At 42.0% G+C, this 55,227-nt stretch overlaps 2 protein-coding genes across 2 annotated transcripts; one reads left to right on the top strand and one right to left on the bottom strand.

Annotated features, from left to right (window-relative positions):
- Positions 1 to 5,410: 5,410 nt before the first annotated feature.
- On the top strand, positions 5,411 to 22,654 carry UGT3A2 (UDP glycosyltransferase family 3 member A2). The gene is made up of 7 exons (XM_063128168.1): positions 5,411 to 5,544; positions 8,257 to 8,358; positions 11,189 to 11,306; positions 15,063 to 15,597; positions 17,553 to 17,784; positions 20,360 to 20,579; positions 22,190 to 22,654. Exons 1-7 carry the CDS (start codon positions 5,454 to 5,456, stop codon positions 22,452 to 22,454), a joined length of 1,563 nt encoding a protein of 520 aa, XP_062984238.1. The 5' UTR covers positions 5,411 to 5,453; the 3' UTR covers positions 22,455 to 22,654.
- Positions 22,655 to 26,177: 3,523 nt separating this feature from the next.
- On the bottom strand, positions 26,178 to 52,747 carry LMBRD2 (LMBR1 domain containing 2). Its single transcript, XM_063128154.1, has 19 exons — positions 52,462 to 52,747; positions 49,660 to 49,887; positions 48,731 to 48,822; positions 47,034 to 47,129; positions 46,135 to 46,302; positions 45,031 to 45,241; positions 43,006 to 43,080; positions 41,640 to 41,753; positions 40,679 to 40,862; positions 39,955 to 40,136; positions 39,369 to 39,502; positions 38,563 to 38,671; positions 36,414 to 36,511; positions 35,098 to 35,201; positions 34,176 to 34,222; positions 33,444 to 33,549; positions 31,274 to 31,406; positions 28,990 to 30,041; positions 26,178 to 28,929 (listed from the first exon to the last, which is right to left on the bottom strand). The coding sequence occupies exons 2-18, from the start codon at positions 49,831 to 49,833 to the stop codon at positions 29,981 to 29,983; spliced, it is 2,088 nt and encodes a 695-aa protein (XP_062984224.1). The 5' UTR covers positions 49,834 to 49,887; positions 52,462 to 52,747; the 3' UTR covers positions 26,178 to 28,929; positions 28,990 to 29,980.
- Positions 52,748 to 55,227: the final 2,480 nt, after the last annotated feature.

The following is a 55,227-nucleotide window of genomic DNA, read 5'->3' as shown; positions in this document are numbered from 1 at the left end:
GTGTTTTCTTGTGGGGGAACATCCCACCTGAAACAAGTTTACCACTTGATTTGTTGTTTATAAAAATGCTGCCTTAGAAAGGAACAAAAATTCTAGGCAATCTAGTACCTCTTGTTTCAAAGATGGGTTTGTTGCAAATGAGGGATGCAGTATTATATAAAAATAAAATCTTTATTGCCTCATACATATCCTCTCCTATCTAGCTTCTCTCCAGCCCTGACTGACTCCTGAGAGTGCTGAGTCACTGACTGCTGTATCACCTCCTGATTGGGCGAGTATTCCTTCAATCAAAGTCTAAGCATCCCTGATTTCCTCTTCCATCTGATTTCCTGTCTTTCTCACTTAGTTCTACCTGTTGATACATCTTTCCTTTTTTTATTTTAACCAACAAAACATTACAACTCCCATTTACACACACACACAAGTTAAACATAGTCTTGTAGGTGGTGTGGCTTCTGTACCAGGCGACCTGCCTGACTTGTTTTGCTATAGGAGTTGTAGTTTCTCAGGGGTGATAAGTGGTATCATGGGTATCCCTAGAATGTGAGGACATTTCAACTATCTCCCCAGTCTCTCTGGCAGGGGATTCCGAATGATCTCTTACCTGGAGCCCAAACTGTGAATTCTCCTCCTGGAATTGCTGTTCTTGGTCCTGGTTCTGCACACCTGCCTGTGATACTAGTTGGCTGCTCCTCCGCAGATGTCTACGGTTTCTTCTGAAGACTTGACCCTCTGGTGTCACCACCTCAAATGACCATGTGTTCACTTGCCTTTGTACTTCTGCCTTTCACCATTCCTTGTTCTCTTGCCCTGCTGGCTGTATCCAGACTTGCTCACCACTGTGTAGATAAGGTAGATCTTTTGCTGACTTGTTATAATAATGGGCCTGTCTAGGTTATTGTTGTGCTACAGAGTCCACTCATCTGTTATTTATTATTTATTTAAAACATTTATATCCCGCCCTATATCAATAAGATCTCAGGGCGGCATACAGATAAAAGCACACAGTATAAAACAGTAAATATACACAGCTAAAATCCACAGTTATGGATTTCTGGCTGCAGCAAATTTCCTCGCATTGGGAGTAAGGTCTTAGTTCTTCAACCCATGAGACTCTGAGCTGGACTCCCATCCAAGCCCTGTGATGGCGTGTTCCTGTGGTCTAAGACAGCTAGATATGGATCTGTCCCAACTTTCTTGGCTTTGACCAAAATACGCTTTGCTGTCTTGACAGCTGACTCAGCTTTCCCATTGCTCTGGGGATAGGCCAGTGATAATGTCTGAGGATCAAATTCCCACTGTGCTCTGAAGGCCCTAAATTCTTCAGACACAAACTGAGGGCCATTGTCTGAAAATAAAACTTCAGGTTTTTCATAATAGGCAAAGTGTCCTTTTAGCTTTCTGATAATTGTTCGAGATCGGGTATCTAGCAAGGAGTCTATCTCCCAGAAATTGGAATAGTAGTCCTCCTTTATGAGGTAGACTTTATCTTGCAACTTGAATAAGTCTACTCCTACTTTTTCCCAAGGCCTCCTTGGAATCTCATGTGGGTGAGTGTTTCTTTTTGCTGTCTGTCACCTAGAGAATTGCAGATCTCACATTGTGCCATGTAAGTTTTCAGCTGATCATTCATGCCGGGTCAATATACGCATTCTCTCGCTCTCCACAGACAGCTCTCGATTCCCATATGTGAGGAGTGTATCCTTTTTTCATTATGTCCAAGCGCATTGCCTCTGGGATGATAGCTCTGTTTGCCTTAAAGAGAATTCCATCTTGCACACTGAGCTCCTCTCTCATTGAGAAATAGGGTGTAGCTTCCACTGGTAGCTGATGTTTGGTCTCTGGCCAACCATCCAGGATAACGTGTTTAACTATCTGTAAGTTGGTAACCTGCTTTGTGCCTTCCTGTATTGCTTGTGGGTGTGGCTGTGAAATGGGTAGATATTGCAGCATATTTTGGGGGGGGACTCGATGTCCTTTTCTACTGAACCATCTTCACTGGACTCTGAGAGATATGCTCTGCTTAATGTGTCTGCCATTACCAGGTGCTTGCCTGGATGATATTGGATGTGCACATCATACTTTTGCAATCTCATCAACATCCTTTGAAGCCTCTTTGGGGCGCTTAATAATGGTTTCCGCACAATGGTTTCCAGTGGCTTATGGTCAGATTGGACATGTACTGTCTGTCCAAAAGTGAGCTGGTGGAAGAGTTCCATCCCAAAAAGGACAGTTAACAGTTCTTTTTCAATTTGTGCATAACCTCTCTCTGTTTCTGACAGTGCCCTACTGGCAAAAGCAATTGGTTGTTGTTTTTGTAAAAGGGCTGCTCCTAGCCCCTTTTGTGAGGCATCACATTGTAGGACTAGCTGTTCCCTGGGCTGTAGTACTTCAGTACAGGGGTCGTAGATATAGTATCCTTAATTCTATGAAATGCTTGCTGATGACTCTCTGACCATTCCCATTCCACTTCTTTGTGTGTCAACTGTCTGAGTGGCTCACAATCAGCTGCTAACCCTTTACAAAACTTCGCCAGGTAGTTTACCATCCCTAAGAATCATTGCACACCTTTCACATCCTCAGGTCGTGGCATCTCCCAGATTGCCTTAACTTTTCCAGGGTCCACCTTCAACCCGTCAGCAGGTGGCCAATGTAAGGTACTTCTTTTACTCTTAATCTGGCCTTATCCTGATTCAATTTGATGTTTCTCTCTCTGCACCTCTCCAGAAAATGGCACAACTTTTTGTCATGATCCCTTGTTGCTTCTATTACCGTATCTCCTTCTCCCACAATTAGGATATCATCTGCAATTATCTTCAGGCCTGGGATCTTCTCTAGCTCTTGATCCAACCTGCATTGAAACATTTCTGGGGCAGGGCTGATGCCCATTGGCATTCGTAACCAGCAGTATCTGCCAAAAGATATCTGCAAACGTGGTCAGGTAGCTAGATTCCTTATCCAGTTCTATGTGCCAAAATCCATTTTTCACATCCAACACCGAAAAAACCTTGGCTCATGATAGGTCACATAGGATATCATCAATGGTTGGCAGGGGATAATGACTGCATTTTGATGCCTTATTTAAAGGTTTAGTGTCAATACAAATAGGGAGTTTTCCAGAGGATTTCCGTACAATGACCAAGGTGCTGATCCATTCTGTGCTAGTCTCTACTGGAGCAATTATGCCTTTGCTTTGAAGGCTTGCTAGTTCCTTCTTCAGTGGTTCTGCCAGTGCCATAGGATCTCTCCTTTTAGGGATCTTTACTGGTTCTACGGAAGGATCTACCTCAAGTTTCGATTTCCCTGCCTAATGACCTTCCCCATGTTTCAAAGATGGGTTTGTTGCAAATGAGGGATGCAGTATTATATAAAAATAAAACCTTTATTGCCTCAAACAAACATATCCTCTCCTACCTAGCTTCTCTCCAGCCCTGACTGACTCCTGAGAGTGCTGAGTCACTGACCGCTGTGTCATCTCCTGATTGGGCGAGTATTCCTTCAATCAAAGTCTAAGTGTCCCTGCTTTCCTCTTCCATCTGAATTCCTGTCTTTCTCACTTAGTTCTACCTATTGATGCACCTCTTTAGAAGACAAAAGAAACTATCCAAGCTTAAATAAATATACTTGCCTCAGGCGAATGAGTTTAGATGCTCATTCCCCTACTCAGGTTGCTAAGAAGGTACCTAGCTCAAAAATACTTCATTTAGTTGTAACAAGCGCCAAAATATTTCTTATGTTAACCTGATTCCATAAAGGGGCATCATTAAGAGCTGTTTTGATGAAACAGATACTTTCTCTTGTTTTTTTTCTTTTCTTTTTTGAAATAACAAAATGAAAGACTAAATAAAAAGAAGGTATTAAAAACTCCAATTTTGTGTTTGAACTTCCCCCAGCAGTTTTACAACTGCCGCTTCCTTTGGCAGGGAGAGTACAAGAGACTTAAATGATCTCCAGCAATAACAGTTGATACACAACGAGCAAGTGTCAAGCAGGCAGCAACATAGACATAGGACACAGGAAAGCAGCCTTAGACCAGGACCAGATCTACAGCTCCTGTCAGATTCACATGATCCCATCATGGTGACACTATATCTGCCTTTAGCCTAAGTGGGTTGTGCTTCCTGGGAGGAACCAGGAAGTGGTTGAAGGCAACACCCACCGCTTCTGGCCTGAGGAGAGTGAGGCCATTACCGGAGAGAGCTTGGTGGTAAGGCTTTGTTTAAATAAAACTTAGGTTTGTTTGGAAGACAGAAGCTGTGTGAGTCTGTGGCTAGGGCTAATCGCTCCAGTCTTCCACCAGTCTTTGATGTGTAGGCAGATTGTGGCTGGGGAAAATCACTCTGCACCTGGTCAAAGGCATTGCCATTTTATTATTATGAATTTTCTTTTCCTTTCTCATACCCTTCAGTACTTGTCCACTGTGGGGAGATGGTAAATTTGTTTCATATGACATTGAAGGAGCAACCGCTGAAATCAAGTCACTCATGGGATCATAGGAAGATGCCTTATATTGAGTCAGTACTAGCCCAGTACTACATGCAAAGCGTGTGCTTTATCACACTGAGCTATGGGCCCTCCCCAAAGGGATGTGGCAGTTGACAAGCTATACTAAAATGTTTTGGATTCTAGAAAAGTTGCTATTGCACTTATGTCCTATTTGTGAGCTGGTTTGCAACTGTGCAATCAGAACGCTGGACTAGATAGGCCTTTAATCCGATTCAGCACAGCTCTTCTTATGTTCATTTATGTAGTTAGTACCCAAACGACCTGGAGCACTTTGAAAAGAAGGCTAAAGATGTCCTGTATGATTCATGCCAAGCCTCTACTAGGAGGCTTCTGCTGTCTCTCTGTTTATCAGTGCAGAACCAGGTAAAGGCGCAATACATCTGCCTAATAAAGAAGTTACTGCAATGCTGTGTCCAGGAGTTATTAATGGGACACACAGACATAACATAAGACCCTGACTGCTTCACCACCACCACCCTAGCTCACTGTAGATAGTGGGTAAAATCCTCCATAAGACCTACTTAGAGTTAACCCAGTTTAGTCATGACTAACCTGTCCCACTCATTTCAGTGCTTCACATCTAAGTAGGTCTTGCATTGGATTTTACCCAGTACATTCAACAAACATTGAACCATTAAGCTCAGCTCCACACCCTCTTCAGCTCAGCACCCAGGGCAAGTTCCCAGCTCACTCACCCCACCCCGAAGGCCACCCCCCTTTTTGCAGCTTTGGGTTTCTCAATTGCTCTGTGTTCAAGGAGCTCTGAATTCCGTGAAGAAGAGAACACAAAATAGTTAGAGCTGCTGGGAGTGAGTTTCTCCCAGTTGTTAGCACACAGAAGTTACACTAGGCAAACCCGTATATCTTGGTAGGCTTGACACTCGAAGCAAAGCCGCCTGGAAAGGTTGCCTTATTGCGTTCCCCTGCCTTGGCGAAGTTGCGGGAAGATGATTGGAAAGAAGCTGCTTCTCGTGTTGCTGTTTTCGCAGCAATTCCTGCACCTTCAGGGATTCAAGATATTAACCCTTTCCTTCTTGGGTGAGTTGACAGCACCAAATGCCACTTGCTGGACCTGACTGGCAGGCTTCTTGCTTGGGTTGTTTTATGAGAAGAGAAGATTGAGGGGAGACATGGTAGCACTCTTCAAATACTTGAAAGGTTGTCAAACAGAGGAGGGCCAGGATCTCTCCTCAACCATCCCAGAGTGCAGGACACGGAATAATAGGCTCAAGTTACAGGAAACCAGATTCCGTCTGAATGTCAGGTAAAACTTCCTGACTGTTAGAGCAGTACGACAATGGAACCAATTGCCTAGGGAGGTTGTGGGCTCTCCCACACTAGAGGCATTCAAGAGGCAGTTGGACAGCAATCTGTCAGGGATGCTTTAAGGTGGATTGAGCAGGGGTTGGACTAAATGGTCTTATAGGCCCCTTCCAACTCTACGATTCTATGATTCTATGAGACTATTCTCTCCCAATAAGGCAAGGAACTATGTCTTCTTGAATAAGATTAGATAGAGTCGTGCACTGCAGACAGCATTAATTGGCAATCCACAATTAGGCAATACTTTAATTAGGATCAACCAAAATTCTGCAAAAGGTGGTGCAAGGTTTCAGGTTCTCCAGAACTCTTCATCAGGGGAGGTGGTATGAGAAGCAGGAGATGGAAGAAACACCAAAGTCCAATAATTAGGCCAGAGCTTTTGGCCATGATGTCTGCAGTATAGGCTCAGTTTCAAAATGGTGATTGAAAATGGTAATTGCATCCTGAATGAGTCCCTGGTAGATGCTTCAGGTATTTGCTTAAACCGGGCATTCTCGGATAAAGAAGCAAATGCTGAGGGAAGGCTGGTGGTGGCTACAGTGTCAGTGGGTTGGTGAATCTGCTCCGGGTTTCATTCAGAACCAGTCGAACTCTGAAGGAGCTATCCAAGGTGAGGAAGCACCTTGGATTGCTCCTTTGGAGTTCTGACTGGTTCTTCTTTGCAACTGCATCTAGTTTTCTTTAGCAGAAGTCGCCAGGGATTGAACCTGGCAGATTATGTGCTATACCACTGAGGTATCTATATATTAATGTGGAGCACAATTTTTTGTTCACTCCATTTCGACACCTAAATATTATCTGATTGAGTTTGGAACAGTCTCAAATTAAAGCTGCTGATGCCTAGATTTTCAGAAAAACAATCCCCCCTAAAATTTGAGAGGTTTGCAATTAATTTTTAAAGTTTATAATAATTTGTATCGCGGAGCCAAATGGGTACACAAACCAGTTGTAATACAAATTAAATACATAAGAACATAAGAAGAGCCGTATTGGATCAGACCAAGGGTCCATCTAGTCCAGCACTCTGTTCCCACAGTGGCCAACCAGCTGTCGACCAGGGACTCACAAGCAGGTCATGGATGCAACAGCACCCTCCTGCCCATGTTCCCCAGCAACTGGTGTACATAGGCTTACTGCTTCTGATACTTGAGATAGCACATAGCCATCAGGACTAGTAGCCATTGATAGCCTTCTCCTCCAGAAGAAGTTGTGAAATCTCAGGGTCAGATAAATTAATGAAGTTACTAAATCATAAGTTACACACGCGATTGTGATTTTTTCATAACAGGTACAGCTAGTATTCCTTTAATTTGGATCTGTACAATCCATCCTGCACACTCAGGTCCTCCGGGAAGAATCTACTTCAGTCTGCCAAAATTAGGCTGACAAGTATTACCCAGAGGACCCTCTCTTCTGCTGCTCCCAGACTGTGGAATGGCCTGCCAGAGGAGACTCGTTAACTTGACAGTCTAGTAGCATTCAAGAAAGCTATCAAGACTGATCTCTTCCGGCAGGCCTATCCAGTGGAATTTTAGGATGTTTTTAGAATGTTTTTAGGATGTTTTAACAATGTATATTATGTTCTTAATTCAGTTTTATGTATTTTATATTTGCTGTTGTTCCCTGCGTCGATCAAAATGGAGAGGCGGAAATAAGAAATAATAATAGTAGTAGTAGCAGTAATAATAATAATAATAATAATAATAATAATAATAATAATATAATTAAATAAATGCTTACATTTATTGATTTAAGTTATGTTGTAATTAGGATTTTGTTTTTCGTCTGTAGTATTATGCTCTTGCACCCCAGTCCTGAGAAGGGTGAATTTGGAGGGGCGTCAACACTTTCTCAGACTTCAGTTTCCTAGAAGGAGGGCACTGGAGACTGGTGGTGTTTCTTTTATAAAAAAAACACTTACTTACGCTGTGCTCAGGATGGAGGCCTACAACAGCCCAACTCCAAGCAAGCCCTGCTTCCTCCCAGCTGCTCAGGAGAGGCAGGGATCTGCTTCTCCAAGAGAAAAGCCAGTTTCTCCTTTTGCTTAGATCATTTCCTCCCCTCAGGCCTTGTAGGAGACAGGTTACCAGTTCAAGAGTCAGGAAATCCTCAGTCCCTTTGTACTCAGCAACACTGGATTGTAAGAGTCCCCCTGGAGGTAAATTAGACTGACCCCAAACACATAACAGTATTTTATTATTGTTAGCTGCCTTGACTGCCATTTTTGGCGGAAAGGTGGGATATTAAATACATAAATAAAATAAAATAAACATTGTAATATTTATCGTTTTAAAATGCTTACATGATGTATGTGTGTGTTTTCCCCACCTTCTCAAGAACTGTAGCTGCTTTGGGATCACACCTGGTCTACTCACATCAGGATGTGAAAGCCGTTTTAAAATGCCAACTCCCTCCCTTTCTCATCAGGAGGAAGCCATTTTCTACTCATGAACGAAATTTCAAACATTCTCCACAAGAGAGGCCATGAAGTACGGATGTTTCTACAAGAAGGAGAAATGATGTCTTCAGGTAAAGTGCCGAAAGGTCCCTAGATTGATTCCTGCAGGAACAAAATGATCATAATCAAAATAGTATAAATGTATTTATTTATTTATTTCGAATATTTATATACCACTCCCCATTGAAAAATTTTGGAGCGATGTATAAGGTAAAATGAAAATAAAAACAGAATAAAACAGTTAAAACAAAATTTAAAAGAAGCAAAATCAGAAATCCAAGGCTGCATGTTAAAGAAAGGCTTCTTGGAATCAAGATGTTTTCTGGAGGCGCTGAAAGGAGTACAAGGTCGGCGCCTGCCTGACCTCCAGAGGCAGGGAGTTCCACAGGAGGGGCACCACCATGCTGAAGGCTCTTCCCCTGGTGGATTCTAATCAGAATATAGTATGGAGTAGCGTGATCCAAGAAAACCCTGTTGCTTAGCTAGTAGAGAGACATGCCCATCTTGCTGTGTGTGTGTGTGTGTGTGTGTGTGTGTTGTTGTTGTTGTTGTTTATTTGTACTCTTTTGCAAATTGGTTCAGGATTTGTTTCCAAAGTGAAACGGTATATGAATATTATTGATAAATTAAAAAATCTTATTGAGCCTCTATTCTTTAGCTAGTGGGAAATTGATTCCCCCCAACAACAACATATTGTTGTATGAGCTAACTCTGTTGTAATGCAAAGTATTTTGGGGTAGATTGATCTGGACTGTGCAATGAAGGCCCATTAACTTTTCAAAAGACCTGTTTCTGGTAGAAATGAAAACTGGGAGAAGTGGTTCATAGATATGGATCAACGCAACAGCCTGAATTTTGGGACTCTCCTTGAGCGGGCAGGTAGGGGGCTGTAGGAACTGGCATAAGAACATCAGAAGTGCCACGCTGGATCAGACCAAGGGTCCATCTAGTCCAGCACTCTGTTCACACAGTGGCCAACCAGCCATTGGCCAGGAATGAAAAAGCAGGACATGGTGCAACCGCACCCTCCCACCCATGTTCCCCAGCAACTGGTGCACACAGGCTTCCTGCCTCCGATACTGCAGATAGCACCCAATCATGTGAACCGCCCAGAGCGCTTCGGCCATTGGGCGGTATAAAAATATAATAAATAAATAAACAAACCATCAGGTCTAGTAGCCATTGATAGCCCTTGTCTCCAGGAATTTGTCCAATCCCTTTTAAAGCCATCCAGATTCGTGGCCATCACTACATCTTGTGATGAGCATCTGCACTTCAAAATTTCCCTCTCCACTACTGCAATTGACACACCACTCCTGACTACCACATGTGATTTACACTCTTCATATGCTGACAGTGCATCTCCGCTCACCCTCCAAAACAACTCGCTCAAGAGCCTGCTTTTCTTTGCATGGCTAGCCCAGGGAAAGGCTCCATCGCTTTGCTTCCCTTGCCACTTCAAAGGAGGCAGGCCTCATAACACTCACCTGTTTGCATGGAATCACCGGGTACAGCACCTGGGCAAGCGGAAGAGTTGCAGCAGCACCTGCAGTCTAGAGCTGCACAGCTAGAACAGTGGGCGACAACTCTGTTATTCTGCCTCTGTTCTCCTGCGTGCCTCTATTGGCCCTTTCACAGCTGGAGAATCTGCTTCCATTGGCCCTTGAATGCCGCGGTAATCCTGGAGTGCCCTCTCCAGATGGGGAAGAGAGCAGCACAACACCATTACGGATGGGTTAATTTTCTCTTGGCCTTAAATGGCAAGAGGTAAAAAAGGTGCCTTGTCGTGTTCCTCTGGGATTATAGAACTGGCGGGAGGCATCTGCCACCAGCCAGGCACCAACAAGGCACCTCCTGCCTCCCAGAAAGAACATTACAGCAAGGGGAAGGCTAGCCTGGCCCCATCCCTGAGCCACTGAAGGAGCAGCTACTCCAGTGTTTATTTTCCTCTTCCCTCCCCATTCCTTTTTCCTTTTGTATCATGTCTATTAGATTGTGACCGTGGGCAGGGACTGTCTTATATTTTAATATCTCTGCAGAGCCTGTAGAAGAATTTAGGTGCTGTGCTTTTTCCAAAGCAGGGCTGGCATGATTAGAGACGTTGTGAACGCCCAACTGGGTTCAGTGGTACAATGGACTCTCCTGCATCCACTGCCCAGACCCAGCTCTTTGGGCTGCAGTGTATTTGTGGGCCTCCACTTTGAGCACCCAGCAACTCTCCACCCTTTCTGGAGCCTCCATTGTGCTGCACATTGGAGGCTTCAGAAATTACATATTTTCCACTTCCAGGCTGCGTAAACGGCAGCCATAAAAGCCCCATTTAGGTGAGATTAAAGGCATGAACGGAGAGTAATGATCCAAATAATGGATTTGGATCATTACTGTCTGTTCATGCCTTTAATTTTGCATAAATAGCGCCTTTAGAGCTGCCATTTATGCACCATGGAAAATACGTAATTTCCAGAGCCTCAGTTGTGCGCAGCAATGGAGGTTGCGAATGAGGGTGGGCGGGTTTGCAACTTTGTCCAACGCTTGCCAAGCCTCAAAGAAGCTCACACAGTACTGTGAGTGGGTGGGGGCGGGCGTCTGCTTGGCAGGCATCTGAGGAGCTGGATGCAGGTGAGTCCGTCCATCCCCAGGCATGATTAGATGTTTTCCCAGCAGAAGAGTGTGTGGAGAGAGAGTGTGTGTATGTCCCAACGCCTGGCCATGGTATGATTTAGTCCGTCATCCTCAGGTTTCCCTATGAAAAAAACATCAACTGTCTGATGAATTTGGATCATTATGAGCAGTCAGGAGGTTTTAAATGGATTTTTCTTGTCAAGTAATGGGCTAAATGAGGCAATTTTAATGTAAAGAAAGAAAAAAACTTTTGAAAAAGAAAAGACTGTGTGTTTCCAGGAGTGCAGCAAAAACACCTCGGTTCCTACCAAATTACGACTTGGTCTGCTGGTAAGGACTATATCGATGAATTCCAGAAATGGTTTGACAGCTTCACAAAGGATTGCATGGAGGGCAGGTATTTTGTGTAGTTTTTATTATTCATTTTATACAGCAATAAACAGTGAGGAGCTTTCATCACCTGAAATTCTAGCGATTAGATTTGTAAACCAATGAAAGGTCCCTCCTCCCTCAAATATTTAGTCCTAGGGTGACCATATGGAAAAGAGGACAGGGCTCCTGTATCTTTAACAGTTGTATTGAAAAGGGAATTTCAGCAGGTGTCATTTGCATGCATGTTGCAGCTGGTGAAATTCCCTCTTCATCACAACAGCTAAAGCTGCAGGAGCTATACTAGAGTGACCAGATACCAAAGAGGACAGGGATCCTGCAGCTTTAACTGTTGTGATGAAGAGGGAATTTCACCAGGTGCAACATGCATACAAATGACTTCTGCTGAAATTCCATTTTCTATACAAGTGTGAAAGATACAGGAGCCCTGTCCTCCTTTTCATACGGTCACCCATCCTAACACCTTTAATTTAACAGTGAACTACGCAAATAAATATTACAGTATTTTAACAGGTGATACTTTCAAGGTACTTCTCTGGAAAGATTTACTTTCTTTGCCATCAATAGGTTTACTATACTTCCGTGCTGCTTTGTGCCACATAACTTGCCACCGCCTCTTAAAAGTGCACCTGGCATATCCAGTCACACCTGTTTAAAAGGCGTCTCATGCCATTTGAGTGGGTTGGAGGACAGGGATTAATGTGTCTAATCAGCAATAAGATCCATTGAGTTCAGTGGCACTTACTCCCATGTAAATATGCTAAACAATCTGTCATGGGCGTCCACTGGAATTTTGTGTGTGTGTGTGTGCAAAGCTCCACAATGGTTTGTGGTTGTAATTTGCGTATATAGTGTGCACTGCTACAACATAGCTGTGCACTTCCCTTGTGTGTGCCCTTTGTTGCTTAGCATCACATTCCATGACATTTAGAAGCAGAATAGTAGAAGATCCTAGGAACTGAACCGCGTTAATGCAGAAGAGTGTTACGTTGAAGAAGCATCAGGAACTCCAACAAAAGTTTATTTGGAGTGAGCGATATAAAAACAAACATAGAAACAAGAGGAGGAGAACACCCAGATGCATGAACTCACTACAGCTGTCTTAAGAATATCATTACGTATCTTTTATGGCATCACTGGACTTATCGTATCATTGACAGCTTCATATTGTTGTCCCTCAGAATCGGGTTAAATGCTCGCTACCCCGGCGCGTTAGTAGCCAATCAAACACACAAGGCTGGAGAATGCACTTCATCCATTTACTTCCGATACTGCAGTATGGGGGTGCTCTCCGGTTAAACAAAGTGGAAGCACCAAGAACAAAGGAATCGCACAATATATATATAGGCTCTGACTGCAAGAGGGTGTTAGTCTCTTTCTAAACCAGTTCTGGTCTAAACCTGATCTTTCTAAAATCAGTTCTGGATTAGCAAGTTAAGTTACATTCAATTCTCAAGTTAAGGTGCATAATTTCAATGAGTCATAGGTTACATTCGATGCTCTATTGGTCGAAAGTTTTCCCCTTTGTCTGCTAGGACATGTTGTCCACCATTAAGGAATGCAAATCTGGCATGTAGCCTCCTGTAGCCACCCTTTGGCAGAGAAGCCATCTTTTAACTCTTGGCACATTACATTCATCAGAGAGATGAAATCTCTCCCTGGGTCTATCACTACGACTCATCCTAGAATGATTTCCTTCATCTTGGAAACATTGGTGAACACTCTCTAGAGCAGGCTTCCCTATTGTCCTCTGGACAACAGTCCAGATGTTTTGGACTGAGACCCCAGAACTCCAGACTGTTGTGTCCTTATTATTTATTTGTAATATAAGGACCAGGAGTCAGGCTTGGAGCTTCGACTAGACTTCTTTATTAGGAAGCTTCTGGAACCCAGCTGACAAACGGTGAAAGAGGCTTGCATGGAACGTGCTTGCTGGCAGCCCCAAACAATCAAAACAGGAGCAACTGATAGTAGGCACAGCCAATCAATCAATCAATCATCATAACAAATACATTACACTCCTCCCCACTAGATATAACCCACAGTATATCTACACATTGAGGCGCTGTGGTGACCTTCTTATTCGAGTAGGGTAGCGTCTGTCACCACAGGCAAAAGCACTCGGTGTCTCTGGTGATGTGTGTAACTGTGGAGCAACCACTGCTGAAATGTCCATCGTTGGGGCAGGTGTTGATGGTGGTAACTCTGAAATTGCATCATAACAAATACATTACACAGAGCACTGGCCATGCTGGCAGGGCCTGACTGAAGTCTGAAACACCTGAAGGGCACCAGCTTAGGGAAGACAGCTTTAGAGAGTAGCAGTGGAGTCTGGGGGAAACGTCTTTAGCAGTGGAAGGAGATTATGCCTGATCACGTTCTACATTTCTAAAAGAGCCCAGACGACTCACTTTATTCACATTGTTACCAGCCACTTTTTAAATCCGCTAACAATACAACTTTTGCAGGGCTTGAATTCTGAACTACAGCAAAGTTCTTTTGGAATTGCATACTTTCCCTTGAAGTGTACATTTTGTGTATGGCTGCACATTTTTAAAAAGCCCTAATAGCATCAGAGAACAGGGCTGTCATTTCCGGTAGATGTGGTGACAGAGCAGAGATAAGTCCTGAGCACCAGGTTTACCAAGATAGATAGACTGAGCCTCTGAGAAATGTGTATGCCAGGTCTATCCCTCTGTTGTTTCTCATTGGGTAGAACCAGAGCTATTTCACAAAACCATTTCTCCCCAAATTACTGGGGGGCTGCCTATGCACAGCCAAAGCCCCGTGGTGGCTGCGAATATGCGCTGTGTCAGTTATATGACTCAGCCGCAGGTTCACAACCACCACAGGGCTTTCCTGTGAAGCTGTGCTTTGAAAATGGTGGGGATTTACCCCAACCTTTTCAGTGGGAGTGTTGGAAAAATGCCCTCTCTGAAGCAGAGTTGCTACGGTTGCTAACAAAAAATTGCTAACAAAAAATTGCAAAATGTCTATGAGAAGCCATTTCAAGGATAAGGAAAATCAAGTATTGTTTTCTTAAAGAACATTCAGTACCTATCCCTTTGTATTGATGCTTGCCAAAATAATATGCCATTTATTGAACTTTTCAGCTAGAAATTTCCTTTTAGATGGTGTCTACGTATTTGACACCAGTGAAGATAGTGTATAAAACGTAGCTACCTCCCTTGTGAGGTAGGCACATGCTTTCCAGCAATTAGCTCCTTGTGTCTCTTATTCTGCAGAATAAATGTTGTTGGACCCATACTTCATGTCCTCTCTTCCTTGTGTGCTGTATTGGACTTGGTACACCAGGGAATGAGCAATTTTTGCAACAGGAGCAAGGTCAGTACGGCTCTTCTGCCATCTGACCTAGCTCTGGGGCTGATCTGGGGGCTGGTCCTGGTGGAAGGTGACTAACGATTGGTCGTTGGAAACCAGGAAGAGGGTGGTGGGGGTGGGGGTGCTCCGGAACCTGCGCTTTCTCTGTGGCATCAGGATTATCCGACGCCACCCTGGGTAAGGAAAATTGCAAAGTTTGGGGTGGGTGGGAAGTAGTGCCAACTCAGAGCCATGAAGACAGCTCCCGGGTCAATTTCAGAGATTTTTAGTAAATCACAATTTCTTCTCACCCCTAGGAATAATGCCATGCATACTCAAGTAAGCAGTTTCTCAAGCCAGTTTATATTAACCGCTGCAAAGACCTGTACAGGAGGTGAGTGGCGGAGCAATTAATAACATGCTTTGTTCTTTTCTTCTCTAGGGAGACAGTGAATTCTTTCCTGGATTTGATGGGCCACATGGCATATCAATGCCAGGTTGTACTGAGCAAATCAAAGACTCTCAACTCTTTGAAGGAAGAGGAATTTGATATTGCGGTGATAGATGCATTCAATCCTTGCTCTTTCCTGGTTGCGGAAAAACTAGGTGTTCCATTTATTGCTTTCTTTCCAGGGACTTTATTTAACGGGCAGGAGGCTGGAATTCCGAGCCCTCCGTCCTACGTCCCTGTGTTCCGTTCCTTTTTAACTGACCGCATGGATTTTTGGGGACGTCTGAAAAATTCCCTAATGTATTTTGCTTGGCCTTTGATAAACCATCAGGTGCATTCCAAATTTGAAAGCGCTATTAATGAGCATTTCCCGGCCGGTTCCAGACCTTCTATCTCCCAGCTGTACTTGAAAGCAGAGCTGTGGATTTATAACATGGACTTCTCCATTGAATTTGCAAGACCTCTTCTTTCCAGCACAGTGTATGTTGGTGGTTTATTGACAAAACCAGCAAAATCATTACCACAAGTAAGTATCTGCTGCACTTTTATCCTTTAAAGAAGGTGGGTATGACTGGGAAGTTGCTCATGACAGTGAACAGATTTTTTTAAAAAAACGTTTTATTTTGTTACTCAGCCCAACAATTTGGGATTTCTCCTCTGCTCCCATTACGTAAAGAAAATCCAAAACCCTTTCAAACTTACTCATAACCATGATACAAATACTGTAAAAGCAAGATAAAATATTAAACATTATTAGTGCCTCACAAAAACGAAAAAGAGGGCTGATGGTGCTGGAATAAATTCAAGCTTTAGTGTGCTTCCTCAAAATCAGGAATTTATTATTGTTTAAGACTAATAAAGCACCTGAAATTTTCTAAGCAATGTATTAATATTAAAAGATAAGACATTCCATGATCACAGGTTTACAATCCAATGGTATAAAAGGAAAAACGATTGTGGAGGGAAGAGGAAAGCAAACTTTGCAGCACCTGCACTTTCACAGGCCAATGGACAGTGATGTAGTGGAGGGGGAATGTTGAGGAGCACAGGTGCGTGACTTTTTCCTGATCAGGAATGGTAACATTGTATGCCAGAGTGCCAGGGTAATCGATGGACCCTTCTTGCTCTGGCAAATGAATGAGGTGATAGCAAGGCTTTCAAGTTTTAATATTTTTTAATAATAGATTAGCATAGAGAAAGACAGAATGAGGAAAATAATCAAGGAGAGGCTGGACACCTTTTTCTTTGATGGAGTTCTTGCTTCATACAAGCTGGTTAAATGGCAACTTCTTGATAATTTGGATTTCTAATTAATAGTTTGAAGTTGCAAATCAGCTGGCTGAAAGTCTTTTGGTAAAGCTCACACACACAGGGCCAGCGCTGCCATGGAGGCAGTTCAGGCGGCGGCCTAGAGCTCCAAAGTAAGGGGGTGCCGAACAGCGCACCCGGAAACCGCTCTTCCACAGCGGCTCTGGGAGAGCGGCTTCCGGGCGCACCGTTCTGAAGCTGCCCGCCTGCCCCCCAACCCCAGTATCCTGGCTTCGAAGCCAGGAGTGGCTTCCGGCCAGGCGTTGGCTTCGAAGCCAGGATGCTGGGGCTGGGGGCGGCTTCAGAATGGCGTGCCTGGCTGGAAGCCGCTCACCTGCCTAGGGCGCAAAATAGTCTGACACTGGCCCTGCACACACATTCTATGTTTCTGCGCTTCAGAATTTACCACCGCTAAGTAGGGATTGTCAAGAATGTTATTGGCTTGTTTTTGTTAAGAACTTACCAACATTTGCAAAGTTCTTCATAAACAGATGAAAGAACTTGGGATTTTAAAAAATATAAATGTGAGAGAAAGCAAAATGGATAGATTCAGCAATCCAGGCCCTATGCTAGGAACAGCTGTGCTTGTGGAATTTGGCCAGTGAGAATTTTGTTTGGTTCATTGTTTTGTAAGAACACACCAAAACGTACAAACTAACAGATTTGTCCATCTCTGCGGCCGATGGATGGGACTGGGTTAATCTCCCCCTTGCAATGCATGCAGCATCTCGATGGTCTTTCATCTTTGGCAGGCAGAGGACAGCAGGATGAATACAACGAGAAGGCATCCTTGGTGAAGAAACTGCCAGCTCTCAGTAAGAGTGAGCTTCCATTGTTAAACACTGCCCTACAATCTGGTATGAAAGCCATGCCAAAGCCACATAGAATCATAGAATAGCAGAGTTGGAAGGGGCCTACAAGGCCATCGAGTCCAACCCCCTGCTCAATCCACCTTAAAGCATCCCTGACAGATGGCTGTCCAGCTGCCTCTTGAATGCCTCTAGTGTGGGAGAGCCCACGACCTCCCTAGGCAATTGGTTCCATTGTTGTACTGCTCTAACAGTCAGGAAATTTTTCCTGATGTCCAGCCTCACCTTCAAATAAATTGTTTGGATCCGAACATTAAATTGGAACAATGCGCTTTGTTCCCCCCCCCCCCCTCTCTCATTCCAGGAGCTTGAAGACTTTATTGAAAAAACAGGAGAAGCTGGGTTCATCGTAGTGACAATGGGAACCATGGTATCATCACTGCCGCTCCTACACCTGCTCAAGGAGATGAACGAAGGCTTCCGGCAGCTTCCTCAAGGTGTTATCTGGAGGTATCAAACATCTCGCTGGCCAAAGGAGATAAGCTTGGCCTCTAATGTGAAAATCATGGATTGGGTTCCTCAGAATGACTTGCTAGGTAAAGAGATCACCTCTTAAGCAAACTTTTACAAGTGTGTTGTAGACCCCTTCCAACTCTACTATTCTATGATTCTATGAAAGATCCCAGATTTCCCCAATGAGGCATGGTGGGAGTTGTGGGGAGAAGGATCTGTCAAATCAGTAGTTTGCAGTATTGGACATCACAACATTCTTGTATGACCTGGTCACTTATCAACTCTTGGATTCACTTCATTAATTACGAGTCCCAGGCACAAAGCAGTATAGCTTTTCTTGTTTTTTGTAGACAGTAGAGATCATCGTTAGATTGTTGTTAAGACAGAAGACCATATTTTACAATAAAAGCAAAACCAGCTTTTAAAAACCCCCAATCAAAAGCAGCATTGGTCTTGGCAACCATAAGACTCTACACATTGTTAGTTTTGGTTTTTCAGTGGTTTTATTTTGCTTTAATTGTAAACACTGATTGATAGAATCCTTTGGCTAAACAAAAAATCGAACTATTACTAACCACTAACAAACCTAAAGTAGGTAGCCACTGATTTCAGGGAAGGGACCATGACTCAGTGCTTGACTTCTCCATTTAAAATTATAAGATAGCAGATAAGACCCTCCACCTGAGCCCTTGAAGATCTGCTGCCTGTTTGAATAGACAATATTAGCCTATATGGACAACCAGTGTGATCACTCAGGGGTGGTCTATAGCAGTGGTCCTCAACTGGTCCAGACCAGAGACCCACCTCGGACTCCCAACCTGTGCAACACGGGACCCACTTTCACAATTGCCCAATATGGCAGCAACAGTTTTGCTGTGACCCATCTGGACTGATGCACAGCCCACATTTGGACCACCGGTCTATAGCATTATATTTAAGAGAAGAGGCCGTGGCCAAGTTGTACAGCGTATGCTTTGCGTGATTCAGTTCTATAGCTAAAAGAAACAGGTATCAGGGTCTGGGAAAGAACCTTCCCCGCCTTTGAACCATTGCCAATCTGAACAAGTCATCAACCTGGTGTAAAGCAACGACCTAGGTCACTGTGCCCTCACTTTCCAAATTTCAGCTCTGAATAATGCATATGATGCCCTTGGGCATAATAGATAACGTGGTAATTATGTATTCAATTTTCTCTATAGAACAAAGCATCACTTTAAAAAAGTTTTATCAAAGCTGTTGCCATCAGATATGTAAGGATCTGTAAAAGTTGCCATGCCAGTTCCAAGAAGGCAGATTTAAAGCTCCATCTGACGAGCGTTTTATTGCACGCTTGATACTGGGCACTCATGGAGTTTGCTCAGGTCCCTCACATGACGTCGTCTCCCTCCCACGCTCCGTCTGGCCTTCCTTGTACCACAAGTAAAACCCTCGTTATGTTTGATGTCTTTTTCAACTCGGAATTGCTGCTCTCTCCTGCTATGTGCAGGAGAAGCAGCGCCATTAGAACAGCGGACTCAATGGGCCTCATGCTTGTTCTGTACTTCCTCTTTTGAAAAGAGGAAGTAACAGGAATGAAAACACGAAGGTAGGGAGCATGTTAACCCCCAGTGAGATGGAGCTTTTAATGGTTCTCAAGAGGGCTTAATATGTACTGTATGTGAAGCAACTTTTCTCACAGGTGGAGCTATAAATCCTGCTGGAGAGTTCCACAATAGCCATGGCAAAGTTGGTAGGCATATCTTCTGTTATGGAAATTATGGGTAAAATGGGCCAGGAGGTGACTCACCCTTGCCACTTTCCCTTCCAGCCAGAGGAAAAGGGCAAGCTAGAGGGATGGCGGCTGAGAGAGAAAGGAAACAGAGCAGACAGGCTGCAGTTCCTGTGGCCTGGTTGTTGCAATCACCACCATGGGCTGTGGAGCTCATGGCCACCAAGTTGCCAATCTACACGCCAGCTACGCTGGCTTCTCATTACACTCAAACCTGGTGAGGGTGGATTGTTGGAGTGGTTGACAAGCTATCCAGAACTCCTGGATTGCTTTAGGGTTACACGCGGACTCTGAACCACCTAACAACCCACCTTTACTGGGTTCACGTGTAACGACAAGCGATGCTGCACCTCTGCCACATCCCAAATATTCAAAATGGTGGCGGCTGCCATGACGATAAGCCCATGGGGAAATTCACATCACATGCAAATCAGGTCTGAGGAAGAGAGAGACTGGTTTTCAGGGGTTTGTCAGCAAACAGCCTCAGGGGATGAAGCTTGACATTCCATGTTGGTCCAGGATTTGAGTTTCAATGGTACAAGAATCTGACCCTATAAATATGCTTAATTCAATATAAAGTCCAAAAAATCCAGTTGATTCCATCTAAAGTTGTTTAAGAGTAAGGCGCTGGGCATCTTAACAAAAACTAAACATTAATGTTAATAGAAAGTTATTTCTAAGAGCATTAGTATTTCTACTTTCTTGTTGTTTTAACTACCTGCCATTTCACTAGCCCAGTTCACAATTACTTTTGCAGGTTGATATATCAAATTAGCTTTCTCTGTATATATTGAACTGACCTTAAGAGCAATTCAACATGTAACCAAACTGCAAGAATCAGCTTAGTTTTGGAATATATGTATTTGTGTGTGTTTTTTCATCTGGGCCAGGGCACCCAAAGGCTCGCCTCTTTGTCACCCATGGAGGGCTCAATGGTTTAATGGAAGCTATTTACCATGGAGTGCCGGTCGTAGGGATACCTGTTTTGGGGGATCACCTTGACAACATGGTCCGAGTGGAAGCCAGAAAAATGGGCCTCTTTCTTCACATAACCCAGCTCAAGGCTGAGGACTTTACTCATGCAATGAAGGAAGTTATAGGAGACCCAAGGTATGTAAACAGACCCTATCATACCAACTTAGCCCCAAGGGTGGCTTCTAGTCAAGCAAAAACCTTAAAACGATCATAAAATAATTTATAAAAAACCCGAAGAAAATGTAAGAACGTAAGAGCCCTGCTGCATCAGACCAAGGATCCATCTAGTTCTGCACTCTGTTCACACAGTGGCCAACCAGCTGTCGACCAAGCAGGACATGTGCACAGCGGAACCCTCCCACCCATGGTCCCCAGCAACTGGTGTATATAGGCTGAAACAAGAGCAGCATAGTTAAATCAGAAAACATGCACAGCTAATACATTAAAACTGAATCATAGAATCTAAAGAGCCCTTGAAGAGCCTTCTAGTGCAACCTTCAGGTATTTTGGATTTCAGTTCCCATCAGGAATGCAGGGGGCAGTGGAGTCTAGTGGCTCCACTACCATTGAGGTGGAGAATCCACTCCAGGTTTCAGTCCAAACACCTCGGATTGCTCCTTTAGAGTTATGACTGAAAGCCAGAATGGATTCGCCACTCCACTGACATCAGAGCCACCAGCCTCCACTGGCTGGGCTTTGTGGTCCAAAACATCTGGAGGGCACCAGGTTGGGGAAGCCTGATTTAGTCCAACCCCCTGCTTAATGCAAGCTTGGCAGTGTAGGGTGCAGCCACAGCACCTTAAACAGAGATATTTAAGCCTCTGTTTAAATATCGAAATGCAGCAAACATCTAGAAGGCCTGGGAAGTTAAAGAAAGGTGTTTGCCTGGTGCTGAAAAGACAAAAAGCAGCCGGTGGGGGGCGGGGAGGGCTGGATTCACCAAATGAGCCTGCGGGGAGAACAGTCCACAGCTGAGGTACACAGGGACAGGCAAAAGCAGCTTATTAAGGGACAAAGGGAGACCTGAGAATAAACGTAACCTCAAGGACAGCCTTTAAGCGTGTGCTGTGAGTGTGTCTGTCTGTATAGCAGGGGAGTTGCACCTCTTCCAGCCTCTTGTGTTGTGAAGAAGCTCTTGGGGGGCCACATTGCAGTGGTGGGCAGGGCAAAAGGGGCAACCTATCTTCGCGTGAAGCTCTTAGGAGAGACATTGCAACCTTTTAGTGGTGGAAACACTGTAGAAAAGCCAGGAATCCACTAAACAAGTGATGGTTTGGGCGGCGGAGAGAGGCAAATGGCTATCTGGGAGTTGGCCTTTGGCCCTGAGGTTCTGCACCCCCGATCCGTAATAACTAGAATAGGGTTAGCCAGCCTGAAACGGGGGTCTGTAGCATCCCTCCTCTTGCATTTCATGGTCGTTTAGCCCCACTTTTTGTATTCCTGTCCTCCATACCCATGCATGCATGTGCATACATACCCATCAACTGAGGATACCCCATGCACCTGATGAAGCGGTCTTTAGTCCACAGAAGCTTATACCTTAAATCTGTATTTAAGGTGCCCCAAGAGTCCGCCATTTCTGAAGCAGGGACTCACTCCCACCTGGAGAAAAGTAGGGGTTAATAGACCCCCAGAAGTACTTTTTTTGCTTCGGACTCATTGCTATTGTGTAAGTTAAAGCACTGAGTCCATCAAGCCGTCACTATGATTATGCTGACTATTTCAACTTCAATTTCTTCACCCAGGTATAAGTCTGCAGCAAAGGTTCTAAGCACAATTCATCATTCTCATCCATTCACCCCAGAACAAAGACTGGCAGGATGGATAGAACACATTCTTCAAGTGGGGAGCGGCAAACACCTCCAACCCTACGCCTTTCATCAGCCATGGTATCAGCGGTACTTGCTGGATGTCTGGTTGTTTCTCTCTGCTTTGCTCCTAGGCAGCATTTACCTTTGTGTCAAGCTCTTTTTGTGGACCTGTGGTTCAAGAAAACTAAAACAGGCATAACGTCGCTTCTTTCAGATTTTGCTTGCTTAATCCCCATGGGGGAAATGGCACGCAAGCACTCCAAAGGATTCTATTGAGAACAGACCGAATTATCTGGATTTGTATGATTAGCTAGAAACACACACTTGCCACGGCTGAAACTCTGGTGAGAACTTTGCTTATTGAGTACCTGTTTCCCTTTCTATATAATCAGCTGCAAAGCTACTGAACTGGTGTAGGTTTGATATTATATGAAATGCCGTATAAAATAAAAACGGGCATATTGTTTATTAAAAAATGCAGTCAGATAGAAGATAGTGGGGGTGTAAGGCAGATGTACTTGAAAAGAATAGGAGTAAAACCCATTGAACAGACTTACTTCTGAATAAACAGAAGTAAGACCTCAGAAGTAAGCATGGGGTCGCAGAGCACTTCTTTCCAGTTTGCTGGTTTAGACTTTTAAAAAAGCTTCTGAGCGAACACACTATTAAAAGTCAGTTCCATATGCGTTTACTTAGAAGTCTCTCTCTGTTCAATGGAGTTTACTCAAAGGGAAGCATGCATCAAATTTTAGTATGACTTGGATGTAAATGCAGTTGAAATCAATGGGATTTACTCTTGAGTAAGGGAAACAGCAGATCTGTAGTTTATGAACTTGAAGATGCAGTTTTACATGATCAAAGGAATGGAAGATCAATCCTTCACACTTGTGGACTATCAGGAAAATGTGGTTTAAGGTGGGGAATTAAAAAAATCCATAGATGTTCTATGGATCCATAGAACAAGGGATATGTCTCAAACTTGGCAAGCTGAAAACCCTCCGTAAGAGCTATCACTGTGCCAATTTTTATCTCTTTATCTTTAAAAAATGAGGGAGCTGCAAGTAAGGAGGGTGCATTTTCCACATTTCTCTTAATGTGAAAATGCCTACTCAGGAGTAAGAACATAGAGTTAAATGGGACCTCTCTCTCCCCCCCCTTTATGGTTGAGTGGAGAACCGCCCCACCCTTCTCTTTTGTTAGCGAGACTGCCCTTAAACACACACACCTCCAACAAAGAACGGGATGTCAGATAGAACGCAACAACAGCAATACACAGAGAGAGGATCACATTTATTTCGCAGGGAGGGAACATAATGCAGACTTTCCCCCTCCAAAAAGAATCCAAACATGGAGGGCAAGAGGCGAAATGAGTGTGGGACGTGGGTGACATCATGCGAGTACTGGGCTGAAAAACTGCATACCGGATATGATGAGTGTGCTATAAATCGCTGGTGTGATGGAGCTCATAGTGCCTTTATTACACAAAGGACACCCCAACCGCTCTCTCCTTTTCATTCAATTCAGGTCCTATTATCTCTCAGAGCTTCATCTTATTCCTGATGTTCCAAGGCTATTTTAATTTATGCTAGGTGGGTATTCAGATGCTTGTCTCAGCTAGAAGTTTTCCAATATATTTTGATGGTACTTGAAGTATGGCTATACAATTTTTCAGATGTATGCAAACACTGTTATTTGTCCATGGAAAGATGCTGGTAAAGTACAAAACTATTGTAGAAACAACTGTTTCATGCAAACTTTATTCTAATTAGCTCCAACTGTACAATTTACACCCCGCCCCCCAAAAAACCAGTACATCAGTAATTTACAGAACATGTTTGTAATTCTGTGAGTATCAAAGTAAGATCACAAGAATCTATGTACACCTGCACTAAAGTAATAAAGGCAGAGGACGCTTATCTATCCACACACAGCAACATTCTTTCAGCCCATCTGCAATTGCATTTGTGAAGATGTTTTATGTCCTCAGCTTTGGTAAAGCTATATTACCAAACTTTGCTTTAGCTCTCCCACAGAAAACGAAGTATGAAAGCAAAAACAGACATCAGGACGTATTGACTGAGCTCGCATTACACACTAACCCATGATGGGTTAGTGTGTTGTCCGTAGGCTGTCTGTTCCCCACCCCCATGGCTTATTGCCCCCAATAAGCCACCCTGAGAACCCACGGTCTGCAGTGACGGTTATTTTACCTGTGACGGGTTAGCGAGTTGTCTGTCATGCAGTGTGGGTTATGGAGATGGCCTACAAAACAGCTCAGCAACAGCGGGCAAAAACCTGCCACTGCTCTACTTCTCTCAAGCGATCTCTATTCCTGCCACAAAGGAAGCTGGGATACCTGCCTGGCTGGGTAGGAGGAGGAGTGGTGGTGAATTAAACTATTCTGTGTGGCTTGTTTTCCTGATCAGCTGACAAGAGCACAGTAGGTTAGTTGAATAACCACCTACCCAGCGGAGCTTGCCACCCACCATGGGTTAGTGTGATGTGTGAACCCAGCCATTGTTTTAGGGTATACCATTTAGTTTGCTGATACACGGGCATAACAGACACGTTAAAGTGTTGCTGACTGAGTACTCGTGTGGCTGGAGGTACACAAACTTGCTACACTCTGGCAAAGAGTGTAATGTCCCATGGTTTCTTGGCTTTCCTTGGTTAATAGTCCTGTCAACTCACGTGCTAGAAGTAACAAATGTACAGCAACATAGCACTACGGCCACAATGTTGCACAACACATTCCATGGCTTCAGTCGGTGCAATGCTCTGTGGTTTCCTTACCATGACACATGTGTAGTGTGTGAACTACAAAATAAAACAATTTCAGCAATGTATGAAATGAATGAGCTTATTCGAGATATATTTGGCTGATACCAGCAGGAAGATAGTTGCAGTTTTTCCTAGTCTAGACAACTTGAGGACAGACAGGGCTGCCAGAATATTTCTGAGAATAGAGAACGAGGGCGGAAGAGGGTTTTTTTAAAAAAGGAAAACAACAATATAATAGGCAAATATGCTGAACACTTTAATGACATTCTTGCATTTTTAGAAGCAACTAACTCCTGAGAGAAAATTACCATCAGAATGACTAAAATGGATGTGATCCTAGATTTTCAACTGAATCGTCTATTAGACTTCATAGAAATCATCACTCCATTAAACGATGCCCGTTTTAATATTAAACGCTCTTCCACCTCTCAAATATTAGTAAGAAACAAGAAAACAGCACTTGTCTTACAACATTTGCAACACTTCAACTTGCAAACTTACTTCATGAGATTCAGTTTGCTAATTAGATCCAGTTAGATATTCTACAGTAGTATGAAGTACAGCAGTTTAGGTCTCAATTTTTAACTATTTGTCTTAGCACTTCAAGTCATACGGAAAATAAAGAGAAAACATTCCATTCATTCCCTGGTAATAACAGTAACATACAGCATACTCACATACAAGAGGAAATCCTATTGTTTGAACACTGACAGCTACACCTCAAATGCAGAAAACATGACCGTCAAAAGCAGCCACACTTTTTAAACAAGAAACCTTGAAGTCAGTAGTGTGGGTGGAACTAAGCTGTATCTATACTAACTAGGGAAGGATCTACACTACTGCTTTATAATGGTTTATAACGGTATTGACAACTGCTGGGGCCCAGGACACATTTCATATACCATTTTAAAAATGTTATATCCTGCTTGGTGTAGATCTAGACTCATTTTCCAATGGAGCAGAGATTGAACTGGATTCAGTGATTATTTTATTCATATTTCCCTTAAAAGCAACCAATTTAACTGTACACCAAATATTTTAATGCTCTTAAAAAAAAAGAAGCAAAAGGGGGAAGAACACACAATCCTGTCCATAAATACCACTCTCATAGCATGCTGTACTGATGATCAGAAAAATATAATATAATAAAGTTAATTTTATTTCCAACTAATATACAGCATTACAATTTAAATTAATTTATCAGACAGTAATTCATATATCCCTTGTTATATATAAATAACAATTATACAGTGGCAGCAAATATACATCTCACTGTTCAAGACTCCAAACCCCAATGCTGTTTACAAAGCAATTATTTCTGCTGTTTCCAATAGGAAAGCAACAAGTATTTTACCATGAGGCATTAACAGGGAAAGAAATCAATGGCAAATACAAGTCTTGCATGATTACAGCTGCTAAGAAAACCGTATCCCCTCAGATTCGAGCTGAAACAAGAAATCTAAAATTCTTATAAAACACACAATTGTCAGCTACCAGAAAATTCTTACAAATTCAAAGTATTTGTCAGCATCACAAACATGCACACTATAGAATCTCAACACTGTTGCATCCTAGTACTGTTAGTATTTTAGAAACTGACAACTTGAAAAAACTACATTTCTGTGCGTTATCCACTTAATTGGTTCACTGCGCTACCCTAAGAAAAAGCAAAAATGTTTTCAATACTTCTGCTTTGGCTTGAAGTTCCACAGCAATGTGTAAAAGAGCAAGACACTGAAATCTCAGCAATACCATGCAATGTAAGTCTCTGGGACTGAATCCTACACATGCTTACACCAAAGCAGCCTGGCCTCACTTTGAAAGCACTGCCAAATCCCCCAAAGGGGTGCTGGATACAGTACTATCGCAGCAAAAAAGCCTTCTCAAAGGGAACTCTAATGAGGCACAGTTTGTTTTGTGGTAATACCAATGCACCTCCACTTGTACTGAAAGTCGCCCGAGAACATATGATAACCATCGGTTTAAGCAAGGCAAGCTCAGGCATTTGCCTTCCATAATAGGAGGTGAGCTGCTACTTTGCAATGCAGCATTTGAGCAATCAATGTCTTCTATCAAATCCTTAGTGAGCTTTCGGCAGACTCGCTGTAAGCTTAAGTAAACTAGTAAAAATATTAACCAGACCTCCTCCTGTGGATTAAAAAACACATAGCAGACGTAATAGTTCTAAATGGATTTGATATTTCTGAAGTAACTTTTCTTAACTGTTTAAAGAATGGAAACGGCAAGTTTAAGTCTCCCTGTGATAGCTAAGAGATTTCCAAAACACACGTTTAAAATTAAAACTAAACTGATGCTAATCCTGATGAAATGTTTAATTTCTGCAAATTTTTGCTAGTTAGCTGCAAAATTTAAAAATCTCTCTCACACACACTTTCATCATGTGAAAATCCTGTCCAAAGCCATAATTCCCAACATTTCCTTTTCAATCAGTGTTTTCCAGAGATAAAAGCTCTACGTTATTTTATTAAAACTTTACTTCGGTGCCATTTTTAAGGGATTTATATCTGCTTAGGATCTATATAAGGAGCCAATGGATTTACAAAAGTAGTGTATGCACTGGGATTCAGCATTAGACCATTTATTTTAGGACTTGGGTAAGCTGTATGGTCTTGGATGGAATCCCAACATTCATGAAAATGATATTGCAAACCATTGTGAACAGATGACATGCTTTCAACAGCCATTCACTTTCAACATATGCATTACATGGAATGACACTTCACTGAAGCTACCGTGAATCATATCAGTACTGTCCCCCGCACCCCAAATGAAAGCTCAGGGCTTAACTAAACATTGTCAGAGACAGGGATCAGCCCCCAGCCCGTGCCTCTTTGCTTCCACCTCTGCCTTACAACTTCTGTATTTGACATTTCCCTGCCCTCATGACCAATAGCCAATGATGGGAGGCGAGGGTGCCCAGTACATCACGTATTGTTTACCTGGGGTGCTATCTGATTAAGTACCCCTCAGTGGGAGAATGGGAGGAGGCAAGTCCTCCTGCTGACCTCCCATACACCCTCAGAGGGTTGAACAGTTGTTTGGGGTGGGTGGGGAAATATCATCCTGCAACTGGGATGTCGGATTTCTTCCCTAGATATTCTGAGGAAGTGTGAGAGAACAGTGGTTGCTCCATATATCTAGTGACTTCTAGACAAGCCCTAAAGCTGCAGTCCTACGCAGCATTAGGCTGCTTAAATCCTATCGAAATCAATGGAATTTGAACAGCGTGCGCGCCTTACTATTCAGTACACAATGTGCACAAATCTTTTGCTTTCCTAAAAAACTCAAGAATCTCATAATATGCTAACAGCTTATCCTTGAATATGAAACACACTATTAGGTCAGAGTAGATATTTACACCCACATAGCATTGCAATGAATGGTCACACCTAACCACTAGCCTTAGTTTCAAGAAAGCAAACAATGCTGACTTAATGACAAATGCACATTTTTCTCAAAATCATTCCACATTTGCTTTTGATTTTCTCTGGGCCTGTTTACACTGTATTTTCACCCAGCACTCATGAAGGCAGTTATGTACATTTTTTTTATCAATGTTATTTGCTGACTGACATGGAGCAAGCATTTATTATTTTGCAGTGCAAAATTTGTACTGACTGCAAAAAGTGCAGATATCATAAAAATGTATGTAAGGCAATGCAATTGGGACATCACCTGTGCTATTTACCAATAAGGAATCATGCTATAGAAGTTCATTTCTTCAAAAGGAAGGGTCCAGTTACACACACTGCAAGAACTATGTGAACTGTACAATACTTTTGATATGATGAACTTGCCTGCAGCGAAGATTAAACATTTGCACATTCAGAGCCACTAAACATGGTTTGGCTGGAAGAGAGTCTCAGCAGCAGCTTTTACAGATAAACATCTTAAAAGAAATATCTAATAGATCTTCTCTCATCACTGAGCACATGCTAGCATATATGAATTTAAATCAGTGCTGATGAACATTTAAGGTTCTATTCGGTCTTTGCTATTGTGCATGCCAACGCCATTCATATGTATATAATGCTGACAGAAATTATTTTCTATTCTGGTGATCTATGTGCAGGCATTCCCGAGGATAAAAGTACCAACTTGTATTTAAAATCTCTTCAGCTCTTTAAGAACTTGAGTGGCTTTTTCAATCACGCCCACAGTTTGAATAGAAAGTAGTCCGTAAACCCGCACGTAGGATGACCTGATTGCATTAGACTTTTAGGATACCTTCTTAAAAACTAAGAGCCTTCCAAAAAGAAAAGAAAGAAAGAAAGAAAAGAAAATCCAAATAACCTCCAACATGTATGAATAACCAGTCTGTTTGAGCCCTACATTTATTTAAAACTGAATCAACCTATAACAGGCTGGAATTATTTTCTTGATCCAATTGTAAAAGACAAAATCATAAACCGCTATGCCTCAATGGCTGCCAGCATACAAGTGAATTCTAGCAGAGAGGCTTCTAAAAAAATTTAACGCAAGGTTTCCAGTTCAGAAGAGATCATACCCACAAGACCGACCCCAAAAGGCAAGAACCCCTTTGCCCCCTGTCTAGCATCCCATTCCCACCCCCAAATCTCTTCTTTCCCCACTCTCTTCTGTGTCAAACTTTCTCTCTTACCACACTACTAGGTGCCAATAGTTCCCAATTCCCATATCATGGTAGGAGCAGTGGCGCGGTTTTGCGGGAATGAGGGAAAAGATGGGAAAGGCACTGCTGAGGTGGTCCCAGTTTCAGAAACCAATGCTAGAGCCCGTTACAAATTGGGCAACTAATTATACAAAGTGCATTTTAAGGGGAAAAGTTCGTTACTTCCAACATTCCTGTTTGTTTTGGTAAAGTGAGGTTGTTTTGGTTGCAGGACGTGTTACCGAAAGAGCATTCCCCAAAGCAATGGATGAGAGATTCAGAGTTCTGTGGGTTTAGACATCATCAAATATTCTGCTTCGTGACATTGACAAGTATCTTCCACCAGGTTGATACCTGTAGGATATATAAAGAAGAACTTACATTTAAAAAGTGTATGTTATGTTCCCTTAAAAAGGAATAAAACTACTTACCGTAAGATCAGTAACTGACAGCAATTAAATCTAACATTGAGAGCAGTTAGAAACACAGGAACATAGGAAGCTGCCTTATACTAAGTCAGACCATTGGTCCATCTAGCCCAGTATTGTCGACACTGACTGGCAGCAATGGCTCTCCAGGGTTTCAGGCAGGATTCTTTCCTTGCTCTACCTGGAGAAGCTGGGAATTGAACCTGGGACCTTCTACATACAAAGTATGTGCTCTGTCACACTGAGCTATGGTCCCTCCCTGTTGAGCCACTGTTTGCTGAAGGTGCAGGTAAAAACAAAACAAAAAAGGACCATGAAGATGATGGAGGAACGGAATTGAACTACTTGACCCCCTGACAACTTTTAATGGGTGTGTTCAGTTGTCTGAACTTGCTAAGCCATGGTTAGGCTGCTAACCCTTTTACAGAAAATGGTTAGTGAGCATGTTTAAAGTGTGGTTGTGTAGCCACTATGGTTAGAAATGATTCACACGACATGCCAAGTCATGGTTCACATGACACACTAAACCATAGTGTTTAGCTCAAAATGCTTAACCGCTGTGGCTTAGCGTGTCGTCTGAACAAGGTCAATATCTTAGAGGGAAGCATTAGGGTTGCTAGGATGTACACAATGTTAAAAGAAATCTCCTCCTCACCCTATACTCCCCCTGAACCGACCCCCAGCAGCTCAGGTTCAGGCAACCTACTCCAGTTCTGAGCCCATATAGATGTTTCATCCTATGAAGAAAATAGTTTAAACCTCCCCCACCCTGTGGCCCAATCTTATTTTTTTCCTTCTCAAGCAGATGATCCATGGAAGATTTGATCATGGAGTTCCTAGTGTGTTAGCTAGTTTTACTCACAGAGGCTGGGAGCTACGTAGATACACACAAAGAGCTTTTGCCAGCCCAGTGGAATTTTTGGCTCCTCTTTGAATGTGGCAGGATTTAATTGATCCTTGATGAAATGGTTGTGTAAGGCTTCCCTGCAGAGGGAAACTGGCATACAAATTCTTTATTCAACAAACTAACCTGTGGCTATTCACTGAAGATGACTGGCAGGGTGGGAAGTAGAAGCGTTTTTAGTTACGTGCCCCCTTTTTTATTACTGATTTAGCCTCCCACTTGCAAATGTGCTTTATACTTTGAATATTCCTCACCTTCCTGAATCAGAGTCAAGAGGATCTTCACTGATTGTGTCAGCGTTAAAGTCCAGAGGTTCTGCATCCTGGAGAAGCTCAACTCTATCCCTTTCATTCCTCCCATTTGACCTGGTGTACTTAGAGGCTACCGCTGCAAGAAAAAAAATTAAAACATTATTACCAAAGTCAGTAATGCTTTCTTCCAGTATTAGATCATGGGCAATTATCATGTATTATGAATATTTAAGTTAAAGATGTAGATTCGAGCTGTATTTTCAGGGTCAATGTTTGTACTGGAATCCCCAAAACATTATTTTGGCAGCTAAAAGTCAGTTGAAGTGGAAATTTGCAACTTCATACAGAAAGATGGACTACCCTCTTCCACTGGTATTGGATTCTAACATTCAAGAAAAATGTTATAGATTCCACAGGAAAGCTTCGGAGGCAGACACTACATTTTCCCATTGAGTTTCTTTCATGGAGAAAAAATGTTAATATTAGATTCTGCCTTGGAAATAGAAAAACAATTATTCAGAATAGAGATGTTCCAGTAGACAGTAAGACATTTGTTCACATATGAAAGCAGTACACTATGGCAATTATTGAGATGCAGTACTCCCCTGGACTCAAAAGACTACCTACTGCAGAGTGATTTTCTTCAATCATTTTACAGCTTTGATGCATGCGCACTGAAATCCAGTGGCTGAAGAGTTTGATGTAGAATTATTATTAATCATTTATATAGTGCCCAACATTTTCTAGGTACTATACAAAGATAAAAGAAACAAGAGAGTCACTGCCCAGCAGATTAAAATGGAATTAACATGGCACAAAAGGGGGACGGGGGACAGATATGGTGGTAAGAGGAAAAACAAGCAAACTGATGACTAAAGTTACATTATTGTTCTTTGGGTATAAATATAAATCACTAGCTGCAATGGGGACAGATCAAGGAGGAGAGTGGCCAAATGACAGCTGGTTTCCTGTCCTATCTCTCCCTCTGCTGCAGCTAGGTGGGATTACGCCAAGAAGTGTTCACCTAGTCCATATTCATCTTGAAGAGGTTCCAAGATGAGTCAGATTTCTAGTATACAAGTCAGACTACTTCTCACAACCTAGTTCTTTACCAATCACCATTCCAATGTGATTACAGGAAGTCAACAGCAGTGGAAAACCATCCACCCTCTTTGGTCCTTTTAATGAGCATCATTTGATGCCTTAACAAAAGTCTTGGTTCATGAGTTGTGCTCCCATGATGCAGAAATGCTAACATTCTCACCACATATGGATCTTCATTTCTTGTTCTATATCTGAAATAGTACAAGTTTGCTTCTGCTTGCACAAAGGGTCCTTTCGAAAAAGCCGCTCCCGAAGATGGGAGAATTTTCTACTTGTACACATGTATTTTTTAAAATCCTGCAATACCCAGCTTTTCCTTTAAGAAGTCTAGCCCACAAGGTTTTCAACTTTGAAAATGATGGCAACAAATGCTAGAGGGTCAAACGAAGAAAGCAAGAAAACAAACACCTGGACTAATTATAATTTTCAAGAGCACATGGCGTTGAGGAGATAATCATCCAGAGAGCTTCGGTTATGGGGCGGTATATAACTGTAATAAATAAATAAACCATGGCTTGCATCAAATGTTAGTCTAACTTAAGTCCCACTCATTTTACTAAATCTACTCTTAGTAGAACAAACACTGGGTAGAAGCCAAAGCAGCAGCAGATTTTTCTTTTTCTTCTTCAAATTAGAATGCTTATTTTCAAAGTCAATGCAACATGACCACCGGCTGTAGTCCAGCACTCCCCAAATTTATTTTTAAAATGATCCCAAGTTATTCACATTTAAATATGAACTGTCTTAAGTGTTACCAGAATCACTGGGAGTCAGACCCACCTATCCATAACTGACTGAGAGATTGGAATGAACCTACGAAAACTAGCTGTGATTCTCAAATATAAGATGGGGTCCTTCGTGCTGGGCTAGGAGACCTCTGTCTAAAGAGAAGTTACTTGACAGATAAAAGGGGTACATGTTCTTCCTCAATCTCTTGAAGTTAATCTTGAACAGATCTATACATGAGAAAAAATACCTCAGAGGACAAAGTTGGAAGGTGAAAAAAAAGGCGGCATTATAAAACTAATGTTATGACTGTGAAATAATAGTAAAGATGAGACATTCTTACATCTGTTTGTGTTAGTCTCTGTGAAACTAGACTCTTTTTGGTCTGCTTGAACGTTTCTGTTTCTAGCTGAATCTTCACGGTTGTTTCCATAGCGTTCTTTCCACTCCTGGCCAAAAACACAGAAAAAGTAAAACCCATATGTACAATCTAAAGTAGCTTCTAATCTCTAAGAGTAAATAATATTATTCGAATATTATGCTTATTGTAATGATATTAAATCATTCCCTTTCATATTCTGAAATCTTTCATATAAATTCTAGTGAAAAAAACTAAGTCTCCAGGTTAGTGGAACAAGGCCTGGAAAGACTGGTTTGTTTAACAGAAGAGGGCAATGCTGCCTGTTACAGATTCTAAAACCTCTCTTGAATAGGTCTGTGGTTGAACTTTATGGAACATGCTGATGAAAAATAGTAACTTTGCTGTAAGCCACAGAAACAGTAAACAACCAAAGTTCGACACATCTAAGTCTACTTTTTCAAAACGTGCAGCAACCATCCGACAATCACATCTAAATAATATAATTAAGGCTGCAATCCTATGAAGATCTAGATGTGCCTAACTCTTCTTAGGATTAGACTCTGCATTACAGAAATAACCACACCCTTCCAAATAACAATGGAGCTTTTCATTCTAACACTTTGGTGAAAGTTGTACTCTGTACATGTGCTGAAAGTTTTCGGCAATGATTCGTTTTACTGGTTGGAAAAACGACAGATGGAACTGTCCACGTACCCTTCTCCTATTTTCACCATCTTCTTGCCTTTGCCTTTTTCTTTTTTCTAGAGAGAAAAATAAAAACATTTCAATGTATAGTGGGTTGGAAAAAAATAATCTTTAACATAACGCTTTCAATGCTTTTTTAAAAAATCAAACATTGGAGTTATTGGGGGAAAGCACAGCTGTGTGGTGGCTTTAGGTGTTTCAATTTTGTTTGGAGCTCAAGCTGTGTTCTTGAGCAAAACAATGCTGGGCACTCTGCTGTCGCCTTCCCTCCATCTCTTCAGAGGAATTTGTGTGAAAAGCTGAGGCAGCACAGGGAGGTGGCCCAGCCACGCCTTGTTTTCTCACCTAGTCATGAGTGAATGGATATTTATTATTGCATTTATATCCCGCCTTTTCTCCTCCAAGGAACCCAAGGCGGGGTACATAATCCTCTTCCTCTCCATGTTATCCTCACAACAACAACCCTGTGAGGTAGGTTGGGCTGAGAGTCTGTGACTGGCCCAATGTCACCCAGTGGGTTTCCATGGCTATGTGGGGACTAGAACCCAGATCTCCTGACTCCCAATCTGACACTTTAGCCACTACACTACACCGGATTTAGCATGGATCCAGACCAAAAAAGGGGCTCTCAAATTGTGAGGCAGAGGACTTTATTAAGACTACAGGTAGGGTAGATACATGGGAAGAATAACTAAAAGTAACTTGAAACGTGCACAGCATAAAAACCCAGTAACGGATAAAACAATAACAGAAACAACCAGGCTGCTTTTTAAAAAAACGGATCAGAGAAATTCAGTGCTGTGTGAGATGTACCTTTGGGATCCTCCGGGAAGGCAATGTTTAGAAAAAATGTGAAAAGGTTCTTGGGGTTTTTTTTGTACTCTATCTAGTTAAAATTCATTGCAAAGCAAAAAATATACTTTCTTCTCACCTCTTCTGATTAACTCTTTCCCTTCATCGACTAAGTCTGAGGTCATCTCATTGTCTCCCATGAACTGCTGGAATCCCAGAAGATTCAAACACCGAGTTCCTAAACTGATGGAAATTAATGATAAAAAGTTTTCTTCCATTGCCAACGAATAAAACAAAGAAGCACAGGCATTAGCCATGACTTGCAGAATGACTCCTGGGATTCTACCTGAGGTGAGATTGAAAGAATCCTGGACTCACGAGTTCCTGCTCCTGCCCCTCCTCTGCTCTCCTCACCAAAGGAAGATGACAATGAATGAACTGGGAGATCCTTGTGTCCAAATAAATTAGTCTCTCCTTGTTACTGGTTACCCAAGTCGAGAGGAATAGGAGAGGGGCAAGGGATGGAGTTTCTAAACCTGAGGCCTTCTGATCTCACCTGAATTAGAATTCTAGGAACAAAGTGATCTCTCAACACTTTCTCTCCGTGTGAGAAATGTGTCACTAAAAGAGAGACAGGTTAGCTATGTTGGATACTCAGGGATGCCCCCCTGCCTCTTATCCAGCCCTCTGTATCATAGCCTACCCCATTCAGCAAGGCCCCGTGGTCCTCTGTGTAACATTTGGGGGGGTGGATTGGGGGGCTGTTACGGGGAGTGGGGAGGAAGCCTGCTTCTACCAGTTCCATTGCATGTGCCTAAATCTGGATCCCATCTAATGTAAATTAAAATGAAAACATTAAGGTCCATGTGCGGAAATTGCTATTTCTCATTGAATTCTATCGAAAATTATTAACAAAAAAGATGAAAGCATAAAGCCTGTTATCAGAATATCAATGAAGGACAAAAGCAGAACTGAAACATATGTACCAATAATCAGACAAAGAAGACTATAGTTCTGTTGCATTTGAAGGTAGGTATTTACAACTGCTAGGATATAACCGACAACATATGAATTCAGTAAAATAAGGGACACGCTGCCAATTATGTGGTGGGTAGGGAAGCTTGCTCTAAGTATTTATGACACAAATTCATCCTAGCCACTAACTACAGAAGCTTATTAATGATCCTACAATTGTAAACAAATAAAGTGGAAGCAATGTTAGAGAAACAGAGGAGGCAAAGATGACTCAACACTCTACCATTCTTTGCCAGCACCCAGCTTGACGACTCCATCCTTGCACAGGGATGGTAAGACCTGAAAAAATTAATTTGGTTTTTCCAGCCTGGCTAAGAATAGCTCAGGTATAATTTTGAAGGGAGCTTTACTTAGGAAGGGAACAGCCATTTCAGAAGGATCAATATCCAAGTAAACAAAACAAAGGAACTTGTTACCTACCTGAAGTAAGTAGCAATACAGAGAATGACAACCAGCATGGGATAATAGATATAAAACCCATCTGCAATGAAGGACAACACTTTCATGGATCCCATAATCTGGGAAACAAAAAGCAACAGAAGTTAGCAAGACCCTGTATTTCGTTTTGTTTGTTAAAATACATTATGGGCTGGATCCCGGATCTGCCTTCTATGCTGTCCACAAAAGGAAGGGCTCTGCTTATGGAAGATTCCTCTGTCTGATTTTTTGGGATTCCATCCTCTCCCCCACACCACAGCCCACCCCCGTTCAGCAGGGTCTTCTGACTCTTTATGTAGAATTTTCATGGAGCTGCCACAGGAAGGAGGGGATCCGACTGACTGCTGTATATTCCAATTGACTGCTGCTCAGATGTTTTGTTACCATAAAGTTTAGGCAATAGGATGTATGTTCTAGTAATACTCATTTGTATAAATATCACAAGGCAGTTGCTTACACTGGACAAAAGTGGATTATAATTTTCTACAGTTGAAAACCAATTAAGATACTGCTTTTATTGTCTACTTCTTGATGAGTTTGCACCAACACAATTAAGAAGAATGGAAGGGTTCTCTAGATCTGATGATAATTTCCAACTCAAAAGTAACTTTAAACAATTTTTACAGACACGTTTTCATCTAAAAGCCAACATCTTCATCCATGCTACCACCTGTTGATGGAAAATAGCATGCTAGCTCTGCATACCAGTTCAGATGCAACTCAAGGTGCTGCTTTTAACCTGGTAGCACTTGAGATGGTTTGGAAGCTGCATATTTCATTGCAATGATCTGCTGCAAGTTCCTTTACGTTATTCAGTTTAGGCTTAAACTTTGTTCAACAAAGGTGCATAAAGAGGTGCTGTTGATAGCTATCCCCAAACTGTAGAATTCTCCGCTCCTACAGTGCCAACGACTTAGGCAAAGCATATTCTAACACCACTAGAATACACTCTTGGGTGGGTGGGTGTGAGAGAGAGAGAGAGATTTTATATGCAGTGTAAGTTGCTATGGAGTAATTTCATTCGTGTGTGTGTGTGTGTGTGTGTGTGTGTGTAAGTGTTGCCATAATAGAAATATTTGTATGGGTTATATACATAATTAAATGCTATAGTTACACAACAGACAAAAATTAAGCTCTTTTAAGTCCCACTGGTTTCAATGGGACAGTTAAGCAAAGGCTTAATGGGATTTAAGAGCTTCACAGATTGTACTTCAAAATGTAATATAATATAGAGTTCTGGTTCACACAACATGACAACCCACAGTAGGTAGTCACCCTTGTTTTGTTTCAGGGTAGTTTGTCATGACATCCAAATCCAGCACAGTTTTTTCAGTGTGGTTTGTTAACCACGGGTAAACCACACTGAGAACCCATGGCTTGTTGTTCGGTTGTTCAGGGTGGCTTGTTTTCAGAGCGGCTTGTCATGTCGTACGAACCCGGCAAAGTGGCTTATGCATAGCTTGTAAGAAAGGACTACAGAGTAACCTGGCAAGAGCAGCGGAAAAACCTGGTTGTTCCTCATGCTCTTGCTAGTGCTGCCTCCATCCTCCAACTATCTGCCCTTCCTCCTCCAATACACTGATAAAAATGACACTTGCCAATTTACTTCTCCACTTTGCTCCCTCTGTAGACAGCAATACCTTTATTTTTCCCCACCTTCAGGGATGTTCGCACAAATTTAACATTAGTTTTTTCAAATGTAACTTAAAAAAAAATTTGGGGAGTTTTGTGCAGATTCACAGTAACTACTGTGCTTATTCACAGGTAATACTGCACTATAGCGAATTTGGGCAAATTTCCCCGGAAGTTTTTAAAAAGGTTAAATTTGCACCATTACGAGCGAGACAGGTCATTGACTGGCAAAGGGAAACAAATATGTAGCTAAAGAACAGATGCTATTCAGCAAAGAAAGGAATAGGACAGGTCACAGCTCATGCCTGTTTTAGATATGGAGTGGTATGTACATTTTCTGAATAAATAAAAATAAGAAATAAATTTGAACCCCTGAGCTGAAATGAAGCAAAATGAAAGTTTGATTTTGGCAAAACAGTTTTCAACTAACTGTGCTGTGAAAATCATTTAGCAAATATAGTTAAGACATAGTGTAGCAAGATATATTCTGTTTACTTACAGATGTATATGCAGTTTGCTGATCAGTGTGTTTCTGAGAAAATGCTGAATCCATATGAGTCAAGCCCAAAAAATTCAGACATAGCGGAGGAGTCAAACGGCAGAACAGCCTGCATGAAAATAGTTGGCAATTTTAAAAGCATTTTCTTCTGCATTTGGACATCTCCGTCCTACTTCATATTACTAAAGACACTACCATCCGATCACCCGCTAGCTTTAACAGCAACTTGAAGAGGCATGTATTTTGAGTATTGTAATCTTGGATTCCTTGGAAGCTTGGGAGGAAACAAGTAGATTAATAAACACACAGAGAGACACACACACAGAGAGAAAGTTGTTTTCTATGCAATTGTCATCAATAGCATTTCTATTGGATCCAGATATCCTCCTATGGAAGGAAGAAGGGGGAAGCTGAATTCCCCACTCCCTATTCTCTCTTCTAGTCCCCTGAGCCCTCTAGAAAGCTCCCTCAAGCACCAGAGGCCTACTCAAACACTTCTATGGGTAGAACAGAAGGTTGCCTCCATCCAGTTTTCTGCAATCTCCCCACCACATCAGCCTTCTGCGCCACAGCCCACTCCTCTCCACAGGGCGGGAACTTTAGCTTCCACCTGCCCCCTTCTGTGGGCATATATTTGGATGAAAACCCACTGCATCCGAGGGGAAATCAAATCAAGAGCTACAGCATACTCTGGAAATATCTGAGTTATGAACAAGATCCAGTATTTACGTTATAGTAAATACTTTCTTTGCATCACCTTTAATAATTCAAAACTTATCTATGTAATGAAGTAATTATCTACTTACATGCCACTGAAAAGCAAACTATATGCATCTGTCTGGTGGTGCGAAGCTAAATAATAATAGTTGAACACACGGATCCTGAAGACGGTAGAGTAAACACAGATACTGAGGAAAAAGATGGTAAAGAAGCAGGCCATCTGTAAAATAGATAGATTTCATTCACATTCAACAACAAAAAATAGACTGACTTTTTACTGATATTTTACCTTATTACTTAGCAAACTAGCTGCTTTATAAGTTATTTATGCATTCTCTGTACAAAATGATTCTAGCACTGAAGCAGAGAACGCAAATGCAAGAGTGAGGATAATACTGCTTGTTCAATGGACAAACCAAGGGCCAGCAGCATGATCTTGAACATGATCTTATGCCTTCCTGTTCCTCCAGTGACATACTCTTAGGGCTAGTCCAGATTCCTGAAATTTCTCTGTGAGGTCGTATACAGAAGCATATGAATAAATTCACACAATTCTTTTTAAGTAAGCTGTACACAAAACTTAAAAGTATGCCACTATGTAACTATCAAATGACAGAATAGAAAAAACTACACTAGAAGCCGGAAATGTGAATAAGCGTTTGGTAAACTGACCTCTATATAGAAATAGTTGTCACTCTTTTCTGCTAGTTGTATGAAGACTGCAAACAGGGACAGAACTGGCTTTGGACTGAAAAACGTGCATTCCGACCACACAACAATGATAGAAAATGTGGCCAAAATAATGGCGAGAATCCTGTGAAACCACGGTCTCAGAAGACACTCCCAATACCATTCTGGGGGAAGAAAAAAAAAACCATTACCTAGAGGTTAGGAAAGAAGTCATTAAATAAGGAAACCAAAAGGGAAGGAAATGTAAAGAACATCGCAATACTGCTCGTTTCCTCTAACAGCAGCTCTATTATTATTATTATTATTATTATTATTATTATTATTATTATTATTATTTGCATTTATAGCTGAAGCTCTCTGGGTGGTTTACAAAGATTAAAACACGGAACATTAAAAACAAATATACAAAATTTAAAACCATAAAAAGCATAAAAACAGATTGCATACATGAGTAAGGAGTTCAGAGGGAAGAAGGGCTGGAAATGGATACGGAAGGAATAGGGAGACACCCGAGTTTGCTGCCATGCCTATGCAATGCTCCCACAGACCAGTGTAGGGATGGGGTATGGGGAGAAGAGGAACAAGGCTCCATTCAATATCTGCAACTGTCTGCATATGGACACCACATCTGTGAGGGACTGGGTCTAGCGCTTTCTCTTTTCTATCGTTTTGTCAAAAACACTGTGCTCTACATGGCAGTACATACCAACAGTAGGTGTATAGAGATATCGGGTAATTTTGTTTTCAGGTTCTTGAGCCTGAAAAGTATGAACGAACTGCCGAGTGGCACTGGTTTCATTTTTTGCCACATCCTCCAGGTAAAAAGCTTGCTCCAGAAGAATTCGCCACTGGACCTGTGTACGACGATGCCTTTGAACCGAATAAATGACCTAACACACACACACACAAAACACAACAATGTTCACATTATTTATGGTGATAGCAGGAGCAGGGAGATCAATTGCACTCTGCATATTAAGTGAGGAAAATACTGCTTTCTTAGCAAATAGACTATGAACAGTATCCAACATTAATCCTACATAGGATTATACCCATTCAATACCCATTGAAACATACGGCACTTAAATCAGTTGTGAAGCACTTAAGTTTTATTCATTTCAATGGGTCTACTTTACGTAGAACTAACATTGGATACTACCCTATGCTTCACTTTCATAGCATTTACAATACATATAACAAAATAATAAAACTGGGAATCTTTTCCCATAGATATCAATGGCTAAAACTACCAATTTCCCACCCAGATAGAATATTTGTGACATGCAATTAAACATGCAGGAACCTGGCTTCTATTGTCATTTTTCAGTATTTCTTACTCCTTAATTAATGTAACTACAATTTTATCTTGCCTTCCTTGTAATGTTTGGGTTGAGTATTTTCACACTTTGGGCAACATCACATCTGTTTGCAATAGAACACAAGGTTTGTGTTCGTCTGTTTTTTAAGAAAACCTTGGAAATGCCACCTAGTTAGTGGTACAGGCACTCAGGTACTCTAGTGCAATGAACAGAAACTGTTTTGGAAAGATACAGAAGCCAGGTTTGTTACCAGTTAATTCAAGCAGGCATCTTCATAGATCGAACCTGCTACAAAAGGAATAGCTCTAAATAAGTTTCATATATGTTTCTATTAAGCCACCTAGTTACCTGCTTATGAAGTTTGGCCAGGCTTTTCTCTGTTGGATAAGTATTGGGCCTTTCTTCAAAATCTTCATAGTCATCCATGTTTCTACCCATTCTTTCCTGATACTCAGTAGGACACTAAGACAAAAAGAAGATAAGTCTCAAGGCATGTTAGCAGCCTGACACATCACCATACGTAAACCAGCCAATTTGACAGGGAACAGAAGTCTCATACATAGAGCCAAAAAACACCCACCTGCTCCCCTCTCATTGGCTACTAGGTCCGCTTTCCTCTTTCTGTCCCAAGATTCTCCAGCCAAAGAGAGAAAGTGAACTGTGGGGCTATCACTTTCCCCTGGAAGGTTAAAGGTGGGAGAGTAGCCCGAATTGCTCCCTGTGGCAGTATTATTTCAGCCAGAGACACAGCCATGATTAGACCTTCAGCCATCATTTTGGCTCAACACATTATATGGGTCCACCAACTTTTGATGAAGGTCGATCGTTGCTTCAAAACTTGCTGTTTGGGCAAGTTTATTACAGAAATATTACCAAAGAACCCTCTATCTTCCACTCTTCTGCACATTTTTCATGGCTATTTGCAGTGACTGTTCCTCTGCTCTACTGCTGCTTCTGCTCTTTTAAAGACTTTTTTCCACACTTGAAGGAACTTCACCACTTTATGACCTCAATCAACCAGTAATCAAGCAGAGATTATTTATTGACTGCATTTTGCTCTCACTTTTCAGACAATTATTGTCTCCCAAAATGGCTCACATCAATAAAAAAAATAGAAAGAGAGCCGGCCATCAGGTTTACTTACTAAAAAAAAGATAAGACACAAGGGAAAGGGAGTGGAGGAAAATGGAATCGGGGATGGGGGATGTGTTTTTTTTTTTTTTTTTAAGGCCAAAACAAGAAGGTGAGCTATAAGCAGGCATTTAAATTCATTTCCAGTTAGGGTGATCTTCTTTTCCTGGGGTTCTTGCTTGAAAAGCAATTGGTGGCTATTTGGCTGATGGATGGGGAAACAGCACACTTTCCCCTTATTTTGGCAGTCCCAAGGCTATAAACAGTTGGGGCTGAGTTTTCTTTCTGGCAAGGAGAGGGATGTGTCTGATTGGATGCTGCCCTTGGCTTGACATTCCTGGGAAACAAGGGGTTTAGCCTCCCAGTGGCAATGTCAGGGTACAATACACCATTGTTAGATACAGGCTAAGAGATACTTCCAGACAAACCAAAACCTCCTACTGTGAAGGCAGGGAAAGAGGAACATATCATGATGCCCAGCCAACTTTACTGATACTCTCCGCTTTGTCATGCTGAAATGGCAGTTCCATAACCCAGCAATGCTGTATGGAAAAATTTAATATTGCGAAGATTGATTACTTACCTTCTTTAATATGGTATCCACACATTTCCTCAAAGGGTGATTGTATTTGATGCTTTCGTTCACTTTGCGGACCTCCTGATTAAGTGAGAGAAGAAGAAAAACAAGGAATGTTTTTCTAAATAGATGTGGTTGACTCCCCTGCCTTCAGTTCGCGGTACGATACAATGTTAAGGTTAAACGATTTTAGAGCGCAATCCCATGAAGATAGTTGGCAGCCTCCAAACTCGGAGGCTACTGAGTATCCAAATGCAGAGCAGCTGGAGAAGAGGAAATCTTTGCCGCCGCTCTCCAGCCACCCTGCATTGGTGATAAAAGGACTATTTTGCCCAGCCAGCAGCAGTGCTTCTGAGGGGGAGGGAAGGCAGCTGGGGCGGCCATAAGAAATCCTTTGGTTGCCGTTGCAGTCTTCTTCACTCCATGCCCCAGGAATGTCCCCTCTTCCCATCTGCACACACTGTTTCCGAGTGTGGAGACATAGCTAGAACTGCGCTGGCTACAAGGGGGACAGAGTGTGGTTTGGGGCTCTGAAGTCAGAGCCTTGTTTCCAAACTCTGAGCCCAGAAACCGAACAACCACGTCTGGGGGACATAGGATTGCTCCCATAGAAAATAATATTGAAGTAGGACTTCTAACAAGCTAACAGCAAGGCCGTCCTATTTATGACATTATTTGGAAACCAATTACAATTGATTTTAATGCAAGGTAGAGCAGCAGGTCACTTGCTCTCCACTGAAGTAGTCTCCATATTTTTTACCATTTTGTTTCTTTACTCCGGGGCTAGAAATTTATATTTAAAAATGATGGCTGGAATTTTGAGATTTCGAATAAAACCTCTGGGTCAGTACAGCCAATGGGACTATATGGGGGTCTGTTATTTAGCTACCCCTTTTAGAAAGAATTAAGGGTGCATGTTATGCCCCAGTTCAAGTGATCATCTAAATCATGCTCGAGATCAGGGGTGGCCGGAAAGTTCACCAGCTGTCTTGGACTTTAATTCCCAATGTTCCTGAACATTGGCAATGCCGGCAGGTGTTTCTAGGAGGCACTGAAGTCCAAAACGTCTGGAGATATACTTCGTGCCCACCCTTGGTCTAAAACAGCCTTCCTCAACCTGGGGCGCTCCAGATGTGTTGGACTGCATCTCCCAGAATGCCCCAGCCAGCAGAGCTGGCTGGGGCATTCTGGGAGTTGTAGTCCAAAACATCTGGAGTGCCCCAGGTTGAGGAAGGCTGGTCTAAAAGAATGTGAATGAGATGCAGTGAACTTCAGAGTCAGGCATTCCCCCCCTCCTCTTTGTTCTTTAACATGTGGGAGTAGGAGTAAAAGCTTCAGCTTTTGCCTCCCCTCCCCTTTTCCCCCCTAAGCCATAGTTTCCCATTACTTATGAACTCAGGGAACTGTGGTTTATACTAACTCTAATTAGTTAATTAAATCAGGATATCCAACCATGGGGGAGCAGAGAAGTCCCCTTGCCTGAGAATCCTTAAGTAAGCACCGTATCAGCTACAACACATTTTGTGACTTTTTGTTGCCATGGATATTAAGAAATTGTCCCTCAAAATCTCCAAAGCAAAAGAGGTTTTCCCCCCATGCAAAACTACTTCCTGGGCATGTCTATACTTTAAGGGTGTGGAGGGAGGGAGAGGATCAAGGACTTACCTGCTTCCACGATCCTCCCCCAGCATCTTGACAGCCATGCAATGTCCCGGTAGTAAAGAGGGATGTGGCTGCTACCATATTTTTTATTTTTAAGAGTAGCCGTGCAGGCACAGCAAAAATCAAAAGTTAAAAAACCCTGCCTCCAACACACACACACACCATCCATGGGATGGCAAAATTGCTGCCTACCTCCATGAAAACGGAGCCACCCCGTGCGGTTCCATGCCCATTTCATGCCCCAGGAATGTGTGGCACACCAGTTGTCCTGGGATGCACAGGGACGATCCAGGGATGACCCCAGAAAAAAGGGCTGGTATAGACATCCCTCCTCTCCACCTCCACGCTTTGGTGGCAGAATTTACTTGCCTCCATAATATCCTCCAAGTTTTCTTCTGCATCTGCTTTCTCAGTCATCAGTTTAGCAGCTTTGAAATAAGTCTTAGTGAGAAGGTAACCTTTCTTGGCTCCATTCCAGTGAGAGCGTGGAATTTCAACTAGGCCATACCCTAACAGCAACACTAGGAGGAAGAGCCCCCAGGTGTTGGCAGCAGCTATTCCAATTGTCTGAAGTTGATTCCTAAAACACAAAGAGTGGCCATTAATGTCACATGCAGAAATTAGTAAAGATCTTTGTACAAACATAAACAGAAGTAACTCATAGCTTCCAGGTTATCTGAATAATACAGAACTTTAATACTCTCCGCCCTTCTCTATTTCTCAATTTCCTAAATTCCTTTTGCAGACTATCCTCCCCATGTATGAAGCATTGAATGGAATAACGAACCATTTTCTACATTCTTTCTTATGAAGCTCTATTTAGCTTACACGGAGTTTCCGCGTGATCTCCCTTCCCGGTATTGTCCAGATCCCCTTCGCTTTAGCAGCTGAAGTACAGTATATCAACATTTTAGCAGCTGAAGTATTATAATGTAAGTACTACATTAAAAATAAATGTGTGTGCTGTACCATATAATTCCATTTATTTCTGATGTTCAGGCGTGGTTGTCCACACGTAAAAGGAAGGAATTAGCAGGCTTGGCTGAGCCCGAAAGCTACAGACCAATCCTGGGCATGTTAACTCAGAATTAAATCCCATTCTTCAATGGAGTTTGCTCCCTAATAAGTGTGAACAGAATTGCAGCCTTATGGTAATTGCAAGGAGAAAATAGCATTATAGGCACGGGAGTTCGCTGTTCAAAAAAGTAAAATCCACCCCACCCCACCCCCTCTATTTGCTACCTGGGCAGGCTTAAAGCAGTATGTCAGAACCCAGCCTGATTTATTTCCATCAACAAGAAAAATCCAAGTTATGGCAATACTAAAAGTAACCACAATTGAAATTTAAACAAAAGTCAGTTCTCAAAATTTAATTCCATGATATAGATGTAAAGAAAATCTACAGTGCTATAATTACTAACTAAAAATCTCAATCTTTAAAGATTAGAAGTACTGAAGGTTTAGCAATCTTACCATTGCAGGCTGATGTTTGGATTTATAGCCACATATATTAAGAAAGCTCCAAAAATCAGAAGGTATGTCCCATAATAGATAGCATTTTCAATTAGTGCTGTTTTAATCTTTCCAGTAATAGAAAAGCCTCCTGACCTAGCATACGACTGCATAAAGGGTAACAGAATCCTAAGAATGAACAACACAAGTCATGAAGTAAAACAGTTTCAACATATCTATCTATTTGTTCGCAACAAGTATCCTATATAACTTGGCAGTAACAAATGTAACTGTAATTGTAGATCTTGGGAAATTGGGGGTATAACCTCTGAAACGACTTATTCCACAGCCAGAAGAATAAGTCACGAAGAAAGGGGCTCGCTCATATAACTTTTTTCAGTACTGCAACTGTGGCATTTCAGTGCTTAGGAAGCACATCACTAGTGGCAGGCAGCACATTCAATTGACTGTCTGTGACTAGACAACACACCCTACTGAATCACTGGTGAAGATAGCACCTAGTTTGCAACAGGGGCTACTTCCTTCCCCAAATCAAACCCACACCCCAGTTTAGCTTGTAAGCCTATGCGGCAGGGCCTTGCTATTTACTGTTTTACTCTGTACAGCACCATGTACATTGATGGTGCTATATAAATAAATAAATAAATAAATAAATAATAATAATAATAATAATAATAGCAAAGGTTATTCTGTTTGGCTGGAACTGAGGGAGGAAGTGGCCTAATATATATGTGAACTTGCTACTTCTCTGCCTATATTTAGGTTAAACCCACCAAATGTTCTCATATTTGGGGTCAACACCCAAAAGCTACATATTAAACCAAATACCAATTGTTGTTCATTTTAATACATTAGTTTGAGCTCTTTCAAGTATTCCAGAAGTTCTGCAAATTCCTTACCATGTCAAGAACTGTGATGTCCAATATACTACACGCCAAAAGATGGGCATAATTCCATCAGGAATATAGCTCCATGGCTTGAAGCATTCTGGTTTTCTGTAAAGAAGGTCAGAATTATATATAATATTAAGACTGAATTAGAAAACATTATTTTCACCAAAAAATCATGATTAATTGTTCCAATAGAATCTGTATGTTATTACAAAGTGTACAAAGTAAAATTAAGTCCTTCCATTGTCTAGATTTGCATCACTGCAGCCTACCATGGCTTATTTAGCAACGCTCACCACCCAGGTTCACACAACACAAGCTATGGCATGCCTGCCACAGGTTGCATATTCAAAATGGCAGCACACACTGTGAATTAACCTATGGTGGCTTAGCTTTACATGCAAAATGGCCCAGTATTTCTTAGATGTCCCACCAGGACCATTAAGATAGACCAAGAGCTCTTTTAGAATGTTGCCATCTATGTCTCAGACCTCTGAAAGGTAGAGAGCTTTCAATGGCAACTATATATGTTTTTGTTCCTGGAGTGCTGCTGAGGATAATCTAGGCATGTGTGATAGAAAGGACTTATGTAGCCTATTTGGGATAAACATGTGGTGGGCAAGCCAGTAGAAGAGGGAGTGGATATTCTGAGTGTGTGTAGCTTTGTTTTGTTTTCTCAGTGTTTTTAAACATGTAGGCTGCCCAAGAGAGATACAGTACTTGAATTAAAACAATTGTTGGGTGTTCAACCTGTTCTGGATGGGGTTGCAGTCCCCCTGAAGGAGCAGGTTTGTAGCTTGGGGGTTCTCCTTGAACCATCCCTGTCACTTGAGGCTCAGGTGGCTTCGGCACAGAGTGCCTTCTACCAACTCTGTTTGGTGGCCCAGCTACACCCCTATCTGGACAGGGATAACCTAGCTTCAGTCGTCCATGCTCTGGTAACCTCCAAATTAGATTACTGCAATGCCCTCTATGTGGGGCAGCCTTTGAAGATGGTTTGGAAGTTGCAGCTTGTGCAAAATGCAGCGGCCAGATTGATAACTGGAACTGGAAGGTTCGAACATCTAACACCAATTCTGGCCCGCTTGCACTGGCTGCCTATACGTTTCTGAGCCCAATTCAAGGTGCTGGTTTTAACCTATAAAGCCTTACACGGCTTGGGACCACAATACCTGACGGAACGCCTCTCCCAACATGAACTAAGGTCCTCCTTCAAATGCCTACTCTGAGGGAAGCTCGGAGGACGGCAACAAGGGAGAGGGCCCCCCACAATTATGGAATGATCTCCCCAATGAGGCTTGCCTGGCGCCAACATTGTTATCTTTTCGGCACCAAGTCAAAACTTTTCTCTTCTCCCAGGCATTTTACAGCATTTAACAACATAGGCTAAGTTGTTTTTTTAAAGGGACCCCAGAACTGTTGTTGTTTAAATGGATACTCTTGTTTTATACTGTTGTTTTTATATTTTTGATGGTTTAAAATTTTGTATACTTTTTTAATGTTCACTGTTTTTAACTTTTGTAAACTGCCCAGAGAGCTTCAGCTTTGGGATGGTATATAAATTTAATAAATAAATAAATAAATAAGGCACGATTTTTTTAATGTATAGATGCCTTTTGAAGTACATGTTCACTTTTATCTTCTTCATATGTTGCTGACAGCTTTCAATTTCCATGCCACACTGAGCTCTTAGGAAAGGTGATTACCTAGCATATTGTTGCTGCAGTGGTGACCCACTGTTGACGGGAGGAGGAGTGTATGATTCATTGGCATCATGTTTACATCGATTGTATATAGTCTAGAAGACAAAAGAGTCCACAATTAGAAAAAAATAAAATACAAATTTGGAGGAAGCGAATCAGCTTCTTTACTACAATGCACCATTTCTGGTTCTTATTTTGCACCAATGTATTTACACAGAAGGAATCTGCTAATATATGAGCAGAGCATGAGTCTGGATGTTCAGAGCTGGCCCTGTCTAGTCCAGATCAGCAGTAGCTGTGAGCAGTCATGCTGACTCTCAGGAAAACTCCTACATGGCAAAGGGGTGCCTTGCAAGAGGCTTGCTCAGAAAGAGACAGGAACCAAGATGGATCGAGGTCTTACTACAGGCTGTGAACTACGGTCATTTCAAAAACTAACAGAGCAGCTCTACTCCTCTGGTGATACTACAATTTAGCCCTGACAAAAAAGGTGTAGTGAAAAAAGCTACAGGGGCTTTTGAGAAGAAGGTGGGGGAAAGCTAGTGAGTTCTGCCTCACACAGGATGCTACTGCATGTGTTGTGGCACAGCTAGAGCTGGGGCAGGGCTGGAAATACTAAATGATCAAAATGGACCTAATGTGATTTTGCTTTTCTTTGGACCTAATGTGATTTTGCTTTTCAAAACAATGGCACATAGTGAATGTTTGAATTTGCATTATCTGACAATTTTAATCGTTTCTGATATTCCCTGCTGACACAGGACTATCCTAAAAACCAAAGTTTTGATGTGACTTCTCAATTTTTTTTAATAAGAGGATCATCACTGGCCAGCCATCAACAACAACTCTATCTACTACTCCTACCTGGGACATTTTATGCATACATAATTGACTGTCATAAAAAAGGAGAAAATCAAAATGAAATTCCTTACCGTAGTGACATCCAAAGGCAATATGAAGATTATGAGAAAACAAAGATGCCAAGCTAGTAGTGTTGCTACAATCACAAGCTTGTGTTGTTTTTTAAAGTCTCCATACCGATGTAGAATGACTAATGCCAGAAAGAAGACAACAACTATCTCAATGCCCAAAGCTGCACCACTCATTATTGTCCTCTGACTCCAACCAGAATGTATAGCTCATTTAGAAGAGGGTCACAGCTACAATAAAAAGAAACAACACTTAATTAAATCTTGTGGTATAGGCTTGCAATAAACATATTGACTATAATTCAGTGAGCATCTCTAGATACAAGTAGCAAGGCATTTCTTCCATATAGCTGAATAGCAGCTCGCTCTCATGAGACTGGGGCCAAGGTCCAAATAAACATGCTTTTTGTGAATGATGAAAGGGTTTGGGGATTCAGTTTATGAAAATGTATAGCAGCATAAGGGACTGCTGTTCAATTCTAAAAAGCTTTTAAAAATTCAACTTAGGCTTGTCTCAGCTAGCTCATTAGATTTCGGTCCATATCATCACCCCATGCATTTTCATGCTTTATTGCAAAAATACAGTGATCTAAAATGCTACTTTGAACCCCAGCCATAACATGTAAAGCAGCTCAGCTGCTCAGCCAAGCCAAAACATTACACAAGTCTTGCATTACAACAGCACTATAAGCTGATAACCAGCACACGTGTGTGTGTGTGTGTGTGTCACTTCCCACCCATTATTGGGAAGTTAAGATGTTAGCTACTTAATTTGGTATTTGTCTTCCCTTGGGGGGGGAAACAAACTGAAAGGCTATTTATTCTTCTTCTAGAAAGAAAAACAAATTATTATTTTTTAGCCACAAATATAGTTATAGAGCCAGTTAATTTGATTATTTTAAAGAATAAAATTTTGGGGTTTTTTGTTGTTTCTACCACATGTAGCCTGCCCTTCTTTCAAAGAGCCTGGACTAGTGTACATGGTTTCTTAACTCCCCCTCATTTTATCTTCACAATAATCTCATGAACGATAAGACTAGCCCACACCCTATTAGCTTCAGAGTCGAACAGGGATTTGATTCTGGGTTTTTCAGTCTAACTCCAACATGAGTCCAGTATACTGTGCTGGATCTTAAATTCCTTTCAAACGTAAAAGTCTGCGTATTGATTTGTGTTTCTCCCACCACCACCCCGCCCCGCCTCGCCCCGCCCCGCCCCATTATTTCAATCATGTTGTGAGCCACCTTTAGCGTCTCATATCATGGCAGAAAAGCAGATAAAAATCAGGAGCAACTTGTACTGAGCTAATTCCATCCCTCGTGTATTCATTCACCTGTCAAAGCCTATTAAGAAGCACATATTGATTGCAAATTGCTATTATATAAACAAAACACCGTTTGTTGATTAGAGGCAGAACTGTTCTGAGAGATGCAGAACTGATCACATATTTTTACTCTACAGTTTTTACAACACTGGACAAAGGTGATGGGAAAAAGCTAAACAAGTCACTAGAGTTCCACCAAGGATAGTCTTTAATAATAATTAAAAAGTATGATTAAAACTAAACTTCTCAGTTAAAATGTATAGGGAGAGAATCTCAAGTGATCCTTGTGTCAAAAAGCAGAAGATATAACTGGACTATAGTTCACAAAAGCTTATGCCAGAATAAATATATTAGCCTTTAAGGTGTCACAAGGCTCTTTATTGTTTTCGCTGCAACACATTAGCACAGCTATTATCCCTTTGGAAATGGTTCAAAGAATTATAGGATGATGCCTTAAATAAACACTCCATACCTGTAAACTTCCTTTCTGTAGGTGTGTTGCATAAAACAGATACAATGCATATATTCATATGAAAAAAGTCAAAATTATATTTACGCTGATTATTTTATTCCCATCTGGACTTCCAAGATATGACCAAGAGGGCAATCCACTTTTTCTTTTTCTCTTTTTCTGTTTACTTCTGTGTCATCTCTTTTCAGATTACAAATTTGAGGGCACAGAGTGCCTTGTTTTTATTCATCTGTAAACTGCTCTTTGAACCTTTCTGGGTACAAGTGTTTTAAATAAAACATTGAATACATTTCACATCCATCTCCTGTCCTGCTTCAAGTTTCTTTTTTGGAAGATGCTCGTTAAGTTCTCTTGATTTGGAGTGAAATATTCAAAAGGATATTGGGTGATAAGTGCATGTTTAACAGTGACAACCACCACTCTTCACATTTTGTGCCAGAATCTCTCCTTTTCAAATCCAGGCTTATTTATTTATTATTAAATGTATGAACTGCCTTTCATCTACAGGATCCCATTTAGAGTAACTTCTCCTAATGTACTAGCTTACTACTTGGGGAGAGAGACTAATTTTACCCGGGAGGAACCATTCAAATCCCATCCCAGCCCTAGGATCTGAAGTGGCAAAGAGGCCAAAATTCTACCACCTCATTCCACCTAATGGTCTTCCACGCCTCATCTAAGCAAACCACGGAATGAAGCGGTGGCATCCTGCCATGGCAGAGTGGGTTATATCACATCCGAGGATGCGATTTTAAATGACCCATTAGGTTATAAATACAACCACCACCACCTTGCAATTAAAAAAGCAGCACGCCAGGGATGGGGGGGGGGGGGAAAGGCCTCTAGTTTTCTACTTGCGGGGAGCTATTTGTTTTGTTTTTAAATCGAGAAGAGCCTTCAAAAGCGCAGCCCGCCGCGGCACCACCCATTCGGCCACCTCGTTCTGCTGCATGTGCGGACGGGGCCTTGAAGGGAAGCGGGGTAAAAGCTCCGGCAGCTCGGAACTCACTCAGCACTGACGCGGCCAGGCCTCTCCTCGCCCCCATCCTCTCTCCGCGTCTCTCGCCCGCGCCTGTCAGCCGGAGCCACTGCAGGGCGCCGCTTCCCTCCGTCCCCAAACGACTGCTCCCCTCAGCGGGACTCCTTCAAGCGCGGCTCCAGGACTCCCCTCCTCAGGCAGCGACCCGGATCTCCACAGGAAAGCTTTAAGCCGGCTCCCAGCCGAACCACGGAGGCGTCTGACATTTCCTGCTTCGCCCAATCGCTCGCCGCCGTCGTCACCTAGTCACGGCCCCGCCTCCTCCTCGGGCGCGTGAGGAAGTATGGGTAAAAAGAAGTCAACCAACCAGCACGAAGACACACCCACAAAATCCCACGCTTCCTTCACCATACGGGACTGCAATACCCAGAAGCCATTGCGGCATCTGTTTCTTTTGCCTTTTGCGCGTGCGCAGGAATATGGTCGAACGCTCGCCGTGGGACTACAAGACCCAGAAGTCATTGCAAAAGCGTTCGTTTTAGTTGCAGCTGCTGTTTATTACTGCTATTGTTGGCTATTGTTAAGGCTGCGATCTTATGTACCCGAAGTGGGAGGGACGTGTGGCCTTCCAGATGTTGTTGGATTCCAACTCCCGTCATGCCCAGGCACCGTGGACAATGGTCTGAGATGATGGGAATTGGAGTCCAACAACATCTCCCAACAACACCTGGAGGGCCACATGTTCCCCACCCCTGATATATACACTTAGATTGTAATTCCCACTGTGTTTCATTGATGGTACTCCACTTTGGGATTATTTTAAAATGAAAAGTGGAAAATACATTGCAACAATAATAATAGAACTCAATATGGCTTACTTCTTAGTAGTTATAGAATTTCTCTGTTAATTCTTATTTTAAACTATAAATAATTATAGTTGCTGAAATAAGAATAGGTCTATATATTCATTAAAAGTATGCCTTACTGCGGAGAAGGGATGTATTTATTACATTTCTAAAACTCATGGTTTCCCGGATGATTACAAACAGTTAAAAAAAAGTTAAAAACATAAAATACAATATAAATATTTAAAAGAATAAAATATAATATAATGCAAAACACTCCAGCAAAGGAGATCGTTACCTTGTCATGGTGCTGGAGTTTGAGCACCTCAAGGATGCCATGAGCTAAACCGTGAAGGGACACCCAAGACGGGAAGGTCATGGTAGAGAGGTCAGACTAAATACGATCCCTGGGAAAGGTAATGGCAACCCACCCCAGTATTCTTGCCGTGAAAACTAATGGATCAGTACAACCAGAGATATGTCGGTATACCATCGGAAGATGGGACTCCCACTTCGGAAGATGGTCAAAATGCTACTGGGGAGGAACAGAGGATAAGTTCAACTAGCCCCAGATGTGATGACGCAGCTAGCTCAAAGCCGAAAGGACGGCTAGCGGCCGACGGTGCTGGTGAACGACGAATCCGATGTTCTAAAGATCAACACACCATAGGAACCTGGAATGTAAGAGCTATGAGCCAGGGCAAATTGGATGTGGTTATTGGTGAGATGTCAAGATTAAATATAGATATATTGGGTGTCAGTGAACTGAAATGGACTGGAATGGGCCACTTCACATCAGATCACCACTAGATCTGCTACTGTGGACAAGAGGATCACAGAAAAAATGGAGTAGCCTTCATAATTAATAATAAAGTGGCTAAAGCAGTGCTTGGATACAATCCAAAAAATGATAGAATGATCTCAATTCGAATTCAGGGTAAGCCATTTAACATCACAGTGATTCAAATATATGCCCCAACCACAGATGCTGAAGAAGCAGAAGTAGATCAGTTCTATGAGGATCTGCAGCACCTACTGGATAATACACCAAAAAGAGATGTCATTTTTGTTACAGGAGACTGGAACGCTAAGGTGGGTAGTCAAATGACATCTGGAATTACAGGTAAGCATGGTCTAGGAGTACAAAATGAAGCGGGACATAGGCTGATAGAATTTTGCCAGGACAACTCACTGTGCATAACAAACACTCTCTTCCAACAACCTAAAAGACGGCTTTATACATGGACTTCACCAGATGGCCGACACCGAAATCAGATTGACTACATCCTTTGCAGCCAAAGGTGGCAGACATCTATACAGACGGTAAAAACAACACCTGGAGTTGACTGTAGTTCAGATCACGAACTTCTTATTGCACTATTTAGAATCAAACTAAAGAGAATAGGGAAGACCCACAGATCAGTTAGATACGAGTTCACTAATATTCCTAATGAATATGCAGTGGAAGTGAAGAATAGATTTAAGGGACTAGATTTAGTAGATAGGGTCCCGGAAGAACTATGGGCAGAAGTTCGCAACATTGTCCAAGAGGTGGCAACAAAAAATGTCCCAAAGAAAAAGAAAACCAAGAAGGCAAGATGGCTGTCTGCTGAGACACTGGAAGTAGCCCAAGAAAGAAGGAAAGCAAAAGGCAACAGTGATAGGAGGAGATATGTCCAATTAAATGCAAAATTCTAGAGGTTAGCCAGAAGAGATAAGGAATTATTTTTAAACAAGCAATGCGTGGAAGTGGAAGAAGACAATAGAATAGGAAGGACAAGAGACCTCTTCCAGAAAATTAGAAACATCAGAGGTAAATTCCAGGCAAAAATGGGTATGATCAAAAACAAAGATGGCAAGGACCTAACAGAAACAGAAGAGATCAAGAAAAGGTGGCAAGATTATACGGAAGATCTGTATAGGAAGGATAATAATATTGGGGATAGCTCAG

This window comes from Elgaria multicarinata, chromosome 6, assembly GCF_023053635.1.
Source record: "Elgaria multicarinata webbii isolate HBS135686 ecotype San Diego chromosome 6, rElgMul1.1.pri, whole genome shotgun sequence".
Lineage (NCBI taxonomy): Eukaryota > Metazoa > Chordata > Lepidosauria > Squamata > Anguidae > Elgaria > Elgaria multicarinata.
Note: the sequence above shows the minus strand (reverse complement) of the source record. Positions and strands in the feature narration are given on the sequence as shown.

Bases quoted from the DNA above. Each gene is read 5' to 3' on its own strand.
- UGT3A2 (XM_063128168.1), top strand. From the start codon at position 5,454: ATGATTGGAAAGAAGCTGCTTCTCGTGTTGCTGTTTTCGCAGCAATTC. The intron at 5,545-8,256 runs GTGAGTTGACAG...CTTTCTCATCAG, and splicing joins ATTAACCCTTTCCTTCTTGG to GAGGAAGCCATTTTCTACTC. The intron at 17,785-20,359 runs GTAAAGAGATCA...CATCTGGGCCAG, and splicing joins TCCTCAGAATGACTTGCTAG to GGCACCCAAAGGCTCGCCTC.
- LMBRD2 (XM_063128154.1), bottom strand. From the start codon at position 49,833: ATGAGTGGTGCAGCTTTGGGCATTGAGATAGTTGTTGTCTTCTTTCTG. The intron at 48,823-49,659 runs GTAAGGAATTTC...TTTGTCTTCTAG, and splicing joins TGCCTTTGGATGTCACTACG to ACTATATACAATCGATGTAA. The intron at 43,081-45,030 runs GCAAGTAAATTC...TCACTTAATCAG, and splicing joins ACTTGGAGGATATTATGGAG to GAGGTCCGCAAAGTGAACGA.